Source organism: Chenopodium quinoa, unplaced genomic scaffold (genome assembly GCF_001683475.1).
Source record: "Chenopodium quinoa cultivar QQ74 unplaced genomic scaffold, ASM168347v1, whole genome shotgun sequence".
Taxonomy (NCBI): Eukaryota; Viridiplantae; Streptophyta; class Magnoliopsida; order Caryophyllales; family Amaranthaceae; genus Chenopodium; species Chenopodium quinoa.
Genome location: NW_018742204.1, coordinates 18,415,951 through 18,488,039, shown reverse-complemented (window position 1 = coordinate 18,488,039; position 72,089 = coordinate 18,415,951). Strand labels below are relative to the sequence as shown.

The 72,089-nt window shown below is 35.4% G+C and overlaps 3 protein-coding genes and 1 long non-coding RNA gene across 5 annotated transcripts; 1 reads left to right on the top strand and 3 right to left on the bottom strand.

The window, feature by feature from the left end:
* Positions 1-5,582: 5,582 nt before the first annotated feature.
* On the top strand, positions 5,583-6,062 carry LOC110682521. The gene has a single exon (XM_021858903.1). The coding sequence runs from the start codon at positions 5,583-5,585 to the stop codon at positions 6,060-6,062; it is 480 nt and encodes a 159-aa protein (XP_021714595.1).
* A 13,394-nt stretch (positions 6,063-19,456) lies between these two features.
* Positions 19,457-32,694, bottom strand: LOC110682251. The gene is made up of 7 exons (XM_021858580.1): positions 32,570-32,694; positions 23,924-24,009; positions 22,648-22,782; positions 22,389-22,502; positions 21,486-21,656; positions 20,958-21,277; positions 19,457-20,875 (listed from the first exon to the last, which is right to left on the bottom strand). Exons 1-7 carry the CDS (start codon positions 32,692-32,694, stop codon positions 20,510-20,512), a joined length of 1,317 nt encoding a protein of 438 aa, XP_021714272.1. The 3' UTR covers positions 19,457-20,509.
* Positions 32,695-34,491: 1,797 nt separating this feature from the next.
* LOC110721031 lies at positions 34,492-36,342 on the bottom strand. Of its 2 annotated transcripts, none has more exons than XM_021900158.1 (2): positions 35,820-36,342; positions 34,492-35,344 (listed from the first exon to the last, which is right to left on the bottom strand). In XM_021900158.1, the coding sequence occupies exon 2, from the start codon at positions 35,316-35,318 to the stop codon at positions 34,629-34,631; it is 690 nt and encodes a 229-aa protein (XP_021755850.1). In that variant the 5' UTR covers positions 35,319-35,344; positions 35,820-36,342; the 3' UTR covers positions 34,492-34,628. The 2 variants fall into 2 exon arrangements, with proteins under 2 accessions (XP_021755850.1, XP_021755855.1); XM_021900163.1 differs by having other exon boundaries at positions 34,492-35,340.
* A 4,466-nt stretch (positions 36,343-40,808) lies between these two features.
* On the bottom strand, positions 40,809-43,202 carry LOC110721024. Its single transcript, XR_002511388.1, has 2 exons — positions 42,541-43,202; positions 40,809-41,327 (listed from the first exon to the last, which is right to left on the bottom strand). It is a non-coding gene; the product is annotated as an uncharacterized LOC110721024 (long non-coding RNA).
* Positions 43,203-72,089: the final 28,887 nt, after the last annotated feature.

Genomic DNA, 72,089 nt, shown 5'->3' with positions numbered 1-72,089 from the left:
TTGAACTCAATTTCTATTAAACTTATATTACTTAAATCAATTCTTTGTTACTTTAAATTCAGATGAATGTAATCAATAAAAACTGTAGGTAATAACCTCTTATATTATTGGTTATATCCAAATTTAGTATATACTTAATTTTTGTTATTTTATGTTTCGTATTTATTTTGTCGACATATCCTAAGATTATTTTGTAAAATTATTGATTTTTATCACGCCTAGAATTATGGTAATATATATCTTTAATAATGCAATAAACATGGAATGTTTGATAAACAATTGTGTAAAATGAATTTTAAAAGAGGATAAAATTTAGTAAATAGAATATTAATAAAATCTTAGGATAATAACTGATTTACTTTCCCTAAAAAAACGATAAAATTAAAAAGTTACCATAATTTAATTAAGGTTTATGATTTTAAATCTATCTTATTTTTTTTAAAAGGAAATACTTTAAGTCTTTCATTTCTAAAATAAGATTAGATTCCTTCAAAAGCTTTTTTGACATGCTTATCGTAAAATAATATCAAAATGTTGGTTTCCTTCCACGTCAAAAAAATCATAAAGTTGGAATTTTTACAATATCCAAAATATATATGGTCATTCGTCAAGCACAATAAACTTTATTTTTTAGGTAATGACCAAAGTACACATATGCTAATTCATAAGCTAGCAAATCACAAAATTTATACTTGTGTTCTACGGATCAAACAACGTCTATAAGTAGAAAATTTTTTAAAAAAATTGCTTCTTCTTCCTTTGATCGATATGCTAATTATATATCTTTGTATCCTAAAATTGCGTCTTCTTCCTCTAATTGATTTCCTATGATAGGTTTGGACAGTAATTTTTGTTTTTTTTGGTTTGTGTAATTTGAAATTCAAACCAACTTCCTATAAGATAAAAAAATCATGTATTTAAAGCAACCAATCAAAATAATTTATACTACTGATGGAAGGTGTTAAATTTAATATCTATTTGAACAATATTGCCTATATGATAGGTGTTGATTGCTTGTTTTTAGAGAATATTGTTACTAAATGATACATAAGTTATCCTATATAAATTAAATTAAGTTATCCCATATAAATTGTCGTCCAAATCTTTTCAAATATTCTATTATAATATGTAACATACTGTTTAAGTAGGAAATAAATCAATGATATACAATAATGTTGTTATCGGTTATTTTTTATGACACATAAAATATAGACTATAAATTTAAAATAAAACTAAACTAATTAAAAAAAAAATACTCGTAGAGTCATAGTACCTAACCATTGGGTAAAAAACTAGATACAAATAAATCACATTTAACATGTAACGCTATTTTGACAAATAAGTTAAATAATATTTTCGATTCCCATTAAGATAGCTAGACTGTGTGTTATACAAAACATAAGCATGATATATTGATATGTCCTAATTACAAGGAATACAACTAGCAGTAGTAGCATGCATTTAGCCTAAGTATAAGGGGTTGAATATTATCTTTCCTAATTTTTAAATTCAAAAATACATTTACTATATTTAACAATTTGCCATTGTATTCTTTCTAAAAAAAAAGGTTTGCCATGTAATTGCTCTACCTCCATGTTTTTTTTTCATTTGTTTATTATATAGGATTCATCCAATATTAGGATATGAAATTATTTATATATTTAGAATTGGTTTCAATCTCCTTAATTATTGTAAAGTTATTATAATAAACAAACAGGGTTCATTATTTTAATTAATAACAAACTAGTGTTCAATTAATTTAACCATTAGGTCACATGATAGATAAGAAGATAATCAACTACTTTGACAATTAGCTCTAAAGGTGGTTTGATTAAGAGTTAATTTAATTTAATGGAATTTGCATACAGAAATCAAACCACAATAGCAGATTTATAAGTGATTATTGATATCAAACTTGGTATATATATACATTGTAACTTAGCTAGTGAATGAGGATTGAGGACCACAATCCTATTTGTTATCAATTAAGAAAAATATTAAGATATTAATGCATGCGTAGTATGAACTAATAATTAGCAATGTCCAAGATAACGTATGGTCGTAGACAAAATAAACAATAATATTGGGTTTGTATAGGTAATGTCCTATTAGCATCTGGGTTAATGCCTTATATGCAAACAGAATTGTAAACTATATCTTTTTTTTTTTCGGATCAAACAAGTATTCCAAAACAAAAACGTTGTCTTCTCCAATTTGCCTCACAAACCCAGATTTCGAAAAGTTGTTAATTTTTTTTTTTTTTTGTTATTTTCGAATAAATAAAATGACCGATTTTGCATCCCTTGTTTGCGATTATCTAATTAACATATAATGTTTTAGGATTAAAAACAATCTCAAATTCACACATGAATCCAAATTTCAAATGAACTCAAACTTCACATACAATATGTAGATCGATGCATATTTTCAATTTTCATTGATGTGCGAGTGTATTTACGGGACAAAGATTACCATAATGGTGGTTAATTTCATCCATGGATGAAGAACCACGAAGAACATTGAAAAATGATGAAGAACATTAAAGAACAATTTTTTGATTTAGATTTATTTAATTTTATCTTTTTTTTTTCATTTAATTAATAACTGATTTTAATTAAATAATTTAAAAGTTAAAAAAGAATTTTCGAAAAATCAAAAATTAATTTTTGAAAAAATGAAAAAGAATTAAAAATGGAAAATTCTAGATATAAGGTTTGACTAAGATTTTAAGAAAAAGCAAAAATCAACCAATCATGATTAAGTGTAGCTATGGTCATAGTGGGAGTGACCATACTAGAATTTTTAATCTTCGTTCGAGTCATCCTCATCCAAGTTATCTTTGTCCGAGTAATCCTCATCCTCCTCTTTTAAGCTATCTTCATCCGAGTAATCCTCATCCTCCTCATTTAAGTTATCATCATCCGAGTTATCTTCATCCGATTCTCTCAATTTGTTGTTGCAGGCCTTGCAGCAGCCGTGATTTGAACCTATATGCATGAGACGGCCGTCCACAAAGTCTGTACGAGCCCATCTAGTGTTCAACGATGTATTGACATGGTACTTAGACCAATCGAAGAGATCAAACAACCTAAAGTACTCCACTCCAAACACCATTGTTGTGACCCTTGTCGCTGTTAGGAAACAAAGTCCCTCGCGATTAACCATTAGTTGCGAGCCATATAGATCCTTGATTAGTTTCTTCAATTCAGCCCCTCTAACTTTTTTGCACCCAATTTTCAACCCCTTGTATTCCTCCTTCGGTCCTATACTAATTCGAGGATGGCTCTAATTCTTACGTTTCACCGGATATATGTAAAGACCGTCTATCTCACACACTTCAATTGTGTTGGGCCCGTATTACCACACGACCCATTGTACTTAGGGCACCAGTCCAAGATCAATAAATCAGCAAGAATATGCAAAACGGCTTGATTGGAATAAACAAGGAAAACAGCACTAAGCATATCAATCAAGGAGATACTTGCCAAAGATACACCTACAGAACAGGGAACAAGATAAATCAAGAAGATCTTATACATTTCAAATATATTCTGAATATATTTGTAAACCCTAGAGATCCCTAGATATAAATAAGAAGAATTAGGAATTTTAGCACTCATGTACGCTCACACATACTTAAATATAAACAATTTGCTCTACTTTTATCTACGGAATTGCATCCCTACTGAACAAGAAGGCTTGTCCTTACTCAGTATTGTATCTCTAAACTCATCTTCTTTATATAATTGATTATTTACTGCTTACTTATTGATTTATCATCGTTCTTAGTTGTTTTATATGATATTGGTAGAATGATTGTTATTACCCCTCAAACCTAGCAAATTCTTAGATGCCCTTATTGAGATTTACATAAACAATTTGGCGCCCACCGTGGGGCTGATAGTCAATTAACCTACCAATTCACCAAAAACCAAAACAAACACCATGACTGGGCAACCAGTACCCTTTACCATTGCCGAAATAATGAAGGAATGAACGCATTCCGCCAAACTTTAAACCAGCAGAAAAGCCAAATTGAAACACTGCTGGCTCAAAAAGTCCAAACTGAAGCCAAACTCACCAGTCTTACCAAACAAAATGAAGCCCTTTGTAGCCAAATAAAATCAGTCGCATGTAAAACCGTAAACACCAGAAAGAGCACTGAAAGTATAGCCATGCATCTTGACATGTCCGGAACCTTTCACACCCCTAACGAGGAAAGAGGATCTAACAACAGGGAAGCAACCCTGGATCTAGACTTTTTGGATGCAGGAACCCTCAAGAAGAACAATCAGGAAGGAGCCGAAGAGGGAAAGGTAGAGAAGATGGTCAAAGAATACCTCAAGGCAATCGAGGCCAAAATTGCCAAAATTCCTAGAATGCCGAAACCCGTGGAAAAAGAGGCAGCAGATGGCTATATAGAATCTCCCTTCTCAGAAGAGATCGCCATGGTAGAGGTGCCGAAGAGGCTCAGCACGCCCAACATGACCATGTATGATGGAACAATGGACCCTGATGAGCATGTATCCCTCTACAAGCAAAAAATGATGACAAGCTCGATCCCTAGAGATATAAGGAAAGCTATCATGTGCAAAGGCTTTGGAGCCACGCTATCAGGTCTAGCTCTAACTTGGTTCATTAATTTAGATAATGGGGCAATTCGATCTTTTGTAGGAATGGTGAACCTATTCAAGATCCAGTTTGCTAGCAGCAGAAAAATCGAGAAGCAGTCTTCAGATCTGTACCGTGTTGTGCAGAGACATGGTGAATCCTTGAGGGACTATTTAAACAGGTTCAACAAGGAGAAAATTGGGATACACAAGTGTGATGCTCCTACAACAATCGAATCATTCAGAAGAGGGCTGCTAGACCATAGTGAGCTCTACAAGGAGTTGACCAAATACCCCTATACAACCTTTGAAGATGTGCAAGCCAAAGCTATGGCTTAAGTCAGATTCGAAGAGGATGCCTATGCACGAAAGACTCCTGAGCCAGATCGCCAAACAAGAAGGAACAACAAATTTCCCAGAAGAGATCATCGGTTTAAGCCATATCAACGTTCCCGCTTTGATGAAGGATCAGTCAATGCTGTTGAAGAAGAATTCTCCGAGTGGAGGGAAGATCCTAAACTCCCACCTAAATTACATGAGTATTGCTTCAATGCTAACCCTGCAGGAGTAATCAGGACCCTGAATAAGATGGGAGATACTGTGCAATGGTCCAGAAAGAATGATAGGCCTGGAGAGAAGAAAGATCCGTCCAGGTGGTGTGATTTCCATTAAGATATCGGTCACACAACCGATGAATGTGTTGCGCTCAGAAAGGAAGTTGTTTACCTACTGAAGAAAGGTTATCTCAAAGAACTCCTGTCAGATAGATTTAAAGCTCCAGGGAAAGAAAGAGAGTCAAAGCAAGGAGGTCCTTCACCTCCACCTCCACCTCCAATTGTCAAAACCATCTGTTGCATATCAGGAGGATCAGAAGTATGTGGTTTAACATACTCAGCAGCAAAGCGGCATGCAAAGGAGAGTAACAAGGATCAACCTGACAAGAGGGAGAAATCCAAGATATAAATTCCCATCATGTTTGAAGAAAGCGATGCAGTAGAAGGCCATCATGACGGTCTAGTGATTTCACTTCCAGTTGGAAGCTACATGATCAAGCGAATCCTAGTTGACAATGGAAGCTCTACAAACATAATCATGCTTGACACTCTGAAACATATGAACATAGACGAGAAGAACATCGTCAACAAGTCAACAATGTTAGTGGGATTCAGTGGGGAAACCAAGAAGACAAGTGGAGAGATTACATTGGCCACGTACGCAAAAGGAATCAACATACAGGTCAAGTTCCTAGTGATTGACACTCTGTCTTCGTACAATATGATCTTAGGCAGACCTTGGATACATGAGATGAAGGCCATCCCCTCTACGTACCATCAAGTCATTAAGTTTCCTACTAGGTGGGGTATTCAAGAAATCAGAGGAGATCCTAGGGAAGCCAAGGAATATTACAAGATCGCACTAAAAGCAACATCTGCAGAAAAGAGTTCAGCATAGCAATCAGAGGGTCAACTGGGCCAAGAAAAGTTGAGCATAGTAGAAGAACAAGAAGCTACAGAAGTCCAGTTGAGCCCCAAACATCCAGACCAAAAGGTCAGAATAGGATCAGAATTGAAGTCAGAACTCAGACAACAAATATATGACTTTTTAGAAGAGGAAAAAGATGTATTCTCTTGGACCCATGAAGACATGAAAGACATCTCTCCAGACGTAATTACTCACAAGCTGAATGTAGATCTACTACATACACCAGTAAAGCAGAAGAGAAGGAAATTTGCTCCAGAAAGGAACAAGATTATCAATGAGGAAATCCAAAACCTATTGAAGACTGGAAATATCAGGGAAGTAAAGTACCCAGAATGGCTTGCTAATGTAGTAGTAGTCAGGAAGAAGAACAGAAAATGGCGAATCTGTATAGACTTCACAGATTTCAACAAGGCATGCCCAAAGGATCCGTTCCCTCTACCTCATATTGATGCCATGGTAGACGCCACAACAGAGCATGAGCTACTATCCTTCATGGACGCGTACAGTGGTTACAATCAAATCTTCATGCACAAGGATGACCAAGAGAAAACCGCTTTCATTACTAGTCAAGGAATATACCGTTACAAGGTAATGCCTTTTGGATTGAAGAACGCAGGAGCAACATATCAAAGGTTGGTGAACAAGATGTTTGAAGAGAAAATAGGGAATACAATAGAGGTCTACATAGACGACATGGTAGTTAAATCCAAGAAAGCAGAAGACCACGTCAGAGACCTTAGAGAAGCATTTTCCATCCTGAAGCAGTACGACATGAAGTTGAACCCCACAAAATGCACATTTGGAGTACAGTCAGGAAAGTTCCTAGGATACATGGTTACACAAAGAGGAATAGAAGCCAGCCCAGACCAAGTCAAAGCCATCCTAGACCTAGAGCGACCAAAGTCGAAGAAGGACTTACAAAGCTTAACAGGGAAAATTGCAGCATTGAATAGGTTCATTTCAAAATCTTCAGACAAGAACAGAGCCTTTTACGAAGTACTGAAGAAGAATAAGGAATTCAAGTGGGAGCAGGAGCACGACGAAGCATTTCAGAAGCTGAAAGAATACTTGGCCAACCCGTTGATTCTCTCTAAGCCTAAAGAAGGAGAGCCACTCCAGCTGTACCTCGCAGTGTCTGAAGGGACGATTAGTGCAGTCCTCACAAGAGAAGAGGAGAAGGAGCAATTCCCAATCTACTACGTAAGCAAGACCCTACTTAGTGCGGAAACGAGGTATGCGTCATTAGAGAAGATCATTTTAGCCTTAGTTACTGCTTCAGTAAAGCTACGCCCATACTTTGAAAGCCACTCCATACGAGTACGCACCAACTACCTCATCAAAGCTATCATGAGAAAGCCAAAAATGTCAGGAAGGATGGAGACATGGGCCTTACATATGAGCAGGTACGATATACAGTACGAGCCCAGGACTGCAATCAAATCACAAGCCTTGGCAGACTTCGTAGTAGACTTCAACCCAACTCTTGATGAAGAAGCACAAAAATAAGTATTGGCACTACAGGAACCAAAAGCTACACAGAAGTGGATACTCCATACAGATGGCGCAACAAACATACGCGGAGTAGGCCTAGGAGTAGTACTGACATCACCCCAAGGAGACAAGATAGCACAGGCAATAAGGTGCAACTTCAAGGCCACCAATAATGAAGCTGAATACGAAGCGCTAATCACAGGATTAACCGTTGCAAAGGACATGAAGATACAACATCTAGAGGTAATTTCAGACTCCTTACTCATGGTAAATCAAATCAATGGAGAATATGCAGAAAATGCCAGGATGATAGCCTACCCGGAAGTCACAAAGAAGCTCATTAAGGAGTTCAAGGAATTCAAGATAGATCAAGTACCCAGAAACTTGAACACTGAAGCAGACGCCCTAGCAAACTTGGGATCAAACATCAACCCAGAAGAATTCGGAGCTATCCCCCTAGTGCACGTACTCTATCCAGCCATAGAGAAAGAATCGACTATGAGCGTCTACGAAGTTCAAGTAAACCCTACAGAGAAAGAAGACAACAACTAGACAACACCACTGAAAGAATACCTCTTGGACAAGACGAAACCAACAGGGAAAGTAGCAGCTCAAGCACTTGCTCAAAAAGCCTCCAAGTACTGCCTAATTAGCAATGTACTCTTTAAGAAGTCTGCAGCAGGCCCCTTCTTACGATGCCTAGAAGAAAAGGAAGCACAACAGGTCTTACAGTCTTTATACAGCGGAGAATGCGGAAATCGTTCTGGAGGAAGGAATTTAGCCAACAGAGCACTTAGAATGGGATACTACTGGCTCAACATGAGAAAGGACGCAGCAGAATTAGCCAAGAAGTGCCTAGCATGCCAGAAACACGCACCCTTGACACACAGGACATCAGAAGAGCTACATCCAACACTGACACCTTGGCCATTCATGAAGTGGGGAATGGATATAGTGAAACTACCCCCATCATCAGGACAGAGAGTATACTTCTTAGCAATGACAGACTACCTTTCAAAATGGATCGAAGCAGAAGCATACAAGGAAATCAAGGATAAGCACTACGTTATCTCGTTTATAAAAAGAAACATCCTAAGTAGATTCGGGGTACCAGTAGAGATCATTACAGACAATGGATCCCAGTTCATCAGCAATAAGACTACAAAGTTCTGTAAGGAATGGAACATCTCCCTCATCACGTCTACACCTAGGTACCCGCAAGCAAATGGACAGGCAGAGTCAAGCAATAAAGTCCTTAAAGGTAACATGAAGAAAAGGCTGGAAGGAGCAAAAGGGAAATGGGCAGACGAACTACCCAACATACTATGGGCAGACAGAATAACTCCAAAAGGCGCTACAGGCCACACCCCATTCTCGCTGGTGTATGGATGTGAAGCAGTGATCCTAACAGAGGTAGAGGTCCCCACAGCAAGGTACGAGTTACTGACAAAAGAAAGGAACCAAGCAGAATTAATTCACAACCTAGACACAGTGGAAGAATGACAGGGTAAAGTCGTATCCCCTAATCAAAAGTAATACCTAAATCCTCTAACTAATGTAGATAGGGAAGTAGGGTCGATCTCCACAGGGAAACAAGTCTTTCTATTCCTACTTTACTAAAATAATCTAGATTATGAAGTAACCAATATTTATATTTGAATAAGAAACTAAACTACTAAGATTGAGAATAGGAAGAAAACAATATATAAAAGGCTCTAGGGCATAGGTTCACCAATAAATAATACTCCAGGGTAAAACATAGTAATCAATCATTGCCATTGCATAAATAACATGATTAACAGGCTCTCGCAATTTATTAGTCAACATAGATCTAACAGGCTCTCGCAATTTACTAGATCTAAGTTCTTATTGAAAGTAGTCTTTAATATCAAATCAACATCTGCTCGATTCATCAATTCAATATTGATATACTTTTACAAGCCGCAATTGTAAAACGTTAAAACAATTCAATAAGAAATTATCATGCAATACCAATAATCAATAATAGTCAGTCATCAATGCATCAATTAACCAGATTGTAAAGGGCTTTCGCTACGTATTACAATCACACAATTAATTTACCGGTATTAAATCTCATCTCTCGAATCTCGACTTAACCATTTATAAATTAATCTGCCTATTGAAACTAGACCTAAACATCAACTCTCATCTCTCGAATCTCGAATCAATGTTGTCAAACTCATGCATAAAATATTGGTCTAATCTAGTCACAGAGCATTAAATCAATCAATAGGAAATTAATCTAGCATTGACAATCAACAACAACAAATTACCCCTTCATATTATTTATGGATCCCCATCAACCCTAGAAATAAAACTACTCACACATATTAAAAACTGAACTAATCAAAGCAATAAAATAAGTCATGATGAAAGGAATAAAATAAACAACTAAGATTAAGAGAAGAGAAATTGTTACCAAACTAATTTGTATTAATGGAAATAATTAAGAACAAGATTTGAGAGAAAAGTTAAGAGAGAGAAAAATCCTAAGTAGAGAAAGAAAGTCTGATATACGTGTTTTATACAATGGTTTTCCCCGGTTTTACTTAGTAATTTTATATGGTTTTGAGCTCTACGGAGCCATTTCTTGCTAACAATCTCTTCTTTAGTGTATTCGATTGTTTTAGTAAGCTTTTCAGGAATATGAAGCGTTTCTAGGAAATTGGACGTGTTTTTAGTAGATTCGGAAGAGTTGATAGCCAAGAACTGCAATTTATGTGGAGTGCCCGACCGGGCATGGCTTGCCCGGGCAGACCGGGCAATGAAGAGTTCACAGGAAGAAGCCCAATTCTGAACGGTGCAACGCGCGCCCGATCGGGCAGGCTTCGCCCGGTCAGACCGGGCGATGAAGAAGTCAAGTTATGAAGATGCAATTCTGGAAACGTGTTACGCGCGCCCGACCGGGCGAGGTTCGCCCGGTCTGACCGGGCAAAGAAGGAAAACTGTCGTATTTTACGCAGCCTTCCTCCGCCCGATCGGGCGAGATCTGCCCGGTCTGACCGGGCGATGTTCAAGATTGCGCGATTTCAGCTATTTCCGAATTTCTATCTTTTGGGGGTATAAATACCCTTTTGTAATTAACTTTTAAAGAGAGTTTTTCATTAGTTTTTCTCCTTAAGCCCTAGAAAACTCTCAAGAACCCTAGTTTTATTTCCTTTAAGCAATTTCAATCTTTTAATCCCAGATTAATCAATTGTTCATCAACAATTTGAGTTCTTTCAATTGGAGTAATTGGTATTTATCTTACTTCACTCTTTTCTGATATTCACTGTTCTCTAAATATGTTTTCTTTACTGTTTCTTGTTTTTGAACTTGATTTTGATTTTATTATGATGTGTGAGTAGTTTCCTTAATCCGGGATCTTGCTAAGCCCGATTATGATTGATGTATAAAGTAGATCTTTAAATTCCCCAATAATAATCCCAATTGACATGCTTAATTGATTGTGTTTATGCCAATACTAGATTAGGAATAATTAGTATTGTTATCATCCCTTTGTTCTTATTGCAACGGAAGTTGGGTATTAACGGGATTAGGTTATTCCAATTAAGGGTTTGAAGATCATCACGGAAGTAGATGATTGAATAATTAGGAATCTAGGCATGGTGTTTAATGTCCCTTATTCGCTTGATTCCACGGAAGTAGGCTTGATAGTTAATTTGGGAAGCCATTGATAACTTGGAAGAGACCTTTGGTATTATTATTAGGGATTGCTTTTCTTCTTGTCAATTGATTTATATATTGGGGGTAGATTTATTAGTTTATCAATCATAATCGTGGTAATGCTTGATCTTGGATGCTTTAGTTTATTGATTAATATTTCCTCTAGTTAATTGTGTTATTTAATATATTAGTTGATTATTATCATCCATTATTGATTGGTGACGTGCTTAGTGATTAATTGAGTCTGATTAATTGAATGAACCATAGTCTCTTGGGATTCGATCCTTACTTGCCCTACTACACAGTTAGAAGGAATAGTTAGGTTATTTTTGTTAGGTACGCGATAAGCCTATCAAATTTTGGCGCCGTTGCCGGGGACTAACGGTTTCATATTGATTTTCCGTGATTCGTTTTTACTAAGCGTTGTTTGTTGCTTCTGCTATTGCCTCCTGTGTTTTTGATGTTCTTTGCCTAGTTCTTTGTTGTATGCAAACACGTCGCTCAGGGTCAGACGACTTAGTGCCTCTCGATTCAGAAATTGAAGCGACTGCAAGAAGACGAAGAAGTAGAAGAAGAGCAGGTAACAGAAATATGGAAGACCAAGCAACAAAGTCTCTTTTGGAGTACGGTATCCCTGACACAACAACCGGACTCCTTTCTAGCATTGTTAGACCACCTATCACCGCTCAGAATTTTGAATTGAAACCGCAGTTTATTCAATTCATATCCAATGATTCATTTGCTGGCACACCTCTTGATTGCCCAGTGAATCATATAGATGGTTTCTTGGAAAAGTGTGACACTATGAAGCTGAATGGTGTTACAGATGATGCTCTTAGACTTCGCCTTTTTCCATTCTCATTACGGGATAGGGCGAAGGAATGGTTAAGAGATGAGGGTTCTGGTTCCTTTGATACATGGGATAAACTAGTAAAAGCTTTTCTGGTCAAGTTCTTGGGACAAGAAAAGACTGCAAGATTAAGGAACGAGCTATCCACTTTCAGGCAATCAGATGAAGAATCCTTATATGACGCATGGAGGAGATTCAAGAGATTACAGAGACAATGCCCTCATCATGGCATACCTGAATGGATGTTAATCCAAACCTTTTATAACGGTCTAACCCATGAATTCCGGATCTATATCGACGCCGCATCTGGAGGTTCCCTTTTAACTAAAAATCCAACCGAAGCAAAGGAGCTGGTTGAGAAGATGTCAGCCAATGACAACTATCACCCAGGCGGCCGAAATAGTGTCAAGAAAGGAGGTAAATTAGATGTTGATGCTCTAACTCTTTTAACTAGTTCTGTGCAGGCACTTTCAAGCAAGTTCGATAGATTACAAACTGGATCTTCTAATAATGTGCTAGAAACTTGTCAAATGTGTAATACTCAAGGTCACATCGCACCTAATTGCCCACGAAATTCGAATGAGGTATCAATTGAGGAAGCCAATGCCTTCTACAATTCCAACCCTAAAAGACCATACGATCCCCATTCTAATACTTATAATGAAGGTTGGAAGAATCACCCAAATTTCTCATACAAAAACACCCAGGCTCAGCAAAATCCACCTCCGCCCCCACCTCGAAACAACAATTATAATCCACCTGGTTTTCAACCAAGACCACCCCTAGTACAACAACCCATGCAACCTATGCAACCACTCCCTCAAAAATCCAATCTCGAACTAATGATGGAGAACTTCATCAACACCACAAATAATTCCATCCAACAGTTACAAGCCCAGAATAAGCTCATGGAAAATCAAATAAGCCAACTTGCTCATCAAGTCGGCCAATCTTCAAAAACACCAGGTACGTTTCCTGGCCAAACAGAGCAACCACAAAAGGGGCACATGAATGCTGTAATTTTAAGGAGTGGAAAACAGTTGGAAGACCTTCCCGTAAGGGAACCATCAACGATAGATATTGAGGGAATGAGTGAAAAACAGGGGATTTTGCAAAATTCTTCTTCGCCCGGTCAGACCGGGCAATGTCCGCCCGATCGGGCGCGAGAAGCAGTCGACGAAAAACAGGGGACTGTGCGAATTTCTTCTTCGCCCGGTCAGACCGGGCAAGGTCCGCCCGATCGGGCGCAAGAAGAAATTCCAGACAAACAGAAGAACATAAGCAGCTCTTCTTCGCCCGGTCAGACCGGGCAATCACTGCCCGACCGGGCGGGAGATCCAGACAGCCTAATTCCAAGGAATGATGTTCAAGAAAAGCCACGGGAACCGATCCCACCTCTCGCCCCATACATGCCAAGAGTCCCTTTCCCACAGAGGTTAGCCCAGGCTAAGTTAGAGAAAAAGTACGGTAAATTTCTAGACATCCTTAAGAAACTTCACATTAATATACCGTTCTTGGATGCAATTTCTGAAATGCCTTCTTATGCAAAGTTTTTGAAAGACATGCTATCTAACAAGAAGAAGCTTGCAGAGAATGCTACTGTTTCTCTAACTGCAGAATGTAGTGCCATTCTGCAAAACACTCTTCCTAAGAAACTAGGTGATCCAGGCAGCTATTCAATCCCAGTGAAGCTCGGAGATATAGAGATCAATAGAGCGCTATGCGATCTTGGTGCAAGTGTAAGCCTTATGCCGCTCTCCATCTGCGAAAAGCTTCAAATGGGTGAGCTAAAGCCTACAAGGATATCTCTGCAACTTGCAGACAGGTCAGTTAAATTTCCCCTCGGTATACTTGAAGATGTTCCATTGCGAGTTGGTAAATTCTTTATTCCATGTGATTTTGTTGTTATGGAAATGGAAGAAGATGCCCATGTCCCTATTATTCTTGGTAGACCATTCTTAGCTACTGCAGGTGCAATTATTGACATGAAGAATGGGAAAATAACATTTGAAGTAGGGGATGAGAAAATGGAGTATTCATTACTGAATGCTATGGGAAATCCGTCTATGGGTGAGACTATTTGTCAAGTGGATGTCCTCGATGATCTACAACAAGAACAACTTCCCCTGATCAAAAAGGAAGATGCTCTTGAAACGGTGTTGATAGGGAGTATCCATGATGAAGATTGGGAAGTAAGGGAGTACACGAGGCTACTAGAAGACGCAAAAGCTAATCCAATCATCGCTCCAGTCAAGGAAGTCCTTAGTACATCGAGTGTTGGGGAGAGTTCGACGCCTCCCGAGGTAGAGTTGAAACCCCTTCCATCTAATCTTAAATATGCATATCTTGGTCCTAAAAATACATACCCTGTTATTGTTAATGCTGAGCTTAATAACATTGAATTAGAGAAACTTCTCGCTGTTTTAAGAAAATATAGAAATGTTATTGGGTATACCATTGATGATATCAAGGGTATTAATCCCTCTTTTTGTATGCATAAGATCATTCTTGAGGACGATCATGCCTCCTCTAGAGAACCTCAAAGAAGGCTAAATCCAACTATGATGGAGGTAGTCAAGAAAGAGGTTCTCAAATTGCTTGCTGCAGGAATAATCTACCCTATCTCAGATAGTAAGTGGGTTAGTCCTGTACAAGTAGTACCAAAGAAAGGAGGTATGACAGTTGTCAAGAATGACAAAGGCGAGCCTGTTGCCACAAGAACTGTTACAGGGTGGCGGATGTGCATTGATTACAGAAAATTAAATAAAGCCACCCGTAAAGATCATTTCCCCTTGCCTTTCATTGATCAAATGCTCGAACGATTGGCTAACCATTCCTTTTTCTGTTACTTGGATGGATATTCCGGTTTTTTTCAAATCCCCATCCGCCCTTGTGATCAGGAAAAGACTACATTCACATGTCCATATGGCACCTTCGCATATCGCAGAATGCCATTCGGATTGTGTAATGCCCCAGCCACGTTCCAACGGTGTATGATGGCTATTTTCTCAGGTCTCATAGAAAATTCTATGGAAGTTTTTATGGATGATTTTTCTGTTTATGGTTCATCTTTCGATATTTGCCTTGATAATCTAACAAAGGTGCTCCATAGATGCCAGGATGTCAATCTGATATTGAACTGGGAGAAGTGCCATTTTATGGTACAATAGGGAATCGTTTTAGGCCATGTAGTTTCAAACAAAGGGATTGAGGTGGACAAAGCCAAAGTAGAGGTAATAGAGAAACTTCCCCCTCCAAATTCTGTGAAAGAAGGAGAGCAAGTCCTTCTATTCAATTCAAGGTTGAAACTATTTCCAGGGAAACTCAGGTCAAGATGGTCGGGCCCTTTCACGGTCTACAAAGCATATCCTTATGGCACCATTGAATTATGGAACAACACCGGGGGCACCTTCAAAGTCAATGGACAAAGGGTGAAGCACTATCGAGCGGGAGATCCTATTGAAGAAAAGTCAGATATCACATTCTCTTCCTCACCACAAACTCAATGAGGATGAATACGGTCAAGCTAATGACCTTCTAAACAAGCGCTTGCGGGAGGCAACCCGATTCTTTTTGAGGAGCCGTCGAGATTCCTATGCTCTCCTTACGCTGCAATGAGGCCATTGCCGCATTTAGCTTGGGGGAGTTGCTTCGTACATGTGGTACTCTCTCTCTCCTTATCTCTCTTATCTTTCTTGTTTTATTTTAGTGTAGTTATTTTAGTTTTTTTTTTTTTTTTTTTTTTTTTTTTTTTAAAAAAAAAAAAAAAAAAAAAAAAAAAAAACATACAAAAAATACGATCCAATGAATAATAAATCATGCTTCCCTGTGCCCCATTCATGAAAATTGTTTTAATTCTTGGTATATGATGACGAGTATTGTGGATAGGTTAGCCATGATTTGATGTTTGATTACTTGGATGTCTTAACATGAGTCAATTTTGCCCAACTACTTGTGAATATAGTGCTTGACTAGTTGATTTGGTTAGGAATGTGTGTTAGTTCCTGGTATGTCAATGAAGTTGAGTATTGGTTTATAACTTTGAGTAATGTTTGCATGACTCATTAATATGCACATTGAGGAGGACGAAGGCATTTGTTCCTCTAGGTGGCTTTCAGACGATATTAGATACATTTGTTCCCTTCTTGCTACCCATGTTGTTGCTTGTGCCCTTTTATTGTTTATTTTGCCACATTACAAGCCTATTTAAGCCCCATTGGTTACTAGTCCCAAGCTCGGCTTGGGGGAGCTAATAGTGAGTGAGGTGAGGGAGTTGTAGTGTGCATGTAATCTGCACAATTTTGGGTGGATTTGAGAAGTTTTTATTTGTTCTTATTGTTGTGGATTGAAAAAATTGAAAATTTATTGTGCAAAGAAAAAAATTCCAATGTGAGATGAAAAAAAGGGAAAAGAAAGAGCAAAAGAAAAAAATTGTTTCAATGTTCAAGTGTTCTAATTGAAGGCTGCTCAAGAAAAAAAAGGAGAGTTCAAAGTTTGTTTGTTCACTCAAGTTCTATAATTTTATATTTTGTATATATGAGTGAAATTTTAAGTGTTGGAAATTTTTAATATAATTGGATGTTTGGTGAATTTTTGGTAGAGTTGAGTTGTGTTGGAGATGATTTGGTCATTAATTCATTTTGATCTTGGTTTTATTTATTAGGATTTTGGCTCCCTTAAGCATAGCTTTACTCTTACATTTTCCCAAATATTTCCTACCTTTTATCCTAGCCTTACATTACAAGCTTTGAAGACCTTCTGACCTTTGTGCATAGAGTTGTGTGAATGTGAAATTAGTTGTTTTCCAATGCAAAGAATGATTTGATATATTTCGAGTCGACTGCTAGGTTGAGTGCTTGTTTTCTTTAAACACACGAGTGCGTGAGTTTGGGAGGGCATTGTTCACATTTAAAGGAGCTGGATGGAGAGCGATCGAGTATATCTTTTACTCGCCACATAAATGAGAGTTGAGTGTGTGAACACTAGTCTTGAATTCTATATGCTCTTGTGGTTTGCTCTATTTGACTATTGTCAGACAGGATGAGTAGTCAGATGGATTTGATTGGTTGACTTTGATGCATAACTGTCGAGTTTACCTTTAATCGTATTTATTGATTTGAATTGCTTTTGGGGTGAAGTATTGATTTATTTATTCATTGCTTTGCTTAGGGACAAGCAAAGGTTTAGCTTGGGGGAATTTGATATACGTGTTTTATACAATGGTTTTCCCCGGTTTTACTTAGTAATTTTATATGGTTTTGAGCTCTACGGAGCCATTTCTTGCTAACAATCTCTTCTTTAGTGTATTCGATTGTTTTAGTAAGCTTTTCAGGAATATGAAGCGTTTCTAGGCAATTGGACGTGTTTTTAGTAGATTCGGAAGAGTTGATAGCCAAGAACTGCAATTTATGTGGAGTGCCCGACCGGGCATGGCTTGCCCGGGCAGACCGGGCAATGAAGAGTTCACAGGAAGAAGCCCAATTCTGAACGGTGCAACGCGCGCCCGATCGGGCAGGCTTCGCCCGGTCAGACCGGGCGATGAAGAAGTCAAGTTATGAAGATGCAATTCTGGAAACGTGTTACGCGCGCCCGACCGGGCGAGGTTCGCCCGGTCTGACCGGGCAAAGAAGGAAAACTGTCGTATTTTACGCAGCCTTCCTCCGCCCGATCGGGCGAGATCTGCCCGGTCTGACCGGGCGATGTTCAAGATTGCGCGATTTCAGCTATTTCCGAATTTCTATCTTTTGGGGGTATAAATACCCTTTTGTAATTAACTTTTAAAGAGAGTTTTTCATTAGTTTTTCTCCTTAAGCCCTAGAAAACTCTCAAGAACCCTAGTTTTATTTCCTTTAAGCAATTTCAATCTTTTAATCCCAGATTAATCAATTGTTCATCAACAATTTGAGTTCTTTCAATTGGAGTAATTGGTATTTATCTTACTTCACTCTTTTCTGATATTCACTGTTCTCTAAATATGTTTTCTTTACTGTTTCTTGTTTTTGAACTTGATTTTGATTTTATTATGATGTGTGAGTAGTTTCCTTAATCCGGGATCTTGCTAAGCCCGATTATGATTGATGTATAAAGTAGATCTTTAAATTCCCCAATAATAATCCCAATTGACATGCTTAATTGATTGTGTTTATGCCAATACTAGATTAGGAATAATTAGTATTGTTATCATCCCTTTGTTCTTATTGCAACGGAAGTTGGGTATTAACGGGATTAGGTTATTCCAATTAAGGGTTTGAAGATCATCACGGAAGTAGATGATTGAATAATTAGGAATCTAGGCATGGTGTTTAATGTCCCTTATTCGCTTGATTCCACGGAAGTAGGCTTGATAGTTAATTTGGGAAGCCATTGATAACTTGGAAGAGACCTTTGGTATTATTATTAGGGATTGCTTTTCTTCTTGTCAATTGATTTATATATTGGGGGTAGATTTATTAGTTTATCAATCATAATCGTGGTAATGCTTGATCTTGGATGCTTTAGTTTATTGATTAATATTTCCTCTAGTTAATTGTGTTATTTAATATATTAGTTGATTATTATCATCCATTATTGATTGGTGACGTGCTTAGTGATTAATTGAGTCTGATTAATTGAATGAACCATAGTCTCTTGGGATTCGATCCTTACTTGCCCTACTACACAGTTAGAAGGAATAGTTAGGTTATTTTTGTTAGGTACGCGATAAGCCTATCAAAGTCTAAGAAAGAAGATAATCAAAATTCCGTACAAAACTCATATATAAACGTTTCCTAAAACAAAAATTAAAACTAACTAATCTGGTCCTATAGAAACACGCGCCCGATCGGGCAAAGGGCGCCCGATCGAGCCCGCCTTTTTCTTCGCGTCCCTTCTCCGCAGCATCGCCCGATCGTGCTAGACGCTCGCACGATCGGGCGCGCTATAAGCCACGCACAGCACTAGCAGCGCCGCGCCCGATCGTGCTAGAGGTTGCCTGATCGGGCCCTTGCTTCACTTTGAGGCTCGGACTTCGATTGGGCTTGATTTCTCAGCCCAATCCGGATTTCCTCTTCGGGTCTTGAATACTCGGTCCAAATACCTCGGGATCCCAATTACCGAGCCCTTAATCACCGGCTCGATGACTCTAACCGGCCTTGGGCTTCAAAGATGGTCGTGCACTTCTAGTTCCCGTAGTCGCTCCATGAAAAACCCGAGAAAATGCTCCAAAGGCGCAATTTCCTACAAAACTCAACAAAGACTACGAAAACACTAGGAAGCACAAATTAGTAATAAAAGTGGCTCGAAAGAGCCAAAAACACTACTAATTATGACCAAGGGACGGGGGTAAATTACTATATAAAATGGATACATCAAAGAACTTAGAGAAGACGACAAATGAGAATGGCAGCATATCAGCAAGAAGTAGCAAGATCCTTCAACAAGAATGTCAGAACAAAAGTCTTCAAGCTGGGAGATTGGGTTCTCAGAAAGGTATACGAAAATACCAAGGAAGTAAATGCAGGGAAATTAGCACCCAACTGGGAATGACCTTACGAGATCACTAAGGTGGTAGGTAATGGAGCCTACAGACTCGGAAATGCAGAAGGAAAAGAGGTACAACGAAGCTGGAATGCAGCGCAGTTAAAGCTATATCATTTATGGGGAGCGAAGGTACGTAGTTATCATTTCAATATTGTCTCTTTTTACAAAAAAAAAAACACAAAAAAACAGAAAAAAGCAAAAAACCGAAAAAAAGAAAGAAGAAAAACAGAAAAAACACAAAAATCTCCAACAGCCAAATCAGCACGAAAGGTACTCCTCTCTACTCACACTTTGTCAATTCAATTTATGATCATTACGAGTACTGACTTTGGCATCGGAGGGCCGTTGGGGAAACCCACAGCCACCCCTCACATTATTCTGTTTTGCAAGGAACAACACCTACACTACTAGGCAAGAGCGCAACAGGTCATCACAGAGAAATGGTTAATCATCCCTGCATAACAAGCAAACACATGTAAGCAACACTATATTCATATTACAATTGTAATACAACTGTAATACAACAGCAGTACGACTGTAATACGACAATGATACAGTAAGAAACATAAATACAGATCAACATAGCAAAAGAGACAGAATTACTTAGTTGCAAAGCAACAAAACAGACAAATTATCCAACTACAAAAGTGTAGCACAAAGACAAAATAAAATTATCCAACTGCACTAAGCCAGTAAAAATAAACATCCTTCAAAGTGAACAAATTTTTTTTAAAGGTGACACAACACCACTGAAACTAATTCTCCCCCATATTGTCAGCAGGGACCACCTCCTCCACAACAGGCTTCATACTCTTTGGGGCATCCTTAACTTCATCGTTATGAGGAGAGTTCACTTCCTCGTCAGCAAAACTCAGCAGCAATGAGCCAGGAGCAGCAATCCCTTCAGGAAATGCTTTCTCAAAGGCAGCCTTAGCTTGTCAGCATCATAATCCCAAGCTTCGTGCTTTCCTTGCTGAAACTCCTCCATCATTTCAAGACGTGCCTTCCCAAAGTAGTATGTCGCAGCATCAACAGCCTCATTCGCATCCTCCTTCAAGGTTCCTTTCAGCCCATCACGTTCAGCAATACACTCCCTATGCTTAGTCCGTTCAGCCTTCAGAGCATCTGTAGCAGCCTTGGATTTGCCAGAAAGGGCATCACGTTCCTTCTTCATAGCCTCATACACCCGAGTAAACTTTGACACCTTACCCAGTACACCCAGGCAAGACTGAAGGCTCTGCAAAACAATAAGTTAAGTACGGGAAGCATAATTTAATAATGTCGTTTTATATAAAAAAAAAATTCGGAGTATACCATACATGGAAGGACTGCACAGCAGCCTCTTGAGAGAGGTCAGCAAAGGTCTGCGAGGACTGACGATCCTTGAAGGATGGAAACAACAGAGTGTCCACATGTGGAGCCAAGGAATCAAAAGAGAAGTCAACATCGTCAACATCAATAGGCATCTCCAGTTTCCTCTTGAGATTAGTGCGAGGCGGAGGTGGAGGAGGACCACCCTTTGGAACAACCATTTTAATGGGAACATTCCAAGAAGTTTGAGGAGAAGAACGAGACTTAAGGCGACCTAAGATAGAAGACGAGCTAAGAAGGTCATGAGACCTTAGTGATCTCGAAGTATCTACAAGGAACATGGCAGAATTCAAAAGGGAATACACAAGGAACACAACAAACATATTCAGAAAGGTACATAACCAACTCAGAAAGGACAAACAAAATGGAAACCAACTAAATTATTAACAAAGGAAAAACAGATTTGCAACAAAATACATCTACAAGGATTGACGCAACAAAACACCACAAGCACTTCAGAAAAGAGAAAAACAAACCTTGAGACATAGCTGGGGCAACTTTCTGCTCAGAATCAGAATTGTCCAATGACTTGATCTGGATAACCGCTTCTGGCTGCGTCAATTTGATGAAGGATCTCTCGTCTGCACTCAACTCGTACAACTTGTCTATCAGGGACGAAGACTGGGAACGCTGCTTCAATTTACTCACTGCAACCATCAAGCAAATAAGCCCAAATCAACAAAGAAGGAGAGCAAAACACAGGAAAATAAGAAAACAAAATACCTTCAGCCTCAACAGTGTCAATAAAAAAATCACAATCATCACCCAACGAATCAATCCTCACAAAGAAGAACTTGTGCTACCACTTCTTGTCAAACGCCTTCTCCAAGTCAGTCACCAAAGGACCAACACCATCTTTCAAACGAAGACCAACTCGACCCTTACCACTGGTCCTAATAGTGTAAGGATAACACAAATCCCTTACATCAAGTTCTATACCTAATTTTGCACTCGGCAAATCCAAAATTCTCAAAACCCTCCAAGTTTGGGGCAATAACTGACAAGGCGAAACCCTAACCCTAGAAAGAAATTGACGAACAAGAGAAGAAAAAGGGAAAGTATGCCCAATTGCAAAGGGATACTCAAAGAAGCACACCCAACCAGGGGCAGTCCAGTCAGCCCTCTCCCTAGAAGACGGGATTTTCACCACAACCCCATCAGGAAATCGCGCAACAGCAGCGATGTTCTGAACTTCCTCTTTCGTTATGGTGGAAGGATAAACATCCTTAGCAGGGAAGACGTTCTGCGCTACCAAGGACGGATTTTTCACACCCTCATCCACCCCAGCAAACACTACTTTTACATGATCATCCATCGCAAAACAAAAAGAAAACAACGAAATGAAGAAACAAAGGAGACAGAGAAGAGAGAGAAAATACCTGATGAAAATTGAAATTGGGGCAAAGCAATGAAGTAATTAGACAAGAGCCTGCACACCCAATAAATAGCAAAGAAAGAAATAAACCGCCTTTCACAGTTATCGAGGAAGTTGCCTTAAAACCGCCACCACTTTCCTATTTTGCTAACCGTTGGAATAATTTCTGAAAAATTCAAAATCCTTCTAACAACTTCTTTAGGTAATTTTCACTTCCAATACTTGAAAATAAAAATTAGGGGCAATTGTTGGGCCATTATTACCACACGACCCATTGTACTTAGGGCACCAGTCCAAGATCAATAAATCAGCAAGAATATGCAAAACGGCTTGATTGGAATAAACAAGGAAAGCAACACCAAGCATATCAATCAAGGAGATACTTGCCAAAGATACACCTACAGAACAGGGAACAAGATAAATCAAGAAGATCTTATACATTTCAAATATATTCTGAATATATTTGTAAACCCTAGAGATCTCTAGATATAAATAAGAAGAATTAGGCATTTTAGCACTCATGTACGCTCGCATATACTTAAATATAAACAATTTTCTCTACTTTTATCTACGGAATTGCATCCCTACTGAACAAGGAGGCTTGTCCTTACTCAGTATTGTATCTCTAAACTCATCTTCTTTATATAATTGATTATTTACTGCTTACTTATTGATTTATCGTCGTTCTTAGTTGTTTTATATGCTATTGGTAGAATGATTGTTATTACCCCTCAAACCTAGCAAATTCTTAGATGCCCTTATTGAGATTTGCCTAAACAGATTGATCCCTTTTTCGTACATCATAGGAAAGTTTTGTCTGACTTCAATGAGTAATAAGTTGCCATTTTCTCCCTCCTTTTTTTGTTGTTCTGTCTTGAAGTAGATAACATCAAATATGACACTTTTAAGTTAAAGAAAAACAAAGTGTATTACATCAAATAGGGCAGTTTCAAGTTTACCAAAAATAAGTGAAATAAGACAAGCTAAGATTACAACATGACAAATTAGGGAGAAGTGAGAATGAATAACTTGATTATTATTGATCGATAGGTAGAGTATTTATACAAAACATACGCTCATAAGATAGGAAACAATATTCCTAAAGATATACTAACATAACCATAAATATCCTAAATATATTATTCTCTGAATGATATCTACGGAAAATATATCACACATATATTTTCCGATATCTCTAACACCCTCCCGCAATCGTAACGACAGTAACACGTACGTTGCTTGATTATTATTGATCGATAGGTAGAGTATTTATACAAAACCTACGCTCATAAGATAAGAAACAATATTCCTAAAGATATACTAACATAACCATAAACCCTAAAGATAAATTCTCAAAATAATATCTTAACATAAATATCCTAAATATATTATTTTCTGAATGATATCTACGGAAAATATATCACACATATATTTTCCGATATCTCTAACACAACATAATCATTTCTTTCTCTAATTCTACACTTACATACGACTGATATACGACGACATACATAATACGGCAGTTTCGAGTTTACTTACCAGAAACCCAACCTAATTGTGGCTGTGCACTCCTGATAGATAAGCCAGCTACATACAAATTGGAACAAGAGAAATACTTTTTTGAACTGAAAATTTAACTAAGAAGAGGTAGAACTAATTAACAAGATGCACCTCTCTACGCTTTGGAATTGTTTATAATGTATATACTGTTAGGAATATAGGAGAATATATTATAAACTTCTATAAATCTATCTTAAAATATCACTTAGATATATTATTATCCTAAATATAACATCATAAGATATATATGAAAAATATATCACAATAATATATTCTCTTATATTCCTAACATATATTATATAGTCTATAGTGTAGTGGTTGCTTATGTGTTGGATGGTACTTTTTGTTTATGTAAAATAGGTTATGACTCAACTACTAAAGCGATGTTTCAGTTTGTTACTTTGAATTTCACATACACATACATTGTATTATTTGAGTATATATAAAATAAGTAGTATTGATGTTGATTTGGAAACAACTACGGAGTATTTAATTTGTTAAAAATTTACGTCTTTTGTAATAGTCGTATAAATGTAACCAAATTTTTGGATTTGAGTTGGTATCTTGAAATTTTAAATATCGAAACCGTGTAAATGGGTAACCTAAAAAAATATTTCATAACTTGCATGTGGTTTATATATAAGATTTTCCATTGAAATTTAATTTATATTTAACAAAGGCGATTGAAAGAAAGTATACACGTTACGTCACTCTCCATCTCTCTCCCATTTGTTTATCATTTTATGTTATCAACTTGTATTAAAAAAATATTACTCTCTTCGTCCCTTTTTTATATTCCTATTTGTAAAATTACATAGGAATTAAGAAACTAAGAATAAAACAAATAACAATAAAACAAAACACAATGAGAAGTACAAAACATTAAATGATGTCTTTCAGTAAAATAAAGATAGATTAATATTTAATGATGCAATGTCATCAATCCTTTGCTAAAAAAAAAAAAAAAAAAGACCAATAACATGCTCTTATTGGTTAAGAACTAATCATATTCATCTAAATTTAGGCACAAGGATTCTAAATTTTTTTAGGGGGAAAATAAGAGTGAGAATAGGGAAGTAAGAGTGTGCATTAATTACAAAACAGAAAAAGAGCGATAATTTGGGATATTTGGAAAGAAAAATACTTAATAAAAAAGGAAAGGAGGAATGTAATTTTGAAATACCCAAAAAGAAAAGCAGGAATGTAAAAAAGGGATGGAGGGAGTATCTATATAAAATTCAAACATATGTACTTACAATCCTTACAATAAATGCCTTACCATTAAATTAAGGATGCCATACTTTAAGATGAAAGAACATATAGTTATTTGACAATAAACATACTTTATGATCTCTTATTAAAAACAAAATTTTAATTACATATCCATTCATGAAATCCCAATTACTTTTCCTTTCTTTGATTGATGAAATTTTGAAAATTTTGTGTTTTTAGGTTGAGTTGTTGTTAAAGGGATGAGATTGATTGCAGAGTTAAGCTTAAGTTTTGAGGGGGAAAATAAAAGTGAACCTCATTCGCCAGATTTTGTTGCATGTGAACCCAAATTATGAATAGTGCCACTCAAACTTTTTAGGGGTATTTTTTGTATAAATTTTAAATGACTAGTTGTTGACAAAAATAACTTATTAGGTGAATGGTTCCTGATAAATATTCCTTAAATACATATATACAAATGCATGGTTAACCACATGTACTGATTTAATTTGAGGTATTGTCTGAGCCCAGGCCAATTACTAATTGCATGTGTTTCAAAAGATGTGATTATACAATTGTAGTACGTGTTTTATCACATCCATTTAAGAGTTTCCATCAAGGAAACAATAATTTGTAGGTTAATAAATTACTAATTGCATGAGTTTCAAAAGATGTGATTATATATGGGAGTTTTTTCCCGACTTTTTAAAGAGCCACGTTAGATTTAATTTTTTCATCGCGCCATGTAGGATAATAAATTTTAGTGGTAGCCAATTAAATACGAGATTATTAATTTCTTTAGAATTAAATAATTTAAATGGCACGTAAGCAAAATTGGCGAATGAGATTTTCCAGTTTATATATATATATATAAACAAATCGTGTGTCGCACGAGCTTCATCTACTTTATATTATTTTAGTCCATGATATTGGATATGTATGAAGTTTTTTTTTTTTTTCCTTTTTTTTAAAGGTAATGTGTTGGGACAAAAAATCTTTAGCTCCTTACATTGGATCATAGTGAATTTGAGGCTTCTTTTACCAAAACGACTAATTTGATAAAAGTATTTACCAAATTAAAACAATTAATTATAAAATTTTAGGAAAATTTGTCAAAAAAAAACCTTTAAATGCCACATTTTGCAAGAAAAAACCTTTTAAAAGGATCTTTGTTAAGAAAAACCACCACGATCACTTTTTTTGTTTAATGAAACCTCTTCCCTCTTTTCAGGCATTGACTCGAATTTTGAGGCGTTGACCTCTCATTTTCCCTACTTACACCCAACTCGTTTTATATTTGCACTCCTTAGTTTTATTTCCCTCTTATTTTCCCTCAAAATTTAATGCTCCCTATATTCTCTCTCCTTCCTCCATGAATGCTCTACTCTCTCTCCATACTCCATGATTTCTTTGCTTTGCTATCACATCAATTTGGGTTACTTTCTCTATCCTTTGGTGCAAGCCATTAATGTTGCCACAATAAACTAAGGTAATTGTTAATAATTTATCAAATTATTATTGCAAGTAGTGTAAAAATTGGGGCTTTGAATCCACTTAATTCTTCACCATTGTACCTGCAAAATTAGCAACAACAACACAACTATTGGAGAACAGAAAATAACGTACAGGAGAATTATTAGAGAAGAGAGAAGAACGCTGGATTGAGTACTACAATGGTGAAGTAAGAACTACAATTGTGGAAGAAATAGATTAAGAACCCTAATTTACCTTTCAATTGATTTGATTTGGGAGAGATTTGCCCTAATTTTTCATTGGAGTGATTTGGGGAGGCTTGCCTTAAGTATAATTACCCAACAATAGGCTGCAAGTAGGTATAATAAGGGGTCAACGCCTGAAAAATCGAATCAATGCAGGAAAAGAGAAGAGAGGTTTCATCAAACAAAAAAGTGATCGTGGTGGTTTTTTTTTAACAAAGATCCTTTTATAAGGCTTTTTCTTGCAAAATGAGACATTTAAAGATTTTTTTTGACAAATTTTCCAAAATTTTATTCTAAAACTAGCTAAATTATTGACTTGGAAGGAAGTTATCTATTTCTTATTTTCCTTTAAACTGATTTGGTTCACTTTATTGAATTTTTTTGGGTTTTTTTTAAAGATTTTTGTAACTTGGAAAATTTTAAGCCATACATGAATAAGAAAAATACACTTTAATAATATCACAACTTTTGGAATTTCAAATAGTATTTTTCTATCAACAGTATCGCAAATTTATACGACGATAAGGTATTTGAGGGATCCAGTGAGAAAAACTTCATATGTAAAAATTCATACTTATATGAGAAATGATTTAAAATTTAGAACATGTGACTCAAATTAAAATTTTGAACATATGAGTAATAATTTAGATCATTTGTGTGAGTAATAAGTTTAGAACATCTGATTTAAGAATTAGAACTACAAGTGATGAAAACTTTTTAAAATTTTCTTTATGAAATTTTAAACATACGAGTAAAATTTAGAACATCTGATTTAAGATTATGAACATATGAATAAAAATTTAGAACAAACTGATATAGAATATAGAAAGTGTGAGTAAAGAATTTAGAACATACAAGTAAAAAAATAGAACATACGCTTTAAAATCTGGAATATATAATTAAAAATCTTACACTACTACAAAAACGGGCAAAATGACCTCTAATAAAAGACATGTTGGTTTATACAACGGGTCTCTTTGATATAATAGATCTAATATTAGAGACAACGTATCTCTTATATATTATAGGGTCCACCAATAGTTTTATAAAGATGGAGGGAAAAAAAAAAAGACCCGTTGTTTGACTTAGCAGGTCTTTTATGTGTCCACCACCTAAACCAACCTTTTTTTTATTTGAAAACAAAACCCTATTTTCTTTCCCTCTTGTCTCTTCCTATCCCCATTTCCCATCACCAGCAACCCATTCACGCCGCTCCCTTTCTCTCTTTCACTCTCCTCACCTCTCCTCTTATTTTTCTCCCGGAGGAAAAAAGCTGATGCCACGAGCTCCTTAACACCGACGTCACTTCTTCCTCCTCCTCCTTAACAACGCCGTCACTTCATCCTCCTCCTCCTTAACACCGCCGTTGCTGCCTCCTCATTTTATTTCATCACCGTCAATAAAGCTCAGATTAAAGGGTTTAAATGTCAATTTTGACCATCAAAACTCCAGATCTGGAGTTTCATGGCTAAATTAAGCTAAAAAGCAAAAATTAAATTGTTTGAAAAGGTATATTTCATTTCTATTTCTTTTTAAAAAAAAAATAATTTTACAGGTTTTTGGTTGGTCGAGTAGTTTAGAGAGTTGTCGCTGGTGGGTAGGGTTTTTTACGGGTGGTCTGGTGATTTTGTTGGTATTTTTCTTGTTTTTTTTTATTTGAATTTTGAATTGGGTTAATTTATTTTTGGTTTAACTTTATTCTATGGGAATATTTTCTATCTTCTTTGCCCTCCAACCTTGTGTTGAAATGCCTCTGTGAGGATTTTGATTTTTTTTAATCTAATTTGATTTATTGGATATGAAACTCGATGAAGACGATGACAACAGTGGTGCTCCAAGTGTATCGATGAATTTAATGGTGAAAGGTTCTTTAGTTTGAGGTGCAAATTAAATTTTATATTTATGCTTCAAATTTGTTGTGCGTATCTCTCCTTTTCTTTGTTTTTTCTTATTGAATGTCAATATTTAGTTTTTTAAGTGGAATTCTCAATTATAGTCATTCATTATTTTAATTTTGTTTTTCATGAGATCTGCTTGATTTCATCACACAAAACTCCCAAACAAAGGATGTAGCAAATGGAGTACTCTAAGTCTTATTGATGTTGTAATTGTAAATTTCAATAAATTCAAACAATTTTTTTGTTGGGGTTTTTGGTTGGTTGATATTTTTTGTCTCATCAACTGTAATTTAGCTCATTGCTTTTTCGTGTTATAGTCTTTACGTAAAACTTATGATTTACAATTTTTTATTTTTATACAAATTTCTATAGAGCATAAAAAAACAAAATATTCATATGCAAAACGCATTATAGAAATAAATAGTATTTTTTAAAAAAAAAAATAAAGAACAAAGAGACCCGTCAGTTGACTTGATAGGTATGTTTGATACAATGGAACAGACCTATTATCTCCAACAACGGGTCTCTTTCTCTTCGAAAATATAAATCTCATTGCATAAATAACAGACCCGTTGTCAGTTGACAACGGGTCTCTTTGTCCGCACAAACAGACCCCTCATGAGAAAAGGTCTCTTAATCAAAGAGACCCCTGAAATAGAGACCCGTCCAAAAGTGGTCTCTCAAGCATATTTCAACGGGTCTCTTTGCCCATTTTTTGTAGTAGTGTTAGAACACACGTTTTAAAATTTAAAACATATAAGTTAAAATTTTGGAATAAGTTATTTAAAAGTTATGTTGAATTGACTACCTTAATATTTCGATGATTGACTTACATAAAACAAACTCTGACTAATGATGTTTATGAGTCTTGGTTGAACAGAAAGATTCAGGTACACAAATACATGTTCCGGAGTAGGAACAACAGAGTTTGGAAGACTTGACGATGAATGCAAGCTTTCAAGATGTCCCCACAACTCTATATTCTTAGTTACTCAGTGTACGAACTTAAGAAACAAAAGTGTTGGAAGGAATTAAGAAGAAACTCGAAGTTCCTGAAGGAACCTGAAGTTCCTGTAGGAACTTGACGAATGACTCAGAAAGTTTTAAACGAAAGTTTTAAAACGGTTTTCAAAAACCCTTAATTTAAGGAAGTGATAAAAATCTGTTTTGAAAAAGATTTAAAAAGATTTTATAAATAAATAAATAATTCATTAATTTAAAAAGATAAGTTTTAAATTAATTAATTATTTATGTTTTAATTAATAAATAAATAATTATCTTTTTTTAATAAATAATAATTATCTTTTGAATAAGTCTTTAACAGATTTTTAACTTGGTAAATATTGGCTGCTTAAATTAAGGAGCACGTTGAATTTAGGAGTCAAGCTAGGGAAATCATGTTCCTAAATTTCCTCTGCCTACATCTCAACTTCTCAGTCAAAGAGAACGTGGGATTAAGGGGGAAGTGGGAACTTGATGGAAGCTTGGTTTAACTCCTTATAAAAACAGATCAACGTTAAGTTTTGAAAGCGTGAAAAAACAATCTTAAGTATTCTGAGCATAGAATTTCAAAGTGTTTAAAAGAGAAGTTCCTTCCATCCTTAGTCTCTTAAGTTCTTTAGGAAATACTTGTAATCATTGTGTAATTGGGTTTGGGTTGTGAGAGTTGTAAAGTGTGAGACTTGAGAGAGTTGTTTACACTGTACAAGTGATTCGGAGTAGAATCACAAAGTGTGAGAAACTGTGATTGAGGGATCACAGTTGGGTAACTTGAGTTCCTCACGGAACTTGAGTCTAGGCAACGTATTAGTGATTGTAAATCATTTTTACATAGTGAATTTATTCATTGCCTATCTCAGTGTCTTTTCTCTTAGTAGTAGATTTAATTCCGCAAAATTTACCATAGTCTACATACACTACAATTCACCCCCCCTCTTGTAGTATACATTGTTCTATCAAGTTATGACATCAAACTTAACTAATTTATGGTTTAGAACATGTAAGTACTAAATTAGAACATTTGATTTAATTTAGAATAGCTAAGGAAAAGTTTAGAACATTAGATTTAAAATTTAGAACATATGAGTAAAAATTTAGAACATAAAGAGTGTTCTCACATAAGAAAATTTCTCACGAGAGCCTTCCCCTATATATATGCTTGATCTCACAAGTCATGCTCCTCTGATGTGAATATGGATAATCTTATTTTGTATATAGTGGCTAATGAGGTTCCAATGCCTAATAATGTGATAACAAATTATGTTGAAGAGAATAAATATTGTAGTTCTTGAGCCCTATATATATATATATATATATATATATATATATATATATATATATATATATATATTTCTATCTTTATGGTTAAAAAGAGTCGTAATATTTATTTATTATTGGTAATTAGAAGAATTTTTTGTGTGTTTTATTTTGTATAACTTTGAGAATTGTTGTGAATATCTTATGTTGAATGTTACCTTTAAAATTAATGGAATATTTTAAACTATGCCATTAGAAGAAAAACCCCATAATTAAAAAAGAACTAATTTTTTTTAAAAAAAATTATAAAAAAAACCCCAGTAAAGTGAATCAAACCGATTCAAAGGAAAATAAGAACTAAATAACTTCCTTCCAAATCCATAAATTTAGCTAGTTTTGGAATTAAGATTTTAATAGGTTGTTTTGATAAAAGGTTTTTGCAATTAAAAAAAAATTACGAAATACAATATAGAGTACTATTTTATCCAAAGTTTTAGTCCCCTTTGATTTTAATTCCTAGCTTTGCCTATACAAGGAGGAAAAAAATGGCTATTGTGACAATGTCTTTTAATTTTATCTCCCATTTGCCCATTTTTCTTTATAATGTAAGAATATGTAGGTAGCTATATATAAAATAAATTAGGGTTTTTTTAAGTTATGCCCCCAAACTTCTTTAGTTTCTAAGCTGTGTCCATGCTTTTTCAAACGTCTAAGTTGTGCCCTCAACCTTACTAATTTTTATTAACAATAACCTTTGACGTTAATAATAACGTATGTTTATTATTTTATTTTCTGATTTTTAATTTTTTTTTAAATTGTTAAACCAATTAGAACTGGACACTTGTCAAATTAATAACGGCACGACACCATTGTTGATAAAAATAACTTAACATTCGTTAATGGATTTGGCTGTCAAAGGGTATTGTTGATAAAATATCGTGAGGTGAAGAGTACAACTTATAACTTTTAAAAAACATGGGTACAACTTAGAAACCGAAAAACTTGGGGGGCATAACTTAGAAAAACCCAACAAATTAAAAATAGAAATAGACACTTATAATAATTTTGAGGCGCCCAATTAGAAAAACAAACACTTAAAAATTGGACGGATGGAATACAACATACAAGTTCAAAGTACACACTTGCGTGGATAACTAAATCCATCTTATTTAATTTGATGCTGGAAAATAAATAGCAAGGAACTAATATAAGTATTGATCAAACATTCAAGCTATTTCATCAAACCCTATTTCTCGTTGAATATTTCAGGTTAATTACCTCATTAAACGCAACTCCATTTTCAATGTTTCAATCTCATCTTTTTTCCTTTTTAATCCTACCAAGTAATTCCTATTCCAATCAACTGCTGCATCTTCTCTTCTCTTCAACTCTATGGCGTACGTCTTTTTCCAACTCTCAACCGCATCTTTTCTCCTCTTTAACTCTACTAGGTACTGTCTTGCTTCTTCTTCAACTCTACCGAATACGTTATTTTCCAATTCTTTGGCGCGTCTTGCATTTTTTTATATTCAAATGAGTACCTCATTCTATAATTCCCTAACTCCATTTCTTTCTTCTTCAAGTTTTCTCGCTTCATACTCTTAGCTGCTTCTTGTTGCCTCTTAGCCTCATTTGCTGCCACTCTAAGCTTGTAAGGAGCGTTCATTTTGTTGTTGTTGTTGTTGTTGCAAACAATTGAGTAAAATTGATTTGAGTTACCCTTCAAAACATATTATAAGCTATGTGTGTGCAATTCTATAAACTATGCATATATTTATAGTCTGATCGACTAATGAGCTATTACGTACTTGTGCTTGATTAAGTATCATTAAGTTTTTTGTTAGAAAAAATATTCAATTGGACCAAACCACTAGTTTATTGTTTACTATAAATGCATCAGTTGTTGGACGACATACTAAATTATCAAATGAATCAATTAATGCATGGTTAATTAGAATTTCATTTGTGTCAATTACGGGTCTGTTTACATTTAATTAATTTCAGTTCAGTTCAGGTCAGCTCTAATCAATTCAATTCAATTCAGTTTAGCTCCAATCAGCTTAGTTCAGTTCACTTCAACTCAGTTCAGTAAATGTGAACATGCCCTATTTTCCAAACCAAATACAAAGTACCATGTTTTGAATTCTTTTAGTCATAACTTATTTTAAAGCCATAGAGAAGGAAACTTCACATACAAAGAGAACAAATTAGCGTTCGTGACAATATAATGCCTTTTAATGTTATAAGATTGTTATAAATTGATCACATAACAGATTAAATAATACTCAAATGATGACTGAAATTGATCGTCCATTAGAAGATTAGATTATGTTCACATTATATGGTTTGTTTAGGTATATTTTGTATGTGCATTATATATGCTCGTAAGCTAGAACTGGTGAAAGCAGTTGGAGACTATACACACAAGGTCACCAAATTAGACCGAATAATACGGAGTATATCATTAATTCACCATGTACGACCATTGAACAATGACCCAAATTATTCTCAATTTCAAAACCTAAAATAAATGCTTAGATCATGCCTAGAATTAAATTAATTTCACACATAGGGTTTCCATATCATGTTGTCGATTCATTCGGATAATCATGATAGGTTTGGGTTGGGTTGGGTCATATTGAGTCATTTCTTGTTTTAATTTAGGATAGGATTAGGGTCACTACACATATAAATTTAATTCCAGTGACGGATACAACTGTCAAAGGGTATTGTTGATAAAATATTGTGAGATAGAGGACACATCTTATAACTTTGAAAATGTATGGGTACAACTTAGAAATCGAAGAACCTGGGTGGCATAGCTTAGAAAAACAATTTTTTTTTCTCAAAGCTATCACTTCCACAGCATAATAATACATTACCGTCTTTTGAATTTCAGGATCATTGTATAAGCAATCTTCTACATACTTGAAGAATAATTAAGGGCATGTTCTCATACGTTTATTTTCAGTTCAGTTCAGCTCCTAATTTCCTTCTCTTATAAAATATTCAGTTCAGTTCAGCTCTAATAAGTTCAGTTCAGTTCATCTGAGTTCACTCAATGAGAACAGGCCCTAACTTTCCAATTGTTCAAGTCGAAGTTGCTATAAAAAGTCATCTCGCATTTCAAATACTTATTTGGCATCAACAATGCTGCTGATTCGATTCGATTCGTTCTATAGGGATATATGCACAAAGGACCTTGGTAAAGGTACGACCATCTTTGTATTCATCATCATCGAATGAAGTGTTTAATTTTCGAACTAGGTAATGATTTGATAGCTGCATTTTTTGCAGGATGACTTTTGAATGGCCACAATAAAATTGTGGCTATTGTATTAAATCAAATCATAGTCGTTTATTTCTATTGATTAATTTGAATCGTTATATAATAAGTACACACAGATATAAGAAAAGATTGTACAGAAGTAGAAGGGGGAAAAAATACAGACTAAATAAAGAAGAAACTAATAAGAATATGGTAGGGTTTTTTTTTCATAATTTTTTAAAAAATAAAATACCTTATATTAACAGATCACATTAATCAATTGTGATTTGTTTTAATACAATAACGATAATTTTATAATAGCCATTTGAAAATTAAAAATGATCCACATAGTGAAGTTTCATCAGACAATATTTTTTGAACTCTATATCAGCCATCTTCTCTTGGAGTTTGTCGAATACCTCTTGTTTATCATCTAATTCCTTCATTCTTTTGATCTCTTCCTTTACCAACATATTTTTTATTAAGTCAATTACTTCTTCAACTTTCAATTCCTCATCCGAGTTGTCCTCATCATCCTCCTCTACATTTTTTTCTTTCCCTCTCAATTTTTCCTTGCATTTGTCATAACAACAGCCATGATTTGAACCTATGTCCAAGAGACGGCCACTCTCAAAGTCTCTACGAGCCCATCTAGTATTCAACGATGTCTCGACATCGTACTTAGACCAATCAAAGAGATCAAACAATCTAAAGTACTCCAGTCCTAACACCGTCGTTGTGACCCCTTTCGCCATCACGAAACAAAGCCCCTCGCGATTAATAATCAGTTGCGAGTTGTATAGATCTTCGGTAAGTGTCTGCAATTCAGACCCCCTAATTTCTTTGTTCCCAATCTTCAACACCTCATACTTGTTCCCGGGTCCTATACTAATTCCGAGATGGATCAAATTCTTCCGTTTCACCGGGTACGTGTAAAGACCGTCTAGCTCGTACACTCCGATCGATTCCATCTCAAAACATTGTAGGAAAGTCTTGTCTGATTTTAATGTGTAAGTTGCCATATTCTGTCCCCTTTTCGTTGTTCTGTCTTGAAAAAACAAACAAAGATAACATTGTTGACACCGAAATCTTGTTAATTACTATGTGTCAGATATATGTAAATAAGGAAATAATATCAAAAAAATTTAAGATCTATGACTCTCTATATAAAGAGGGTCAAATCTAGGATTTAAAGAGGCTCAGATAGAATAAGTCCTAAAGACCTCATCTCCTCCTCACTACCAAATATTGTAGGTACATAGTATGGATTGAGCCAACAAGGCTCCGTACGATACTATAAACAAATATCAAAACCCTAGCCCTTTAGAGAGAGGATCAAGAGATTTTTCCCGTATATTTAAACATTGTGGTAGTCATATAAAATTTTCAATCAAATTGGATAGTTTAAGTGCAACAAGATTACAATATAATCGGCCTGAACAAAGCGTTCATGTCTCTTTATCTTTTGCACTTACATACAACGACCTGGACATACATAATAGAACAGTTTCGTGTTTACGTACCATAAACACCTGATTGAGGTTGCGTACACCTGACGATGGTGCTAGTGAGCTACACACAAATTGGAACAAGAAGAAAATTCAAGTGAGATACTTTTTTTTCCACAGGTAGACCTAGCAAGGTGCACTACTCTACGCTTTGGAAAACATATACTATGGTATTTATAATGTAGTATAGTGTTATGTGCTGGCATATAGCCAAGTTGGACGGTTGACTTTTTGTTTATAAAATTGTGTATGTCTCAATGAAAGTTCTATAGTGGTCGTTTGAAATATTAGTATCATGATATTTTAATGATTATATTGTTCATAATTAATGTAGTTTTTTTTAGTGATATGATATCAATGTTCTTGTAATTAAGGCGGGGCAAAGACCAAAAATCCAAAACTGACCAAATTTTTGGGTTTAAGTTGGTGTCTTGAAATTTAAAACACAAAATTTTAAAAAATCGGGTGTACAATAATTATTGTACATCCATTATAAAATGATTATAAGTTACCCCTGAAATGAATATAAGTTACCCTAATATGCGTAAAAGTAACCCAATTCAAATTAAAAATTATCTACGCTTTATTAGTAAAGAATCACATTTTAATTGACTAAAAATCAATTATTAGTGATTGAATGTAATTAAATTACCTCTATAAAACTTTTCTTGTTATCTATTTATATAAAAATTGTATTATGCTTAAAGTTACCCAAAGAAAGGCAAAAAGTTACCCTAAAATTAGCTAAAAGTTACCCTTACACTGCTCGATGTACACTAATATTTGTGTAAACCGGATGTATACAAAAGTTTTTGAATTTAAAATATTGAAACTAGATAGATGGATAACCAAACGAAATATTTCTAACTTGCATGCATGTGGGTGAAAATCTGAACGATGTACAGGAATTTTATGGAAATTTATACTACTATCTCCATTTTTAAATAAGGAAAAATGGAAAAGAAAAATCCAACCTTTGCGCGATTTGACAATAAAAATCCAACCTTCCATTAATCTAAAAAAAAATCCAACCTTTATACCCCACCTTCTTTGAAAGATCCATTTGACCTTTAACCTGCTGAACAGGTTAATTTTTTTATTTTTTTTTTTAAAAAAAATTCTCACTTTCCTTCTCACTCCTCTTTTTTCTCTCTCCTCTCTACACCACCACAACCAGTCCACCACCTCTGCCACCACTTACCCAACCAGTCCAATTTTTTTTTTTTTAAAAAATCCCTTCTCACCACCACCGTATCCCCAGCCACCACCTCTCCCACCACCGCCGTCACCCCACTGTTGCCAGCCCTCCCATCCAACCACCGGTAAATCTCCTCCAAAAACGCTAGCACACCCGAAATCCCCCTCCCTAACACCAGCACCGCCCAAAACCCGCACCTCCTTCGTCATTTGGGTTTAATTTCTGGGTTTGGGTTTAATTTTGGGATTTGGGTTTAGTTTTCTGGGTTTGGGTTTAATTTTCTGGGTTTAGGTTTAACTACGTGGTGGTTGCTTAAGGGGTTTCGTGGGTGGTCGTGTTTGGGGGTGGTCGTGTTTGGGCGGTCGAGTTTGGGGTGGCTGCGATGGTCAGTTTCGGGTAGGGGTGGTAGGATTTAAGGGTATGGGTGGTCGAGTTTGCAGGGGATGGAGGGAAGGGGTGGCTGCGGTGGTCAATTCGAGTAAGGGGTGGTCGAGTTTGCAGGGGAGGGAGGGGGGGAGGGAGTGGTGGCAGGGGAATTGGTGTGGAGATGGAGCAGGTGCGGCGGTGGGGTTGGGGTGGTCAGGTACGGTGGTGATGGGGTGGTCGGGGAAGGAGGTGGGTTGGCTTTTCTGATTTTTTAAATTTTTTTTTGTTTTTTAATGATTAAAAAAATAATTGACCAATTAATGACTGACACGTGGCACATTACTTACAAAAATCGGTCATCAACAGGTAATGGATTTGTTGGAGAAGGTGGGGTATAAAGGTTGGATTTTTCTGAGATTAATGGAAGGTTGGATTTTTATTGTGATACCGCGCAAAGGTTGAATTTTTAGTTTTCATTTTTCCTCTAAATAATTACGGAGTAACACATTTGACTTTTTTCACTATTTTAACATAATCATCAAATTTCAGCATTTTTTTTATTGCAAAAAACTAAAAAGACGTGCATGGTAATGATTTTAGCATTAATCATTGTGAGGTGGAAACAAACAGTAGACGTTGACTTTATTTTTAAAACAGAAATATGGAATGCAGAAGAGTGGAAATAATAACGTTGAGAATCCATCAATCCATACAATTTTATTCGGAAGTATTCTATATTAGTCTTTTTAATATTCTATAATAGTCTTTTTAAAATGCTTAACTATGCATTCTTGCACTTCATTTTGGGAAGACTTTTTAATATTCCCCAAAAACTATAGCTAAAAGTAATCTCATCCATTAATGTTGGTGGTAGGGGTGAAATGGTATGGTTTGGTGTGGTTTGAGTCTAAACCAAACTAAACCGCAAAATATGATTTGGTCAATTTTTCAAACCAAACCAAACCATATTAGTATTGAAACAAACCAAACCAAACCGTAATTATGCAGTTTGGTGCGGTTTGGTTTGTGGTTTATGATGAGACGACATTTTTTCCTAAAAATTGTCAAATATTAATAAATTTATAATAAAATTCAAATAATTAGCCCAAAGAGATTAAAATCTACCACAAATTTTTAATAAAAATAACAACCAACTAATCAAGTGCTAAGTGCTAACACAATAACACATAATAAAAATAATACATAACGAATTAATAGTGGAAAAAAACATAATACATTTGTCCAAAAAAAATAATTCATACTACATTATAGTTATATGACCTATTGAATTTTAAGTATTGATATTTGAGATTGAGTATAGAGTATAGTAGTATACTGACCGTATAGTCTTCTAATGATTTTTCATGTTTTCATGTTTTTATTTTTTTTATAATATATAATAACTATTTTAATTTATTTAAAAATTATTTAAATATTAAAATGCGGTTTAATGGTTTACGGTTTGGTTTGGTTTATAATTTTTGAAAAACCAAACCATTCTGCAAATCGTATTTCCCAAAAAAATCGAAACCAAATCCTATTTTTCCAAACAGCAAACCAAACCAAACCGCTAAAATGCGGTTTGGTCTGATTTGGTTACGGTCCAGACCAAACTGTGTACAGCCCTAGTTGGTGGCACGTATTGTTCATTGAAACACCTTTTATTCTATACTTCGCATTTCTGGTAAAAATAAATAAATAAATAAAAAAAAACCTTCGTATTAAAGACATGCGGCACTCTCTCTTTTGGATGTGATATTCCACATCATCAACATACATATTAAAATAAAATTGATAATTTGTGTAAGATTTGTTCATGTGATGAAATCCTTAACTAAGAAATTAAACTATGTGATATTTGATGTTAAGTTTATTATACAAAAATTGCAATCAAGTGGTTAAATTGTAAATAAATCAATACTGACATTTTTCATATTAATATGATAATATCAACAAATATGAGATCCTTATTTAATGAAAACTTGTTAATTTAAGAAAAATTTGTTTAAAATGACCAGTTAAGTAGTCTATTTTGTTTCAAAGGACCTTATAAGTAAAAGGTTGCCTAAAAGAACCATATAAGACAGCTTGGGTAATGACGAGGGATCAAGTCCAATTTTCAGGCAAGTTAATGCCGGGCTCCTTTCCAAATAAAAAAGTGTTACAATTAATATGTAACGGATGAAAACAAAAGTGTTGTAATTAATACTAAACGAAGGAGTACATGTTATTTGACCTAACATACGATATAAAATTCAGTAAAAATCCATAAATTATTAATACTTCATTTATTTTTTGTACTAGCATTATTTTTTTTTCCTTTTCATTAATTTTAAAGTATGTAAATTTATTTATTTTTGTTAAAAAATCCAAGTTTATCTCCATGATTGTTTATCAATAAGAAATAGTGTGTACGTAAATTCTTTCATTAGAAATTTTACCAATTTTTACCTCAAAATCTTACTCTCTCCGTCCCCAAAAATTCGATCTTTTTGGCCTAATTTTAGTCCCAAAATGATCGACCCATTTGCATAATAACCACCAATTTACAGCAATATTCTGTAAAATTAATTATCTTGCACATATAATATTTTGTTTATCATGTCCTTTTAATACTTTCGCTATCTAATTTTTTTACAAACCTCATGTAAATTTATTTTTCTATTATACTTTTACTTCTTTTTTATTTAACTTTCTTAATATCTGTGAAATCAACCCAAAAGGGTCGTTCTTTCGGGGACGGAGGGATTACAATTTTTTCTACAATAAATGAAATAAGTTTATCAAAGAGATAAAATAGAGCTCCCTCCCACTACAAGAAAAATCTCTTTTCGTAGCGATTATTTCGTAGCGATTGTACATTCGCTACAATATGCAAGTATGTTTGTGAAATAATTTTTACAATCGCCATGGTTTTCCCATATTAAATCGATATGGAAAACATAATAATACATATCCACACTATTTTTACACATTTATATAATTTTGAGAAATCATATCATTTACAATCGCCACTAAATCCTAAATATCGATACGAAAAGCCTTTTCAAGACTAGATATATAAATATTGTTTAACAAAGAATACATAAAATATGTCATAGCTATTGGTGATACATTTAATATCAGAGTTTGAGGTTGCATGTTCGAATCTTGTAAAGATCATACGCATATTTTTTTTTTTTGAAGAAAATGAGTTAAACATTTATAGCGATTGTAATCGCTACAATAATCACCACGATTGGAGGTAGTTTTTTGTATCGATAATTGAGGCCAACCCCAGCGATATTAAAAACCACTACTAAAAGCTAAGGCAACAGGGTATATTGTATCGAATGACCATTCGTTGGGAAAACTTTTTGTTGCAATTACAATCGATACTAAAGGTTAAAATAATCGCTACGAAAAGGTTATTTTCTTGTAGTGCCACCTTTTTTATCTAATTTAATTAAATGAAATATGTTTATCAAGGGGGTAAACTTAGCTGAGGTTAATAAACCTGAAAATTATCTCAGAAAACAAATCCTCAAAAGAGTGAGACCAGAAGAGGTGAATAGACAAATCACAAGGGAGAGACTCCCATAAACCCCGAGAAAAGGCACAATCCCGAAACAAGTGTGAAGAAGTCTCCGAATTCAAATGACATAAGGCACAACAAAGATCCACAAGAATATACCTTGCAAGCATAACAATAAAGCGGTAGGTAAAGCATTATGAAAGATTTTCCACGCGAATATCTTCCATTTCTGCAATAATTGGGAACCCCAAAGCTGCTTCCGCCAACTTGGGGGAAGGTCCACTAGCTGTGTAGCCTCATTCACCATCTGACAAATTAACCTAGCATATGTTGTCTTGGTGGAGGAATTCCCATCACCCGTGAATTTCCAGTAAATAAAGTCATCCATCTCCTGTTTAGGCTTTTCCAAGCTCAAAATCAACATAGCTATGTTGGGAGGAAAGATCTGTCGCACATAGCCAACATCCCCACATTAGGGTGCGTATTAATTAAATCAGACACATGAAGGAACAACCTATCTGTCCATAAAATCTTTAAAATAACTTGAACCCCAGGCAACCAACAATCGTCCAGAATGCTAATGGAAGACCTAGAGCCAACCTTCCAAGCAATACAACCCCTCAGAACGCGCAATCGTTCCGACATACCATGACAACCCCCACTACTAAAATTCGACTAAATTACGACCGTATCTAACGGTCGTAAAAATAGCAAAAACAGTCGCAAAAAGTAATTGCGAACGTCAACGATCGTAATGTGGTAGTCGTTATTCACGTGGTACAAAAAGTCAAAATTGCGACTGGTTGACGGTCGCAATTTATTTGCGAGCGTTCCCGTTATTTTCAACGACCGTTACATTAACGGTCGTAATTTATAATATTTGCGACTGGTATAGTAACGGTCGCAAAAAATGTTCATTTGCGACGGCCTAAAGCGGTCGCTAAAATTTGAAGAAAAATATCGGAAACAAACGAAACCAAAATCCAGAAATAATGCAAACAAAAAATAAAAATAAATCAAATTCAAGTAGTAACATACCACAAAATCCAAATTACAAGCAGAAACCACAATAATCAATTAATAAAATGAAACCCAGCAGAAAATAAATCAAATTTACAAGCAATTAACCGCAAATATCAAACAAAAAATCAAAAAAATTACCAAAAATCATACACAAATTCAAAATGAAAATTAACAAAAATCAAACCGATAAAAATGAAGAACAATTCGACCTAAAATATCAACATACGTTTAACAAAAATAAAACCAAAATTAACGAAAAAGCACCAAACCTTGAAAGAAGAACAATTCGACCAAAAAATCGACCAAAAATCAAATCCAAGAAATTCGGCCAAGAACTAGAACAAAAAAAGAATTAAAACCCACATAAATTGAAAAAAACCAAAAACAAACAAAAAATTAAACCCACATAAATAATATCGAACAAATATTAAACCCACATACAAATTCGAACAAGTATCAAAACCACATAAATAAAATCGAATGAAATAAAACCCACATAAATTAAATCGCAAAGAAAATTAAATGGGCATAAATTACACCGAATCCGACCAGTAAATCGAACAAAAAACGAATTAAACCCACAAAAATCAAAAATAAAACAAAAATAAACAAAATTTCAAGAAAAAACAACATACCTTTTACAATATTTCTTCCTCTTTGGGTTTATATGGTCAAATTCGACCATGACAACTCCAAATCTGGAATTTTTATGGTCGAATTTAACCATTAACACCATAAATTGTTTGTAGCTCGTTGAATAACGCAAAATTCGATTGTTTCTCGGTGAAGAACGCAAGCAAAGAAGAAAATTAGGGTGATGAGGATAGACGGGCTAGCAGTGTCAAAGAGGAGGAGCAGAAGAGAAGGAAAAAGAAGAGAGAGAAAGGAAAGAGGAGAAGAGAGAATAGAGCGTGAGAACAGAGAGAAGAGAAAGAGGAGAGAGAAAAGAGAGAAGCGGCGTGAGAAGAGAGAATTAGGGTTAAGTTAGCTGACCACCCTTTTATACCCTTATTTAATATAAAAAAAATTTGCTTTTATTTGTTGCACCTAAAAGGTGCATGGAAGCAAACGAAGAAATGTGCTGGACTACTTCATCAACAAAACTCTAAAAAAGTTGACATTTCCGTCGACCCATATCCACCAGAAGCCTTAGATAAGAGCCCAATGTGTCTTTAGCTTCGATACGTAAGGCGGGAGAGAAAAAATCCTTATAATCCTCAGAAGTGTTAAAACTGAATTTAACAAAGGATTTTAGAAGATTGACCATCTGAGCATAATTAGAGCAAAACTCACTGATAACCTATAACAAGTTGTCACAAGCCAAAGGCGAGACCCTAAAGAAAAGCAATGCATCATCAGCAAAGAAGAGATAAGACACTGAAGGTGACCCGCGAGATATTTTCAGACCTTTAATTAACCAAGAACCTAGCTACCACACGACGTAATATCAAAGAAACAATCTCCATACACATAACAAAGAGATTCGGAGAAAGTGGATCCTCCTGACGGAGACCAAAACGAGGAATTAGAAAAAATCTCCATACACAAAGCGTCAAAAAGTAATTTAATTGCAATATCTTCCTTTTGGTTGACAATGGTGTGTAATCTTTCGAGTGGATTGTGGCTATTCATACTTTGCAGATTATTATTAATGGAAGATTGGAAGATGTCGTAGTAGTTTAGTTTTTAGAGGAAAAAGGAAAAATAGTTAAATAATTTTTTTTTTTTTTTGGTACTTATTTTGGCCAACTTAAATCAATGGCTCTTATTTACATAATTGGATCACATATTGCAAAAAACTAGGTTAGGTCCCACGTCATGCAGGGTAATTTTCAATAACTATTTTTAAAATTAACACTGTATTATATTTTTTAACTTCCATATGTTATATTCATATCATTTGAATATTGAAAATCTACAAAAAAAAATGACAAGAAAAATTACACTAAGAATAATTAACATGTGTTGTTCTTGGCATGTATTATTGAAGTATCCATACAGTACTAATTGATTGAAATTCTAATCATAAATCATTCAAGGAAATAAATATAAATAAATAAAGCATCATTTGATGATTTGATATTCGCATTTCGTTATTTAAGCTTGTAACTTCATTCTATTACATAATTAAAAAAAAATCAAGAAAAAATATATAATCTTGTTGTAATAAACGTACATAGTACCTAATATGTCTTTCCTACCAAACATAGTCCATAACAAATTATGTTAAGACTTAAGATTATTATACTTAATTTTTTTTGCTTAAGTTTATGATTGTCAATCTGTTTTATTTTGGAAAGATTTATCAAAATCTTCTCTTACACTTTGTAGGAAATTAATATAATACTCCGTTTCAATATGATAGTCCCATATGGAATCAATCACATTAAATAAGAAAAGGTGAATATTTGGAATCTAGCATTAAAGTAAAAAACAATTCATAAATAGTTTGCCTTATCTAATTTTTTTTAAGGAAAGCATTAGTCATAATTGCATAAATCAAGGGAATAATTTCTTTACATAGAGTCATGTTATTAATTCACAATCAATTAATCTAACCACTCATAATTTATTATGTATAAAATAGGAAATAAAAACTAAGTTAAAAGTGGAATACATTCAATATGGGTAGATCTTTTTGAAACGCCCAAAATAGTATATGGAACTAACAAATTGAAACGGAAGGAGTACTTTATATATTTAAAAAGATTTTTTTTTTAAATAATTTTTTTTTTTTTAAAAAAAAATCTAAAGATACACCAAGAGATGACACGTGTCATTAGTGTGTCTTTTATTATATAGTTATTGATGATTATTCATTCAAGCAACTCTGTTCTAATTCTATATTTTAAGGCAAAAATTAATCTGAGGTCATAGTAATATGCGCAAAAAGCACATAGAAAATCAGACCAGTGGCTCCAAAACAGCATTGCGGTGATTTTGTTATCCCATCGCAAGGTTCGCTACACATACTCAACAAACCAGAAATAAATTTAAACTTGGCAACAACTACATGCCAATATCTACTGTTATTATCTGAAATCAATTTCCAATTTCCCAACTATTTATTATGAAATTCTAGCCATGAAAAAGCTAATGACATACCGAGTAATGCAAAGGGTGAAATCAAGAAAAATGACAGTTAAGAAGACAATAATGGTTCATCTTGGAGCTAATAGCCACTCATTATATATAATCAGTATACATGAATCACAAGCAAAGATTGTTAAGAAGTAAAAGGGGAAAAAATACAGAGTAAATAAAGAAAAAACTAATAAGAACAAATTAACGGTTGTAATTTGTTTTAATACATTGACTACAATTTTATTGTAGTCATCTGAAAACTATTATTCACGACCCAGACAGTAAGTTTGTATCTTAAATTCTTTGTCGATCTCATCTGCGTCAGGGTACATCTTTTCGAGTTTGTCGATTTCCTCTTGTTTATCATCTAATTCCTTCTTTCTTTTGATCTCTTTCTCTACCAACATTTTTTTCAATAACTCAATTACCTCTTCAACTTTCAATTCCTCATGATTCTCCTCGTTCAAGTTATCCTCATCCTCCTCTACTTGTTTTTCTTTCCCTTGTTAAGAAAATAATGCAAATTTTCTATTTAATCAAATTTGAGGGAGAAATAAATTACATAAACAAAATGTCTATTTATACCAAAGTGCAAAAACACAACCCCTCTTTTCTCTGAGTTATTTTTCTTCTCTCAGATTTTCTCTTGAAATTATTACATACAAATGAACGAAATGCTCAATTTATAGTTTTCCTAAAACAACCTAAGCCATTTAAAATTTAGCCTGCAATATTTATTACCATTAGTTATTTTTCCCTATATTTGGAAACACCTTTAATTTTCAATGGTAATGCATGGTTATTTAATAACCATTTATTTTTTTTCTTTATGTTTCTTAATTATCTGCCAACAATCTCCCACTTGAAGACTGATTTCAATCTGTCTTCACACCAAGGAGTAGAACCTCAACTAGTCTTCTGTCATTTTAAGACCAATTGATGTTGAGCACAATTTCAACTTGTCAATCGTCACTGTTTTCGTTAACATGTCTGCTGGATTCTTACTGCCAAGAATCTTTTTAAGAGTTAACACTTCATCTTCTAGAAGAGACCTGATAAAGTGATAACGAATACCGATGTGCTTTGTTCTTGAGTGAAACGCCGAATTCTTTGCTAAATGTATAACACTCTGACTATCGCTATACAAAATATTATTCACTTGTTTGAACCCCAGCTCATCTAACAAACCTTGAAGCCAGATCATCTCTTTACTAGCTTCGGTCACTGCCACATACTCAGCTTCTGTAGTGGATAAAGCAACCATCTTTTGTAGTTGGGACATCCAACTTACGGCTGTATTTCCAACTGTAAATACATAACCCGTTGTGCTCTTTCTATTATCGACTTCACCGCCAAAGTCTGCATCAACGTAACCTTGTATTTTCAATTCACCTTTACCAAAGTACAAACACTTATTAATTGTACCTCGTAAATACCTCAAAATCCATTTAACAGCTTCCCAATGGACTTTTCCTGGATTGGACATAAACCTGCTTACAACTCCCACTGCATGTCCAATATCTGGTCTTGTACAAACCATTGCATACATCAAACTTCCAATAGCCGAGGCATAAGGAACCTTGGCCATATATTCTTTATCTTCATCTGTCTGAGGGGACTGATCCTTTGATAGACGAAAATGACTCGCCAACGGTGTACTAACAAGCTTAGCATCACCCATATTAAATCTCTGAAGAACACGTTTGATGTACTCTGATTGTGATAACTGCAAAGTGCCTCTCTGCTTATCTCTTGTGATTTGCATTCCTAAAATCTTCTTTGCTGGACCCAAGTCCTTCATGTCAAATTCCTTTGACAATTGATGCTTCAACTTTATAATATCATTCATATCAGAACCTGCTATTAACATATCATCAACATAAAGTAATAGGATGATATAACTGGATTGATATCTCTTGAAGTAGCAACAGTGGTCAGCGTTGCACTTCTGGAAATCTTCCTTGTGCATGAAGTTATCAAACTTTTTGTACCATTGTCTTGGGGCTTGTTTTAGCCCGTATAAACTTTTCTTAAGTTTGCATACCATCTGCTCTTTCCCACTTTTTATAAAACCTTCTGGCTGGTGCATGTATATTTCTTCATCAAGATCTCCATGAAGAAATGTAGTCTTCACATCTAACTGCTGGAGATAAAGATCTTCAATTGCAACAATACTCAACACTGTTCTAATGGTATTGAGTTTCACAACAGGAGCAAATATCTCATTATAATCAACTCCTTCTTTCTGTTTAAAACCTTTGACAACTAGTTGAGCCTTATACCTCTTGGAATCATCGTGCTCCTTTTTTGCTCGATATATCCATTTGTTATGAAGGGCCTTCTTACCTATGGGTAACTCAGTTAGTTCCCATGTCTGGTTTGAAATCAGGGATTGCATTTCATCTTTCATTGCAAGCCCCCACTTGCTAGCATCTCTGGTCTGGGATGCTTCATAATAATCTTCTGGTTCCCCATCATCAGTTAATAACAAATAATTCATATATTTTCTATTAGGCACATGTGGTCGAGTACTCTTTCTTAGTGTAGGAGTTGGACAAGAAGGTTGTTGTATGTCATTTGATTGCGATGTACTGCCCTGTACAGTCTGTTCTTCTTGTTGCGGAGTACTTATGATAGTGTACTCTTGCATCGTACTGTCTGGGACATAATCTTCATCAATGAATGTAGATTCTTTTTGATTTGTTTCATAACTCTCAATTTTATGCCTATCTTTGTACATGACTCTCTCATTGAAAATTACATCTCTTGAACAAATAATCTTTTTGCTTTCATCATCCCAAATGCGGTATCCGAACTCATCTTCGCCATAACCGATAAAAGTGCAAACTTTTGATTTAGGATCAAGCTTATTTCTGCCTTGATCACTAATGTGCACATAAGCTACACAACCAAATACCTTTAAGTACGACAATTTGATCTATTTGCCGCTCCATACCTCCTCTGGTAATTTGTACTCCAATGGGGTTGATGGTCCTCGATTGATCAAGTAAGCTGCTGTATTGACTGCTTCTGCCCAGAATTGTTTTGGTAGACCTGACTGTATACGAATGCTTCTGGCTCTTTCTGTCAATGTTCGGTTCATCCGCTCAGCTATGCCATTATGCTGAAGCGTACCTGGCACAGTTCTTTCCATCTTAATACCATGCTCGTAGCAAAACTTCTTGAATTTGGTGTCCTCATATTCTCCGCCATTGTCGGACCTGAATCTTTTGATCTTCAGACCTGTTTCATTTTCAACCCTAGCTTTCCATATCCTGAAAACTTCAAACACTTCGAACTTGTATTTTAGAAAGTAAACCCATACTTTCCTAGAGTGATCATCAATAAAAGTCACAAAGTACTGTTTTCCACCTATAGACTGGGTGGTTGTTGGTCCCCACACATCAGAATGAACAAGCTCCAATTTTTCTTTCATTGGAGTTCTTCCATATGTCTGAAAGCTTACCCTCTTCTGCTTTCCAAGTATGCATTCTTCACACATGTCTAAATTCACAGATTTTAGACTAGGGAGTTTTCCAATTGAATGCATGATCTTCATTCCTTTCTCACTCATGTGACCAAGTCTTTGGTGCCATAACTTGGAATTTTCATTCTCTGTTGCAACTGCAATCGAATAACACGCTCCAGCTGTCAAATAGAGAGTACCATTCTTTTTACCATGAGCAACTATCATTGCTCCCTTTGAAATCTTCCAATTATCACCTTGAAAGATTATAGTGTAACCTTCACGAGCCAACTGCCCAACTGAGATCAAGTTCTTTCTTAGGTCGGGAACATGTTTGACATCCTTCAGCTCCCAAGCTAACTCATTTAACTTAATTTTGACATTACCTTGACCAACAATATCACAAGGTTGGTCATCACCAAGGTATACCTGTCCAAGGTTTCTATGGACATACTTCTCAAAAAAGTTTTTATTAGAAGTAGCATGGAACGATGCTCCAGAGTCTAATACCCAAGACTCTTCTTTGCTCTCCAATGAGCATGTCAACGCATCATCACCTTCTCCGGTAGAAGTGACATTTGCCTCTGCCTTCACTTATTTTCCTTTTGGTGTTCCCTTGCACTGATTTTTATAGTGCCCAATCTTTCCACAATTCCAACACTCCACAGTCTTTGAGTTTTGGAAATTATTTGGATTCCTGGATTTTGACCTCCTATCTCTGGATTGTCCTCGATAGTTTGATCTTCCGCGTTCATTCCTTCTGATTAAATTTCTTCCTCTTGACTCTGTATGCAATACTGAAGAGGATGAAGATTCACCTGATTCTCTTCGTCGAATCTCCTCACTAAGAACCAGATCACGAACGTCATCAAACTTCAACTTGTTATTTCCCGATAAGCCAGCTGTGACTGTAGCATTCCAACTATCTGGCAGGGAAGATAAAAGTATTAACGGTAATACTTCATCATCAAATTTGATTTCAACAGAACTCAATTGGGTTGTGACAGAATTGAGTTCATTAAGGTGTTGAGCTACCGATCCACCTTCCGACATCCTCAAACTAAACAACCGCCTCATCAAATGAACTTTATTGGAGGCTGATGGCTTCTCATACATATTAGAGAGAGCTTTCATGAGACCTGCCGTTGTGGTTTCCTTTGCAATGTTAAACGCCACATTGCGTGATAACGTCAATCGAATAAATTCGAGTGCTTGTCTATCTAAAAGCTTCCATTCTGCTTCTTGCATGCCATCTGGCTTTTTCTCTTCCAGAGGTTGATAGAGTTTTTTCTGGTATAAATAATCTTCAATCTGCATTTTCCAAAATCCGAAATCTTTACCATCGAATTTTTCAAGTTCAACTTCTCCTTTGTCTGCAGCCATTTCTCCCACTCAAATTTGACTTTTTCTTTTAGGATCGTTTTTATTTTTATCGTAATGTGGACTAATTGTCAACCAAGCTCTTGATACCAATTGTTAAGAAAATAATGCAAATTTTCTATTTAATCAAATTTGAGGGAGAAATAAATTACATAAACAAAATGTCTATTTATACCAAAGTGCAAAAACACAACCCCTCTTTTCTCTGAGTTATTTTTCTTCTCTCAGATTTTCTCTTGAAATTATTACATACAAATGAACGAAATGCTCAATTTATAGTTTTCCTAAAACAATCTAAGCCATTTAAAATTTAGCCTGCAATATTTATTACCATTAGTTATTTTTCCCTATATTTGGAAACACCTTTAATTTTCAATGGTAATGCATGGTTATTTAATAACCATTTATTTTTTTTCTTTATGTTTCTTAATTATCTGCCAACATCCCTCTCAATTTTTCCTTGAATTTGTCATAACAACAGCCGTGATTTGAACTTAAGTCCAAAAGACGGCCATCCACAATATCTCTACGAGCCCATCTAGTATTCAACGATGTCTTGACTTTGTACTTAGACCAATCAAAGAGATCAAACAATCTAAGGTACTCCAGTACTAACACCTTCGTTGTGACCCCTTTCGCCATTACAAAACAAATCCCCTCGCGATTAATGATCAGTTGCGAGCTGTATAGATCTTCGGTTAGTGTCTGCAATTCAGACCCCCTAATTTCTTTGTTCCCAATCTTCAACACCTCATACTTGTTCCCCGGTCCTATATTAATTCCGAGATAGCTTAAATTTTTTCGTTTGACCGGGTACATGTAAAGACCGTCTAGCTCGTACACTCCGATCGATCACATCTCAAAACATTGTAGGAAAGTCTTGTCTGACTTTAATGTGTAAGTTGCCATATCCTGCCCTCTTTTCGATGTTATGTCTTGAAAAAAAAAACAACAAAAATAACATCAAAAAAAAAAAAAAGGAATCATGGACTACATAATCATTAAAACGACAATGGTTAAATTTCAATTGACTACTAAAAAATTTTCAGTCAAATAGGGTAGTTCCGAGTTTACAAAAAAAAAAAAAAAAATTGAAAGAAAACTAGTACAACAAGATTACAATATTTTTTGGTGTTCTAAACGGTTCACCCTTTGGGCTAATCCGGATTTGGGGATTAGTTCTGGGTGGTTAGGTTCCAATCTCCCTCGATTGTTGTTGCGGGAGATTGAACACAAGTACTCCCTATTAAGTATAGTCCCAATCACCACTACACCGACAACTAATTGGTACAACAAGATTGCAATATAATCGGCTTGAACAAAGCGTTCATGCCTCTCTATCTTTTGCACTTACATACAATGACATGGACATACATAATAGAACATTTTCGAGTTTACGTACCAGAAACACCTAATTGAGGTTGCGCACACTTGATATAAGGGAGCTAGTGAGCTACACACAAATTGGAACAAGAAGAAAATTCTAGTGAGGTATATTTTTTCCACGGTATTTATATTGTTAAGATCATATATTAGTCAATAATATATCTTGGTCTTTGTACATATTTTCTGTTACCTTGTTTATAGCCTAAAATATATTTGTATCTAACTGTTCCTATTTAGTAGCTTGATTAATGCCTTATGATAAGGCTTGTAACTTGTATATATTCTGAAGAATGGAAAGGGAAATCTCACGGAATATAATTCCTTTATATATAATATGTGAAAGGAATCAAAAAAGACGTGCGCGGTAATGATTTTAACATTTAATCATTGTGAGGTGGAATAAACAATAGATGTTGACTTCATTTTTTAAACAGAAATATGACATGCGGAAGGGTATAAATAATAAAATAATGTATATAATTCATACAAATACTATACAATTTTGAAATGAATTATTAACTTAAAGGAAATTTTTTCTCGAAAAATCTTATAAAGCAATTTTTTTTGTTGGGAAAAACTAAATTTTTTTGTTAAAAAGACAACTAAGGCTCACATACCAGCAATTTCGCCTCTGGCGTTGACCCCTATGTGCAAGTCACATGATTTACTAATCCCACCCCCTTTTTCTTCTAATTTCTCCCCTAATTTCCCTCTAACCTCTATTGTTTTTCATCTTCCCCCTTTTCTTCTAATTTCCCCCTATCTTCTCTCTCTTCTCTTTAAAATTGAGGTAATAAATCATCTTCAACCTGTTATATGCCATGGCGTCACTCTGAACTTGCAAATTAATTAATGAAGATATGAAGTGAAGTTAATTTACACCCACTCTAAAGCAGTAAGTTTAAGGAAAATTTGTAATTATTAATCTCAACTTTGGGCGATTTACTTTCATTAATCCCAACTATCGATTATTTTTAAATAATCCCAACTTTGGGAGGCGTCTTCTTTTATCAGGCCAAAACCGGTCAACGAAAGTCAATCACCTATTATACCAAGTTATTGGACACGTGTCAACACATAATTTGTCCAAAAAAAATCAAAGTTTAAAAAAATCAAAAAATGAAAAAAAAAAAAATCCTCCCTTCATCCCACGCAGCCCCACCACCTCCTCCCTAGCAGCCACCTAAAAACCACCAACTCCCCACCGAAAACCACCGAAACCCAGTCGAAAACCACCAAAACCCAGCCGAAAACCATCGAAACCCCAAAACCCAGCCACAAAACCCCCAAAATTGCAGCCACCGAAACCCCAAATCGCGAGAAACAGAGGGAGGGGGAGGGGGAGTAGGAATCAGCGGCGAAAAGGGAGGGGGAATCACCGGCACAAAGGGGATGGGGAATCAGCGGCAAAAGGGGGATGAGGATTCGCGCTGCTGGTGGTAGTGGGGGTCGAGGTCGTGGTTAGTGCGGTTGGTGGTTTTGGGTGGTTTTAAGGGTCGCGGTTGGTGGTTTTGGGTGGGTTTAGGGGTCGCGGTTGGTGCGGCTGGTGGTTTTGGGTGGTTTTAGGGGTCGTGGTTGGTGCGGCTGGTGGTTTTGGGTGGTTTTAGGGGTCGCGGTTGGTGCGGCTGGTGGTTTTGGGTGATTGTTGGGATTCTACTGGTGGCCGGAATTGGGAGGGGTTTTGGTTGGGTTTTTTTTTCTAATTTTTTATACCAATGAAATTGCGACATGTGGCATTTAAGGAAAAAAAATCTTTTAAACAGGTCACCGGTTTTTTGACTTGATAAAAGAAGACGCCCCCCCAAACTTGGGATTATTTAAAAATAACCGATAGTTGGGATTAATGAAAGTAAATCGCCCAAAGTTGGGATTAATGAAAGTAAATCGCCCAAAGTTGGGATTAATAATTACAAATTTTCCTAAGTTTAATTAATGCATTGCATTTAAATGATTTTTCTGGGTAGTATTATTTTATGAAATTTTGTTGCCATTGCCCTGCCATGAGTAAGAACAAAGCAAGAAGATGGGGGAAATTAGAAGAAAAGAAGGAAAATTTAAAACAAGGAAAATTTAAATCAAGGAAAATTTGTCATAAAAACCTTTAAAATACCTCATTTTGCAAGAATAAAATTTTTAAGAGGATCTTTGTTAAAAAAAAATCATCACGATCATTTTTTTATAATAAAACCTCCACCTTCTTTTCCGGCATTGACTCTAGCACTACTAAAATTATGTCGAATTGCGACCGTTTTTCTACGACCTTCATGAAAACGGTCGCAAAAATTGATATTTGCGACCGTTTTTTAAGCGGTCGCAAAATTACGACCGTTTATGGGATGTAAAACGGTCGCAAAGGTAATTAAATATATGTTTAAAATAAAATTCATATGAAAATTTATTCAAAATTAAATTAATTCTGTTACGACCGCTAGTTGCGGTCGTAATATGTGTTAATTACGACCGTTTGAGAAACGCTCGCAAAATTACGACTGGCATACCGGTCGCAAAATGCGTAAATTACGACCGTTTGATAAATGGTCGCAAAATTACGACCGCCATACCGGTCGCAAAAGTGTTTTATTAATTTTTTTTAAAAAAGGGTATATAAGGAGATCACCCAAACCCTAGTATTAGAACTACAGCCGTCACATGCATCCTCTATCCTCTCTCTCTCCTCACGCATCCTCATCTCCTCTCTCTTTTTCTCACACCCTTCTTCTTTCTCTCTCTTCTCTTTCCCCTTTCCACCTCCTTGTGAACGACCCTCATCTCATGAATCCTCTTCTCCTCATCTTTTTCTCCTTCTCTCGCATCTCTTCTCTTCACCAACCCGAATGAAATAGAGCAGCCACCGTCACAAGCAAAGCCAACCGTTAAAAGCAACACGCTAGTTTGGTGTTTATGGTCAAATTCGACCTTAAAAATTCCAGATCTGGAGTTTTCTTGGTCGAATTTGACCATATTAACCTAAAGAGGAAGATAGACTATGAAAGATATGTTTATTTTTCGAAAATTATTTTCAAATTTTGTGGTTGAATTTCGTTTTCCGTTCGAATTTCCATGTTTGTTTGATTTTGTTATCGATTTTTGTTTGCGTTTCTGTTCCAATTCCTTTGATTTTGGTTTTATTTTGAGTTTTTGTTAATTATGTTCGAATTTGTTCTTTATTTGTTCGAATTTCATAGATTTTTGGTTCGATTTTGAGCTCGAACTTGTCGAATTAAAGTTTGAATTGGTGGGTTTGATTGTTGAATTTTGGTTCGATTTATGAGGGTTTTATTTCGTTTTTTGTATGATTTTTTGTCGAATTTTTTGTTCGGTTATGTGGTTTAATTGTTCTGTGTTTATTTTTTTGGGTTGAATTTTTGGCCGATTTTTTTTTTATTTAATTTTTGTTCGTTTTTTGGTTTAATTTCTGAGAATTTTATTTGTGGGTTAATTGTTTTGATAAATTTGGATTTTTTTTCGAAATTGTTTGATTATTGTAGGTAATTTTTTTTTACTGTTTTTCTGTGTTAAGGGTGAGTGGTGGTGGGTATTGGTGGTTGAAGGTGGACAAAGGTAATGGTGGGTAGAGGGCGGTAGAGGTGGCTACTGGTTGTTTAGGGTGGGCAGTGGTGGTGGTTTGGGTGGGATCTGGGTTAAGGGTGGGATCTGGGTTAAGGGTGTGGGTGGGTGGGTTTTTTTCTTTTTTTTTGTTTTTTAAACTTTTAGCGACGGCTTATGACGGTCGCTAAATTCAATATTTGCGATCGTTTCATAAGGCGGTCGCAATTTCTAAAATTTGCGACCATTTTTCTAACGGTCGTTGAAAATAAGGAAAACGGCCGTAAAAAATCTGCGACCGTCAAACGGTCGTAATATTTTTTTTTTTGCGACCAACATAATAACGACCGCCATGTTGCGACCGTTGACGGTCGCAATTATGTTTTGCGACTGTTTTTACTATTTTTTGCGACCGTTTGCGCCGGTCGCAATTTGGCCAATTTTTAGTAGTGTAGTTTTCGGCATTGACTCGTTATTTTCCTTACTTGTAGCCTACTATTGGGTAATTTGCCTTCCTTTTTTGGGCTCCTAATTTTCCTCTATAAATAACCTAGGGCAAACCTCCCGAAATCAATTGAAAAAAAAATTAGGGCAAACATCCCCAAATCAAATCAAGAATTGAAAAGTAAATTAGGGTTCTTATATTTCTTCCACAATTGTGTGGTTTACTCTGAAAGACCAATAAGAAATTTGAGTGTAGTTTACTCTGAAAGACCAATAAGAGATTTGAGTGTGGTTTACTCTGAAAATCCAATATTTGATTGGAGTTCGGTTTTGCTATGAAAAAACCAAAAAATGTTATATTTGCAGGTTCGAAAAGAATGACGTTTCTGTTTGATTGATGATAGATGAGTTCGAAAAGATGAAAGTTCTCATCATTGAAGAATAAAAAAAAATTGAAGGCGTCATCACAAGAGTGTGCATTTTGGCTTAAACAAATTGAAGAATTTTCAATTGCAACGTTCGTGTTACTGTCGTTATGATTGCGGGAAGGTGTTAGACATATGAGATATTGGAAAATATATGTGTGATATATTTTCCGTAAATATCATTAAGAGAATAATATATTTAGGATATTTATGTTAAGGTATTATTTTGAGAATATATCTTATGAGCTTTGGTTTTGTATAAATACTCAACCTATTGCTGAATAATAATTAAGCAATACAAGTCATTCGATTATCTCTTCACCGTACCCTAATTTGTCAAGGTCTAGTAAAAAAGAACACAGGAAGTACTTAATATCTTTACCTATCGTATTTTGCAGTAGGATAAATAACATAAAAGGTTGTAAGCCAGTAACTATATACAATATAAGACATGAGTAAGTCACAAAATGAGGATGACATTTATTTTACATACAATGTCTGTATTAAACTAATACAAGTCCTTTCCCTTCTCTCTTTTTATCGTATTTCTCTAAATTGCACGAGCCAAAAGATTAGTTTGAAGCATTAGTTATGCCTGTCTTAGATGGTGAGCCTTGTGCCGATACCTAAAATGTATCTTACATCCCAGTAATGATAATACTTAAGGTGGTCAGGGTGACATGGGATGGGAACTGTCTCCATATCTTCAAAAAACTTTTTCTTAAAGCTATCACTTCCACCAGCATAATAATACATTACCGTCTTTCGAATTTCAGGATCATCGTATAAGCAATCTTCTACTTGAAGAACCTTCCAATTGTTCAAGCCGAAGTTGCTGTAAAAAGTCTTCCCACATTTCAAATATTTCTTTGGCATCAATGACTCTGATTCGATTCGTGCTATAGGTATGTATGCACAAAAGACATCTTTAAAGGTACGACCATCTTTGTATTCATCATTGAATGAAATGCTAATTTTCGAACTTGGTACTGATAACTGCATGTTTTGCACCCTAGGGAAGTAGTATTCATCCAATCTCTCAAGAAATTCTTTTTTCATCTCTGCCTCCGCTAACTTCTTTTCAAGTATGTCGATTTTTTCTTCTTTATCTTTTAATTCCAACATCTCTCTCATTATCTCAATCATCACTTGATCACCATTTAATTCCTCCTTCGAGTTATCCTCATCATCCTCCTCTACTTTTGTTTCTTTCCCTCTCAATTTTTCGTTGCATTTGTCACAAAAATGGCCGTGATTTGAACCGGGCGCGCCCCCATTGATCAGCCTGATTTACAAAAATTTGTAAATCAGTCCTGAATGTGGGCCATCTTCTTATTTTTATATTGTTTGGGACGTTAGTTGACTTGGCATAGTAGACGGACGTTATTAATGGAGTTAGTAACGTCCTCGTTAACCTTGACGTTATTAAAAAAAAAAAAAAACAGAAAACACGAAATAAAATTTTTAATTACTCCCTGGATCTACATCATCTCTCTTCATTTGCATACCTCTGGTAGTCAATTTGGCCATTGAAAGAGATGACAGAGCTCGCAATAGAGAATATGTTGAAGATCGGTCACCATACAAGTTCGCCATTAGTGACACTACGATACATTCAAATTCGCCATTGTTGTACAAGCTTGCTCTGAAAAACCTCCAAAAATTCTTCGAATTTGATTTGATTTCATTTGAAATTGATTTGGTTTTAATTGAATTGAATTTGATTGGACTGAATTAGGTTTAGAAAGAAATTAATTGAGTTGATTTGATAAAATTGATTAATCTGGAGAATTTGATAGTTTCTCTCTCCTCTTTGATGAGTGGGTGGATTAATTCCAGGAAACATGTGTTTTGATGATATGCAATAACAATAAGGGCATCGAAGTTTTCTTAATGGATCATCTTCGTCTCTATCATACTCCAATTTCTGCAACAAGGTTCAATTTCATGCGTTTTCGAACATGGTTTCAGATTAAGGTTACAAATTTGGGAATGTGACAATTGTGGCTAAGTGCGAAAATTCAAGTAATGGAGGTTAAGGACATTGACTTGGCAGCGTTAGTTTGACTAACCCCAACGTTTGCATGGTAATGTGCCGTCTTCAATGATATTTACTGTGCTGACAACACTACCCTTCATTAAATGCACGAAAAGACGATTTTACCCCTAGATTTACAAGGTTTGTAACTCAGCCTGATGAACATGAATTTCCTCGATTTGAACCAATATCCAAGAGACGGCCATCCACAAAGTCTCTACGAGCCCATCTAGTATTCAACGATGTCTTGACATCGTACTTAGACCAATCAAAGAGATCAAACAATCTAAAGTACTCTAGTCCTAACACCGTCGTTGTGACCCCTGTCGCCATTACGAAACAAAGCCCCTCGCGATTAATAATCAGTTGCGAGTTGTATAGATCTTCGGTAAGTGTCTGCAATTCAGGTTCCCTAATTTCTTTGTTCCCAATCTTCAACGCCTCATACTTGTTCCCCAGTCCTATATTAATTCCGAGATAGCTTAAATTTTTTTGTTTCACCGGGTACATGTAAAGACCGTCTAGCTCGTACACTCCGATTGATCCCATCTCCAAACATTGTAGGAAAGTCTTGTTTGACTTTAATGTGTAAGTTGCCATTTTCTGTCCTCTTTTATTTCGTAGTTCTGTCTTGGAAAAAGAAAGTCAATTATGAACTGCATAATCATTAGAGTGGTAGTCATATTTCAAACGAGCATTACAAAATTTTCAATCAAATAGGATAGTTCCGAGTTTACAAAAAATAAATAAAAAATAAAAAAAGAAAAAAGAAAAAAGAAAAAAGAAAGAAGACAAGTAAAACAAGATTACAATATGAATTGGTGTAAAATTTGAATTTAAGTGATATTTTTTCAGGTTACATGGTACCCTATAGGTTTCAGTTCCAAAAAAACGAGAATCAGGACCTGTTACAACAGGTTTCCCATTTTGCTACCCGGAACCAAAACCTCTTGTATAGGTTTCGGAATCGGGAACATGCGATTCCTAACCCGGTTCCGAATCAGGGTACCCTGAATTTTTTGGTCATCCCTACGTACAACGACATGAACATACATAATATAACAGTTTCGAATTTACGTACCATAAACACCTAATTGAGGTTGCACACATCTTGATAAGGGAGCCAGTGAGCTACACACAATGGAACAAGAAAAAAATTCAAGTGAGGTATTACAAGTAGACCTAGCATTTACTACGTATATATTATGTAGTATAGTGTGCTTGCATCATTGCATGTAGCCAAGTTGGATGGTTGACTTTTTGTTTATAAAATAGTGCATGACTCAAGCGATGTTTCAGTTTGTTACTTTGAAAGTTTGAATATCACATTGTATTATTTGAAAACATAAAATGAATAGTACTGATGTTGAGAACAACAAATTTAAATTGTTAACAACAATCTTTTGCATTATCAGTAATAGCAAAAATTGTAAATTATAATCTCAACTTTGCATCATTTACTTTTAATAATCTCAACTTTGGATTATTCTGGAATAATCTTAACTTTGGAGGTTGTTTTCTTTCTTCAATCCCTTTTACTGATGACCTGTTCAATGGATTAATTTTTTATTTTATTTTTTAAAAAAGTGACACATGCATGTCACTAGTTAATTGGATAAAAAATAAATTAAAAAAAAAAACCCAGCTATCAAGAACCCTTGACACCGAGATGTTAATTTACCACCCCTTAGCGCCGATCAGCCACCCCAACTGCGCCGGTTTCCCCCTCCCCCTGCTAGACCGCCGTCCACTCTTTCCCCTCCTCCCGTCGACCATTTTTCCCAAGCCACGCATCTCCCTCATTGCCATCTTCGCGCTCCCATGAGCACAATCAAGCAGCCCATTCACCTATAACACCCGCTATCAAATCAACGCCCACCAACAAGCATATTCAACTAACAACGATTGGACCAACTCAGCCCACAAACGACCCAAGAAACGACCTCCTCCCATCCCACCTTCGAAAAATTGAAGGAGTTATGTCTTCGATAAGTGCAATTACTAGATATATCAAGGATCACTATTATGGAGATAATTAGTTCATTCTATAGGGTCTTCAATGTTTGGTGCTAGATATGACAATTGATCTTTGGGATAGCTTAATGGCCCAAAGCCTTATAGAATGGAACCTACAAGGTCACACATAAGAGTATTGGGTTAAACAAGTTAGAGGCACATTATTGGGCCTCATGAGTTCATGACATACCATGTTGATAATTGGGCTTGGATAGTTAGAAGAGTCTAATGGGTTTTGGACTTGACATGGTTTTATTTCTAGATATGATCTATAAATATAAACCATGCCTAGGGTTGCATGACATAACAATTGACATACAGTGAATTGTCACACAAGCAACCAGGTTTCCCAAAAACCCTAACTCTCTCTCTCTCTCTTCTCCCTATGCGTACGACCCTCCTCCTTGGGTGGCACGTGTGGTGGTGCATGGGTGGTGTTGTGGTGTATTCGTGGCTCAAATCTGCGTTGAAGGTTGATTGAAGTGTTCAGTCACAACTAACTAGCATTAGTGGAGGTTTAATCCATGCTCGTGGACTAAGTAGAGGAATCACGCTTGGGGTTCTTTAACTCCCATTGTTCTTTCTCGATCGCACGTGGAATCATGCTTCAAAGGTACGATTATATGTTCTTTATGTGTTATGCATTAGATCTTGGGATTAGGTACTGTATGAATATGATTCATGTATTTCCGCTGCGTAGTACCTATAAACTCCTACAGTGGTATCAGTTAGCCTATTGCATTTACGCATATTGACTATAATTCTTTGATAGTCCACAATTTTAATTCAATTAAGAGGGATTTAATTATGGGTCAATTATTATATTAAATGTGATTTAACTTTTGGAATTGATTAAATGTGATTTAATTATGCTCAAAATAGCCATGAAGAGGACCGAATTAAGCCATAGAGCATTCGAAATTTTCGAACCCTAACCCTATTTTTTTCAAAAATTTTGAACATAATTAGCCCTAAAATCTGATTTTTTGTGCTTGATTTTTTTGTTCGATTTTGTTTGTTTTATGCTTCATGAATTTAATCTAGTTGATTTTATGTATAAATTGTGAATTTTGCATGATCAATGATTTGATTTAAAAGTTAAATTAAATTGGGGATTTTTTTTATGAAGAACCCTAGATTTTAAAATTAGATTGTGAATTTAATTTTAATCGGATAAATTAGCATAAAAGTTATGTTTTAATTTATCATGGACCACATGAATTTTATTTAAAAAAAGTTGTTAATTAAAATTGAAAAAAAATAAATTTATTTTGGTGTAGTTTTGGGCGGCAGCCACCGGTGGTGGTCCAAGAGGGAGGGCAGCAGGGTCCCAGAACAAAAGAGCAACAACAACACCATGCAAAGTGTTGCATGACACTGTTGCCGCTGCTGCTGCACCGCTGCTTCGGCAGCGTACACCGCAAGGTGTACGACCACCGTGGGCGGCTTTGGCTGGCCACACCACGGTGGCTGGTGCACGGTTTTCAAAAAAAAAATTATTATATTTTAAAAATATTTCAAGATAAATATGATTTATTTTGGATGATATAAAATATTTTGAAAATATGATCTTTTATTTTGAAAGATAAAATCGATTTTATTTGGATAAAATCGATTTTATTTGGATAAAATCTTTTATTTTAGGATAAAATCAAATATTAAAAAGTTGTTATATTTGATATTATCCATATTTAAAGTTGTTAAATAGGTAATTATCCATAATTAAAGTGGTTAATTTTGGATAAGATTTGTTAGGATATTCTGAGCATATTCCAAAAGGATAATAATTGATTTAAATAATGTGATTATCCCATGATTATTTTAGGATATTAATTGATTTAAAATATGTGATTGGCAAGTAATTAGGATAGAATTTCCTAAAAGTTAGGATAATCATGGAAAATAAATATGATTTTTCTTCCATAATTAAAATAAGAGTTGATTCTATCTCATACCTAAATTAAAATATATGATATTTTATAATTGGTTATGAATAATATATGATATTATCTAATTACAGTAATTAATTAAATATGAGATATTTAGGAGCCATGTTTCCTTTACTGTGACCATTCGATGTTGTAGTTTAGGAAAGCATGATGAGTGATTTATTATATGGCATTTTATAATATATGATGTTATATAGACTAGTATGGCCCATAGATTCTAAATACGATATGTGCATCGTTTTGTATTTTTGTAATCTAAATACGGTCTGCGTACCGTTAAGTATTTTGTAATTTATTTTATTTTATTTAAGTAGTAGATAGAATAGAATAGTATTACAGGTTGCAGTTAATCCAAGAATCCATGGAGTGGAGGCCCAAAGGAGCAAGATGGATGAGATCCATGAAGGTTCAAGTGGGAGCTTTTGCTTTATTAGTTTTCTTAGGATTAAGGGGCCATACTATGTCATGTTTTATTTATGCATTAGTAGATTATGCATGTTAGATTTTATTTATGTTGTTTGATGATGCGCTAGAGTTCACTAAATAATCATAACATCATGAATCTAGGTCCCAGTAATATTGAGGTTGCTTTTCCAATTAAAAACCCGATGAAACCTTCGATATTTATGGCAGGTCATGCCTCAGCTGGGTGTCATACTATATCTTAGGAGAGTGGGGGTAAATCACATTTTACACTTTTAATTGGTTATACTCAACAAGGTTACCTAAAGAGTTTAGAACCTTGAAGCTAAGGGTGATAATTAAACATGTGATGGGTAATTATTCAACCAAGAATTACAAAGAGTTGTAATCAGTAAAGAGTTTACTCACCTTGAAAATGCAATATTTGATGGTAGGGCCTCAGCCCGGTCAATTATTGCACAAATAAAGGATCTTGGCATCATTCTATTAAATAGGGATCAATTAAAGATTGAATGAATGTTTTAAAGTTACCAGTTTTATAATCGCTTATGGTACTTTAAAAGTTTATTAAACATAATTATTGAATTTTGCCTCATTTGTTTTTTGTTTGTAGATGAGTAACTTATACTATACGACAACACAATTTTACCAATGAAACTTAACTTAAGGCTGAATCTCAGAAACTTCAGGGAATGGGAAAATGAGTTGAGAAAAGTTCTCACAAGCCATGGGCTTGAATCTCGTTTATATATTCCTGTTGAGAGCAAGTATACAGAAAAATATGAAGCTGAAAAGCATGCTGAAATTGTTTCAGCTACAGAGAAAATCAGAGGGCTCATTTTAGAATCTATTCCAACTTGTTGGAAAAGAAGATTCAGGCACTATGAGCTAACCAACTTGTACAAATGACTTCGTGCTATCTGTCGAGGTGACATTGGGGCATTAGGAAGTGGAGGCTACAATAATCATAATGTAAGAGAGGTCGTTAACTCGATCCCTCAGATTTACTATTCCTGGACTGACAGCGTCAGGTATGAGGCTTACAATGTTCATTGTAAGACAATGGCTAAAAGACTCATGCCTGGTCAGTCAGTAAGGGCCCATGTCAGGGAACTGATTGAAATGTTCAATCAGATGGATGTCCTTGGGAAACCGATCGATGATGACTCTGCTCATGATATTATCTTGTTCTCACTCCATGATGGTTTTGACATTGTCAAGCTCACTCATAATGATGAGGGATCGTCGGTGACATTGATCAATCTTTTGCTTAACCATGTTGAGGATTTCCTGAAAAGGAGAGGAAGCAAATGCTTCTTTTGCGGTAATTGGCCATGCCATACACCAGGGTGTCCCCACTATACACCAGTGAAAACAGAAGGTAAAGAGTTACTTGATGTTTTCGTTGTAGAAATTAATCTTACTTCATCTTCCACTTGGGTATTTGATACCGGTTGTGGTGCTCATATCGTTAATAACGTTAAAGTAAGAAGTTAGCAAAAGGGGAAGTAACGCTTCGAGTAGGAAATGGAGCAAAAGTTGTTGCACTTGCTATTGGAAGTTATCACTTAAGACTTCCCTCTGTACTTATTTTGGTGCTTAATAACTGTTATTATGTACCAACAATAACTAAAAACATTATTTCAGTTCCTGTTTTAGATTCTGAAGGATTTTCATTTGAAATAAGAGACAAATGTTGTTTTATTTCGAAAGAAAATATGTTATATGCTAACGCAAAATTAATTAATGGTTTGTATGTATTAGAATATACAACCCATGTCTACAATATTGATCATAAAAGACAGAAAACAGATGGTTCAAACCCAACTTACCTATGACATTGTAGGCTTGGTCACATCAACCAAAAGCGCATCCAGAAATTACATAAGGATGGACTTCTCTCTTCATTTGATTATGAATCATTTGAAAATTGTGAGTCATGCTTGCTTGGGAAAATGACTAAGTCACCCTTCACGGGTATAGGTGAAAGAGCAAGTGACCTTTTGGGACTCATACATACGCATGTGTGTGGACCAATGAGTTCAAAAGCAAGGGGTGGGTTTAATTACTTTATTACTTTTACTGATGGTTTAAGTAGATATGGTTATGTTTACTTAATGAAGAACATATCGGAATCCTTTGAAAAGTTCAAAGAATTCCAGAATGAGGTAAAAAACCAACTTGGGAAGACGATCAAAGCATTGTGATCAGATCGTGGTGGTGAATATTTGACCCAAGAATTTGATGAACATCTGATTAATCGTGGAATACTTTCACAGTTAACCCCTCCAGGAACGCCACAGTTGAATGGTGTGTCAGAAAGGAGGAACAAGACTTTACTTGATATGGTGAGGTCCATGATGAGCTTTACTGATCTTCACATATCATTTTGGGGATATGCATTAGAAGCAGCTGCTAGAATACTAAACAGAAGCCCGTCCAAAGCAGTTGAAAAGACTCCATATGAGATGTGGAATTGAAGAGCTCCAAAGTTGTCTTTTCTCAAGATTTGGGGATGTGAAGCCTATGTAAAACGTTTACAAGGTGATAAACTACAACCTAAATCAGACAAGTGTTTCTTTGTGGGCTATCCAAAAGAAACAAAAGGGTATTACTTCTACAATCGCGAAGATAACAAAGTGTTTGTTGCTCGCGATGGTGTCTTTCTAGAAAAGGAATTCCTGTCTAGAAAGCCAAGTGGGAGTAAAGTGGTTCACGAAGAAATTCGAGACGAGCAACAAATGGATGTGGATAACACCACATCAGAGGCGAGGGCGCATGAGTCGATTAATCATGTGTCAGAGTGAGCTAATTCAACTAGCGAGACTCCTATCGTCCCACTTGAACCTAGTTCATGCGAAAATCTTCAAGGAGTTGGAGAGAATATTTATATTGTTGCTCCTACCCCACGTAGGTCTGCCAGAATCAGAAACAAACAGTTTGTTGAGGTTCTGATAACTGAGGATTCTGAAATCTTCTTATTGGAGAATGAAGAACCTACAACCTACAAGCAAGCTTTGACGAGCCCCGACTCAGATAAATGGCTTGAGGCCATGAAGTCCGAAATGGAATCAATGTCTGAAAATGAAGTGTGGACCCTAGTTGACTTGCCTGAAGGGATAAAACCTATTGGTTGCAAATGGTTTTACAAGATTAAAACAGACAAAGATGGAAATGCCTACATCTATAAAGCAAGACTGGTTGCAAAAGGATACAGACAGATTCATGGTATTGACTATGATGAAACCTTTTCCCCAGTAGCTATGCTTAAGTCCATTCAGATTCTTCTAGCGATTGCTACATTTTTTGATTACGAAATTTGGCAGATAGATGTCAAAACCGCATTCTTGAATGGGTTCTTAACGGAAGAAGTGTATATGATACAACCTGAGGGTTTTGAAGATCCAGAAAATCCTAGAAAGGTATGCAAACTTCAGAAATCCATTTATGGATTGAAGCAAGCATCCAGGAGTTGGAATCTTCGTTTTGATAAAGCAATCAAACAGTTTGATTTTGTCAAAAGTGAAGAGGAACCTTGTGTATATAAGAAGTCTAGTGGGAGCAGCATTGTTTTCTTAGTCTTATATGTAGATGACATACTGCTCATGGGAAATGACATACCAATGCTTGAGTCAGTCAAGGAATGGTTGAAGAGTTGTTTTTCCATGAAGGACTTAGGTTAGGCTGAATACATATTGGGGATCAAGATACATCGAGACAGATCTCGAAGGATGATTGGATTAAGTCAAGAAACTTATATTGATAAGGTTCTTGATAAGTATTCCATGAAAGACTCTAAGAGAGGATTTCTCCCCATGTCTCATGGCATTACGCTCAGTAAATCCCAATGCCCTAGCACGCCAGAAGAGATGAGACGTATTGTTGATAAACCTTATGCTTTGGCAATAGGGTCAATCATGTATGCCATGATATGTACGAGGCCGGATGTTGCATATGCTCTGAGTATGTATAGCAGGTTTCAGGAAAATCCAGGAGAAGCACACTGGACAGCTGCCAAGAACATCCTTAAGAACTTGAGAAGGACTAAAGGAATGTTTCTAGTATATGGTGGCGAAGATGAGTTGGTTGCCAAAGTTTATACAGATGCGAGTTTCCAAACAGATAGAGATGATTTCAGATCACAATCTGGATACATTTTCTGTCTGAATGGAGGAGCAGTGAGGTGGAAGAGTTCGAAGCAAAGCACTGTCGCAGACTCTACAACATAATCAGAATATTTAGCTACTGTTGAAGCAGCTAAGGAAGCAGTTTGGATTAAGAAGTTCCTAACTGAGCTGGATGTCATACCAAGTGCTCAAAAGGGAATCAAGTTGTATTGTGATAATAATGGCACCATTGCTCAGTCAAAGGAGCCTAGGTCACACTTCAAATCCAAACATGTAGAGAGGAAATATCACCTCATTCGAGAGATTGTTGACAGAGGAGATGTCAAGATGTGCAAAATTCATACAGATGAGAACATTGCTGATCCACTTACTAAACCCCTTCCACTTCCAAAGCATGAGAAACACGCTAGTGAATCTGGATTGAGGCAAATGATGTAATTAGAAGTTGTATTTATTTTTGGAGAAAAATAAGTTACATATGTAATACACTCATTTGCAGAATTATGTTTAATTAGAAATTTTATTATTTCTCTTATTTAATGATGGATTTCAATATTAAATAAAATGTCCAAAATAATTATGGATTGATGGGCTCATCAGGTTGATGACCTGATGAATGAAACCCCACAGGTGAACAAATCCATATATTATTTAAGTTCCTAGTTCGGAATTATTAAACTGGACATAAATGATTTCTAATAATGGACTAGCATGTAAGATTGATTGGATAGCGCAGTTTCATGGGCTATAGGAGCATAGTGAGGCTCTGTCAATCACTTGGATATGCATGAATGATGCATGATCGAACTACTGACCTACTTTGAAGTTCAAGTATAGAGCTTCCGGATATATTAGTGGATTCCTTTGACATGAGTGGAACACTGATTCCATTCAATGATTGATTTAATTGTGGTACATTCAAACGTCCAGCCGTAACTGGGGATTATAAAGGGTGTTTCCCGGTTGTTTCATGAGTTGAGTGGGAGCTTTGGTTGCCACAAGATTGGATTGAGTCTACCTATTTAATTAGGAATGTGTCTTGGCCCCTTGAAGAGGGATAATTCAGAAAATGCATGGCCGTGCTCAAATGCATTACATAGTAATCATTTATTCTGTGAATCTCACTCAGTTTTTCAAGAAAAGATTTGTAGACTAATATGATCATGACATGAGATGCAATTATATTATCAAATCGACACACATTGACTTAAGGAATTTGAATATTGCGCACTTGCCTCAGACAATTAGGAGATTGAAGGAGTTATGCCTTCGATAAGTGAAATTACTAGATATATCAAGGATCACTATTATGGAGATAATTAGTTCATTCTATAGGGTCTTCAATGTTTGGTGCTAGATATGACAATTGATCTTTGGGCTAGCTTAATGGCCAAAGCCTTATAGAATGGATCCTACAAGGTCACACATAAGAGTATTGGGTTAAACAAGTTAGAGGCCCATTATTGGGCCTCATGAGTTCATGACATACCATGTTGATAATTGGGCTTGGATAGTTAGAAGAGTCTAATGGGTTTTGGACTTGACATGGTTTTATTTCTAGATATGATCTATAAATATAAACCATGCCTAGGGTTGCATGACATAACAATTGACATACAGTGAATTGTCACACAAGTAACCAGATTTCCCAAAAACCCTAACTCTCTCTCTCTCTCCTCCCTGTCCGTACGGCCCTCCTCCTTGGGTGCCCGTGTGGTGGTGCGTGGGTGGTGTTGTGGTGTGTTCGTGGCTCAAATCTCCGTTGAAGGTTGATTGAAGTGTTCAGTCACAACTAACTAGCATTAGTGGAGGTTTAATCCATGCTCGTGGACTAAGTAGAGGAATCACGCTTGGGGTTCTTTATCTCCCATTGTTCTTGCTCGATCGCACGTGGAATCACGCTTCAAAGGTAAGATTATATGTTCTTTATGTGTTATGCATTAGATCTTGGGATTAGGTACTGTATGAATATGATTCATGTATTTCCGCTGCGTAGTACCTATAAACTCCTACAAAAATCGATCCCAAGCTACGAACAACTACGATTTTGAAGCTAGAATAGGGTGGGCGAAGCAAGGGTGGCATTGGAAATTGGCTGTGGGCGGCAGAAATCGAGAACCAGGGTACAAAATAGGGCTACGCTGGGGAGGCTGTGGCCACCGGTGGTGCATCCCCGACTTTGAAATAAATGATAGATGGGGAATTGAATTTGGGGATAAAGTAGGTGGGTCTTTGTAGGGAATATTTCAAGCGTTAACCTCCTAGATTGAACCCCACTATGATCATACACTAAAGTACGGTGGCGTCCAAAGGGAAAGAAGATAGAGCAAAAGAGTCGCCAACAAGTTTTTTAGGAACTTGTAAACCGTTCACAGGGTGAAGGTTACATCCCTTAACGATCCAAGAGATCGTCAACTCCATAAGGTCTTGAACCAAATAGGGTTCGGGGATGAAGGTACAAGTCTAACCTAAAAGAGATTGAACTTGCCCTAATAATAGGCTTCTACTTTATTCAGATCGTATTCATGTGCGCTTTCTGGCTAACATGCAATCAATAGGATTAACCCTAAACCTGTTTATCTATGTTGGTTGAATATTAATGCACAAATAAATCTATTATTGGCGATCACTTGAATTATAATCACATTAACCTTAAACAAGATTATTAAATATCTTATTAAGCGTGATTACAAGTACAAATTCCCTTTAAACATGCATAAAAAGGTGTGATCAAGCAATAATAATAAATATATAATCAAGAAACATAATAATCAATAATAATAATTAAAATAATCATAATCATCATGTTAAAGAATAATAATAATAGCAAGATCCTAGGCATGATACTAACAAGATTAATAACAAACCCTAGCATGTCACTAAACAATAAAAATCAAATCTTTAGCCCTAACATGATACTAACAATCATAAATATTAGGAAGAGCATAAGAGGCATCATACTTTCAATCATACTTGATATTAAAGTTACCCTAGACATGATACTAGGAATATCATAATAACAATCTAAACATGATTTCTATATCATAATATCAATAAAAACCATTAAAGTACTTACTTTGATGCTTCGTACCTCTTTCTAATAACAAAATACACACGTTAGTAACTTCAAGGAAAATAATAAACAAACAATTAAATTAAATAATGGAAAGAGAGATTTGGGACCAAATCCTCATAAATTAAACCTTTCACGTCTAGGGCGAAGGCAACTTCGAATATGGCTAGGTGTTTCTAGACCTAATGAATGCGGAATTTTTATATTTGAGAGAAGCTAGTTTAGAAAAGAGAGAGAGTAATCAAGAGAATCTTGATGAGAGTTGGTAGATTGTAGATGAAAACTGGTTATCGAAAACGGAGTTTTTACGACATTATTTATAAAGAAAATCAGCCAAAAAGATAAAATATCAAAACAGAGTCTGGCGCAAAAAAATTGAATTGGCGCCAACGCTGGCCATTGGCGCTAACATTAGCGCCAAGCGTAGCGCCAGGCGCTACAACTGGCGTTTGGCGCTGATTCAGAAAATCACGCGTTTTCTTAAAATCAGATAAAAATTGCCGTACAGGAGGATAAAATCGTATTTCCCTCAAAAATGCTCTTTGATTTTAATTAAAACTCTGAAAAGTCAACAAAAGTCAATTTATCAATGTTAATTGAATTAGGAATGAAAAGAACCTTCTAGAAGAACCTAGAAGACTAAAACCATTCCTAATTGCATTAGGAATGATAAATCTTTATTAGGCCCTCCTCTAGATCATTGGGCCGCATATAAGGCTCAAACCGGGCCCAGTTCAGTAAATTGGCCATAACTTCCTCAATATTCATCGGAATTGGGCTTATAATATATCATTGGAAAGCTCTTGTCAAGCCCCATCCAACTACAGTACTATTGGACCCATATCATGGACCAACCAAACTGGATTGATTGTTTTCTTAAAATAAGTTTTCAAAAACAGAGAGAAGAGAAAAGAAATTAAAACTATCTGCAACACTAAACTTTCCACACTTTCACTTCATTCGATTATGATTCGACGGAAAGTTACTCCTCACTGGGTTTGGTTTTGGGGAGACACAAATGGGTGTCTACAATCTTCAAATTTGGGGGTGAAATTGGTGTTGTTCGGTCGGTGTTGGTGGCCGTCATTGGTTGGAATTTTGCCGCGAATTTCTACGGCAGGTTAGGCAGCGGTGGTGGACTGGTGGAGGTAGTGGGGGGGGGGGGGAAGGGGAGGGTGGTTGATTTTCTGTTTTGTTGTTTTAATTTTTGTTTTTTTTTTCTTATTTTATTTTTGGGACCAATCAGAACTTGACACGTGTTAAGTGACCTAATATAATAGGTCATTGACTTTTGTTAACCGGTTTGGGATTGAAGAAAATAAACAGCCCTCAAAGTTAGGATTATTCTAGAATAATCCAAAGTTGGATTTATTACAAGTAAATGGAGCAAAGTTAGGATTATTATTTACAATTTTTCCTCAGTAACATCAATGTTCTTGTAATTATAGGGAGCGAAGATAAAAATAATCCAAAACTGAAAAAATTTTGGGCTTAAGTTGGTGACCTTGTCTTGAAATTTTAAATATCGAAACCGAATAGATGGATAACCAACCAAAAAATTCATAATTTGCATTCGTGTGGCTGATAATCTGAAATACAGGAACTTCCATGGATATCTATACTACTTTCTCAGTTCTTAAATAATTAATACATTTGACTTATTTTTCACTATTTGTATTCTAAAACCATCAATTTTAGTGTGAAAAGTGTTGAAGCATAATGGTTTTGATGATGAGGAACTTGAACTAAAAGCAAACTCAACTAATAAAGATTCTCTAGTGTGTGATTAGTCAAGGTGCAGAATAATCTTGGTGATTGAAGAACCATCTGAATCTAAGAAGACATGAAGAAGATCTTTATTGAAGAAGTTAAACAAATCAGAGGAAGAGTTCTCTAACAAGAACTAAGTTCCCTAACAGGAACTTGAAGACTAGCAGTTAAGTTCTTTGGTGGAACTTGATATGATTGGAGCCCAAGTAATTTATCTGATCAGAGTGCGGCGCAGCAATAATAGTTAAGGTTTTATTCTTAGAAATTATTGTTAATATGGTAAGTAGGTTAGTGCACGAAATTTATTAGAAACGTGATAAGTTTGCTTGGTAAATAAAATAAATATGGAAAATAATAAAAGATAGATTTTAGGAAAAGATTTTCTAAAAAGATTATTTTTCTAAACTCAGTTTATTAAGAAAGATAAGTCTTCTTAATAAATATCTTTTATAATTATTTTCGGAAAGGATTTTATTCCACTTGATTTGCTATAACCGTGTTTAAAAGATAAGTCAAGTTAACATATTTATCTTTTTAGAAAACCTACCTTTTATACAAGTGTTACTTGTATAAATAGTAGAGAGCAAAATGATTTAGGTTTTTGTGAGTTTATGCATGGAGAAATCACAGTGCTTTAATTGAGTAAGTTTACCAAGCTTTTAACTTATCATATTAGTTTCGGATTTCATGCATTGCTTACCTATCATAATAGGCGTCTTATATTTGTATTGGTTGGGTTATTTGGGTTATATTTATAGTTTGTGTTACATACAGTTTTGTGTAAGCTTCTTGGTGAGGCTGTGAGTTTTGTACTAGGGTGGTACGAGTGTTGTGTACTTTGGGAGTACGTGTAGTACTTTGGTGGTACGAGTGAATCTAAGTGTGGTGCTTAGATTGGGTAGGATAGGGTCCTATCAAGTAGCAAGTCCAGTGAGGAACTTGTGAAATAAAGGTCTTTGTCTAATAGGTTGTAACTTGGTGTTTTCCCTATTATAGTGAAGTGTTTTGTGTTTGAAATCCTTAAGGTAGGGTCGAGGTTTTACTTCCAGTTGGGCCC

Excerpts from the sequence above, each read along its gene's own strand:
- LOC110682521 (XM_021858903.1), top strand. The coding sequence starts at position 5,583 with ATGTTTGAAGAAAGCGATGCAGTAGAAGGCCATCATGACGGTCTAGTG.
- LOC110682251 (XM_021858580.1), bottom strand. The coding sequence starts at position 32,694 with ATGAACGCTCCTTACAAGCTTAGAGTGGCAGCAAATGAGGCTAAGAGG. Across the intron at positions 21,657-22,388 it reads CCAATTTCAATTTTCATCAG|TGAGTAAATTGAAGCAGCGT; the intron begins GTATTTTCTCTC and ends TGATGGTTGCAG. Across the intron at positions 21,278-21,485 it reads TGCCCCAGCTATGTCTCAAG|ATACTTCGAGATCACTAAGG; the intron begins GTTTGTTTTTCT and ends TGTTCCTTGTAG.
- LOC110721031 (XM_021900158.1), bottom strand. The coding sequence starts at position 35,318 with ATGGCAACTTACACATTAAAATCAGACAAGACTTTCCTACAATGTTTT.